The following is a 62525-nucleotide window of genomic DNA, read 5'->3' as shown; positions in this document are numbered from 1 at the left end:
TCCTGCTTTCTATGCAGTTTTGTAAATAACCTTCCACCCCAAGTATTTTGTTTGCACTTTCTTCAGAAGGTACAAGGCACTGTAAAGGAATACGAGAGCAAGATTCTTAATGCCAGTGCCCTGGTTGAAAAATTTAGGGAATTCAATAGCTCATTTGTCTTTGTTTCTTTGACTATAGCAGGGCTTTAGACTGTGTTCAATGGAAAGAACTGTGGAGCGTACTAGCTCGCCACCAATTCTTCTCCTGTGCCAGCCTTTGCACCTCAGAGTAGCAAGTGCAGTATGCTGCCTCGTTCACAATTCTTCTCTGATGTCTCAGCAGGTGCTGTCATACCTCTTGTGGTGCTGTCATATTCTTGGTGTTTACCTTCCGTACCATATCAATCCACTAAAGTTTCAACATCCTTCCATAGCACAGAATCTCCAATGTTTCGATTATTTTCTGTTCCGATTTCTCCGTAGTCCATGTCCCACTACAATGTTGTCTGCATACGTACATTCTCAGAAATTTCTTGTTTAAATGAATGCCTACGTATGATACTAGGAATGCAACTTTTTCCAATGTTGTTGTGCTCTTTATGTGCACCTTGCCCCATCGGCCGTGAGTTATTTTGGTGCCTGCGTAGCACAATCCCTAACTTCGTCTTCTTCATCATCGTCAATTCTGATGTTAAGTTAATCGCTAATGTTATTTGATATTATCATTGATAAACTTTCACCTTTGATATTAACTCCACTCTTGAATGTTTCTTTCATTTTGCTCATTGTGTTTTCGAAATTGAATATCTGGGGTGAGAGACTAGTTCCCTGGCTTACACCATTTTTACTCTAAACACTTCGTTCTTTGTCTCCCATTCTAGTTGTCCCCTCTTGGTTCTGGTACTTATTCTGTATTACCTGTATTTCCCTGCAGTTTACCCCTGTTTTTCGCAGAACCTCTAACACCTTGCACCATTTGACATTGTGGGACGCTTTTTGCATATCGAAAAATGGTACGAACGTATCTTGATTTTTCTTCAGTCTTGCTTCCATTAACAACTGCAGCGTTAGAACTACCCCTCTGGTGCTTTTACATTTCCTGCAGCCGAACTGATAGTCATCTGACACATCCTCAATATTCTTCTCGATTCTTCTGTTTATTATTTTGGATACGTGAGCTGTTAAACTGATTGTACGGTATTTCTCGCACCTGTCTCTTACTGTTTCAGACGTGTGTGGATGATGTTTCTTCGGAAATCTGACTGTACGAGTATATCTTCAGTCTCTTGTATTTTTAGATACACCTGCGTTGTTGAATTCTCTCTTCAACTGTTCCGCCCATTTATGTAATGATCATTGAGTCTACTGGGGAAAGTTCATTAAAAGTGCCTGAGGTGTATCACTTCATATACCATGTTTTGTTCTTGTGAGTGCTGGGTTCTTTGGTCTTTGCTTCTTCTGCATGCGCTCTGATTGCTTATATCTGTTAATAATTTGACTGCATTGTTCTGAGCGCTGAGTTCTATGGTCGTTGTCAATTCTGCATGAGCCCAGAATTGTTTGTACTGAACTTATTAATAAATTGAATTACATTTGTTTTAGAATTTACGCCAACACAGCCTCCGGTACTACAGAATCCAACCGGAAACCTTTTGGATGAGTTAGAACGTTGACTTCCCTCCAGACGTCAACGCCAGACATCAGCACCTCCTCTGGTTTCAACTGTTGTGGGAGAATGGGCTACCACACCTACAAAGACAATCAAAGGCCTCACAGAAAGTGTCCCCAGCAGAGTTTCAAACTGCCATAAAGGCTTTTTGTGCACACATCCCATATTAATGTTCACTGTTAGGTGTCCCCATACCTTTCAACAGACAACGTATTTGTAATAATATTAGTAGTGGTTACAGCTGTTTATTCACCCTCAAATCATTTGTACCATATATTAGATCTTAGAGGTTAACAGGAAAATATACTAAAGGGTTGACTTAGTCATGTTTACCGCAGAGCAACAACTTACTTATCTTGTTCAGCAGGCACATAACGTTAAGTGTAATGAGCTTTTGAACACACATGCGCAGAATCAAATTTGGGGATGACGTAGAAACTGACCTTAATAGCATCTGGCATGGTCTGTAATATCGGAAGTATCCATTTGCCAAAATAATGCGTGGCTCATCTGGATCGTCTATGTATTCATTTTCAGTACTGCACTGTAATCAGAACTTGCTGTATATTGAACATGATATCCATGAACAGTATGTCTATACATGTGTGATCCTGTCGACACAATCCTGTCTTCTGTAATACGTAATATGTACAATATATGTAATATAGGCAATAAGTTGGTAAATCATCCATCACGCAGACCCGTTGTTTCATGCTCATAATTTTTTCTGCTAGTGTACAATCGTGCAAACACAGCACATCATTTATTTAATCATTTAACTTTCCTCCAATCAAGGGATAAATCCGTGGACAATTCATTGTGTGGGAAACCCAGGCAGACCTTTCTTCATTGGTGGAAACTTACGAGTGGGTTATTCGTTGACATGCAATACTTTACAGATAATTATAGCACTTTGATATTCTGCTTGTGATAATAGCTAGAGCCGTTAGGTGAGTCTGGCGCAACTGATGATAAATCTGTTTTGATTCAAAGTGATTGATAAATCTGGAGAGGTGCAGATAACTTATGAAGCAGTTGCTGGTACACAACGCGAACGACAGTGCTGCCTGGCTGTACCGAGAGATGAGTTCCGCCCTCACCTTGTGGCTGCTGGCCGCAGCCTGCAGCGTAGCACCCATTCTAGGGAGCGACAACCGCGTTCTGGGGGGCGAGCCGGCGGACATCTCGCAGTTCCCCTGGCAGGTCTCCGTGGAGTATGTGGAGGCGCACCGCTGCGGCGCCTCCATCGTCAGCGCCAACTGGGTGATGACGGCTGCGTGGTGTATCATGGGCACCGACCCAATCTATTACGTGCTGCGGGTCGGTACATCTATACGCGAGAGTGGCGGTGCCACATATACGGTGTCCGATTTGGTCTGGCACGAAGATTTCGATTATGTTTTGACAGACAGAGACATTGGTTTCTTCGAGATCTCGGGTTCCATCTCGTTTGACGACAACGTTCAGGTATTCTGTACAGAAATATTTCATTGAAAAAAATCTTACGAAATCAAACTCTGGTTGCACAATGAATTTCCACTCTGTAGCGAAGTGTGAGCTGGTTTGAATCTTACTGGCAAGTTACAAATGTTTGGCGGATTGGATCTTGAACTTTATCTTTCAAGCGACAAATACTCTACAGATACTTCTGTAATATTTATATTATATGTAGGATATCCTTCCTCTCTTTCACCCCTTCCTTTGCTCTGCAGAACTACATGCGTTAACCTGGCTACAGTGCCAGTGTTGAGTGGAATACACTCTGAATTTGTGAAGGTCTTCAACACTCAGTGTTACATAGTTGAAAATTGGCGACCCATCACAAATAATCTTAAGAATCTCTCCATTTTTCCCGGCCTTCTGCATCTCGGAGTGTCTAGAGTCATGTTTGGTATGTCTTTTCCTTTATCTGATTCGTCCATCATCTTGGTGGCCTTCCCTGCAATCTTTTACCTTCGGCTTTGCCATGGATGATCATTTCTTCCAGATTATCCTCCTGTCGTCGAGTTATATGACCAAATAACTGCAGGATTCAATGGAAAAAAATGCTGGACAACATCTTCTACACCCCGGGTTCTAGAAAGATTGATTTGTTTGGTCCGTCAATCCATAATGTTATCAGCAACCTCCTCCAATTCTATATGTCAAAAGATCAAGTCTTCTTGGTCCCCTTCAGTTATTGTCTATGTCTCAGCGCAATAAAGGAAAACTGGAAACATCGGAGATTTGTGCACTCTTAATTTTGTTGTATGGTTAGGACTCCATCTTTCCAAATCACTTTCAGTTTCGGTGCAGCATCCCTATCCAGAACAATCCTGCATCTTATTAACTGTGTTGGCCACCCTCTTTCTGAATGACTCAGCCAACGTAGACAAAGTGATCCACTTTTCATACTCTGGTGGTTCCTCAGCTGCTAGTATTGATTCACCTCTGTCAGTTATCATGATCTTTGTCTTTTTCTTACTAATAGACAATCCAAATTTTTCATTTTCTGTCTTAACTCTACCCAGTAGTTCCTTTTTTTCCAATTTTGATTCTGTGCACAGTGTGGTGTCATCACCAAAACTTAAATTACGGATTCTTCATCCTGCAATTATGATCACACCAGCCCAGTCATGAAGACTCTTTCTCGTAACATATTCTCCATAGATGTTACACAGAACCGATGATAGAATGCACTCATGTCTAGCTCCTTTACATGGTTCAAAAGGTCTAGAAGTACTTACGCCTAGTCTGATTATTACCTTCCCATCAGAGTACAGATTTGTGATAAAAGTAATAAGATGATCATGAATGCCCATTTCTGCTAATACGCTCCACAGTTCTTTCCATTCAACACAGTCGAAAGCCTTGCTATACTCCTGAAACGAAGACTAATGGGGTATTGAATTCCCTAACTTTTTCAACTAGGGCTCTGACATTAAGAATCTGCTGTCTTGCTCCTTTATTATGCCTGGTACCTTCGAAAGATAGTGGGAGCAAAATACTTGGAGTGAAAGGTTATTAACAAAATTGCATAGAAAGCAGCGGCAGTTGTAAGAGCTGAAGAAGACATACTTTGCTATTATGAAGTTTGAAATTAAAATTATGCCACCTTTCTGATACCATTTCTCTGGTTTTATTTCATCAGAAATTACATTCTGCTTCTTTATGAGAAGGGTTGTGGTAAATCACAGACAATTCTTCGTGGAACTAAAGCTCTCCAACTTAGACATTAAAATTAACTTCTTCCAATGCACTCAAAAAATGGCTCTGGGCACTATGGAACTCAACTGCTGTGGTCATCAGTCCCCTAGAACTTAGAACTAATAAAACCTAACTAACCTAAGGACATCACACACATCCATGCCCGAGGCAGAATTCAAACCTGCGACCGTAGCAGTCGCACGGTTCCGGACTGCGCGCCTAGAACCGCGAGACTACCGCGGCCGGCCCAATGGTCTCTGTTCCAAATGAACTGTCATTTTCTTTTCCTAATATTTTAAAACGATAACACTGTTTCAATTAGGATAGAAATAAGTGAAATGCAGATTTGAAAACTAGACTAGTCGTACAGAGAAGACCTGAATTATATGAACTTTCCCTCATTGACCTAAAAATTATTCTTCAAAATAATTTTAAAAGAAGCTATTACTTGCAGTAGCATACAAAATAAATAAAAGTACATAAAAACACGTAAAACCAAGAATGTTTCAATTAGAAAACAGGTAAATTTTCATTTGGTTCAAATGGCTCTGAGCACTATGGGACTTAACGTCTATGGTCATCAGTCCCCTAGAACTTAGAACTATTTATACCTAACTAACTTAAGGACATCACACAACACCCAGCCATCACGAGGCAGAGAAAATCCCTGACCCCGCTGGGTATCGAACCCAGGAACCCGGGCGTGGGAAGCGAGAACGCTATCGCACGACCACGAGATGCGTGCAAAAATTTTCAATTGTAGATTTTTTGATTTGTTCATCCTCTTGATGTTGTGTTACCATATGTAGCCAGTAAACTGCTTTAATTTTTTTTTTCCTTTTGTGTTAAAATGTGCTACACACTTCGTCCCTTTAGCCAGTTCACTGCTCGTCTTTTTGTGTAAGGATAGGATGCTTCATCTGGACCACCTTCACAATTCTCTATTATTCCAATCTCGTATAGCGCGCGGGAAGAATGAATACCTATATCATTCCGTACGAGCTCTGATTTCCCTTATTTTAATCTTGTGATCGTTCCTCCCTATGTAATTTGGTGTCAACAAAATATTTTCGCATTCCGAGGAGAAATTTTTCTTACGCTTGTATCGTTCGCCCCGTCTCGACATTTTCGTAAACGTCACCTCTGTTTTCTTCGTCATTGACAAATGTTTATGTGCAGTGGGTGGAGGACTGAGTTTGATGGGTCAAGATTACCCGGGCAGACAAAGTTTACATAATAATAATGATAATAATAATAACTTTAAATTTGCTTTCTGCAGAAAATTCTCTCTACTATTTTCTCCTTTTTTATATTCAGTTATGCTACTAAATTCTGGAGCAAGGTATCCGCTGTTAGAAATTCTTGGAGCATTTCTGAAATTACAATCAGAAGTACATGCACGCAATCTAGTTTTCAGACATGACAAAACAGAAAGAACCTTACGCATACACATGTGCAACCGAACATACAAATAATCTTCGCCACTTTCCTGATCAGCTGAGGAAAGTATTCCTTCGACAAATTCTGGTAGAATTCAAGCAAACCTTTGATATTATAAAATAAACCTTTTCGGTGGTCATCGGTTCGAAAATGAATTAGTTCGTAATGTAAGTTGAAAGGTGCAGTTGCAATTGCAGGGCTTTACCAACACATCAGGCATTGGCTGCAAGTTAGTAATATCCTGAAACAAGAACCAATGTAAATGGTAATAAATGAAAGTAGCGTATAAAGTTGCTTTGAAGTACAACAAGGCGATACTTTTGAATAAACACATACTGTTTACTGTTGTTGTTAATTTAATGTTCCAGTCAGGCAGTAGCAGCCGACCGCGACAGACGCAGTAACAGATAAGTAAACCGCTTTTATGACATTTACGAGTTCCTAACCAGGAGCGAATTTTATTATATCATCTGTGTGCTTTAATAGTTTAGTTTCTTGAGTTATGTGTGTAAATTTAAAATCGAATAGCCACAGTTCTCACACTTTCGTTTGCGTCAGAAAGTAAACCGATTTTGTGATATACACTCCTGGAAATGGAAAAAAGAACACATTGACACCGGTGTGTCAGACCCACCATACTTGCTCCGGACACTGCGAGAGGGCTGTACAAGCAATGATCACACGCACGGCACAGCGGACACACCAGGAACCGCCGTGTTGGCCGTCGAATGGCGCTACCTGCGCAGCATTTGTGCACCGCCGCCGTCAGTGTCAGCCAGTTTGCCGTGGCATACGGAGCTCCATCGCAGTCTTTAACACTGGTAGCATGCCGCGACAGCGTGGACGTGAACCGTATGTGCTGCTGACGGACTTTGAGCGAGGGCGTATAGTGGGCATGCGGGAGGCCGGGTGGACGTACCGCCGAATTGCTCAACACGTGGGGCGTGAGGTCTCCACAGTACATCGATGTTGTCGCCAGTGGTCGGCGGAAGGTGCACGTGCCCGTCGACCTGGGACCGGACCGCAGCGACGCACGGATGCACGCCAAGATCGTAGGATCCTACGCAGTGCCGTAGGGGACCGCACCGCCACTTCCCAGCAAATTAGGGACACTGTTGCTCCTGGGGTATCGGCGAGGACCATTTGCAACCGTCTCCATGAAGCTGGGCTACGGTCCCGCACACCGTTAGGCCGTCTTCCGCTCACGCCCCAACATCGTGCAGCCCGCCTCCAGTGGTGTCGCGACAGGCGTGAATGGAGGGACGAATGGAGACGTGTCGTCTTCAGCGATGAGAGTCGCTTCTGCCTTGGTGCCAATGATGGTCGTATGCGTGTTTGGCGCCGTGCAGGTGAGCGCCACAATCAGGACTGCATACGACCGAGGCACACAGGGCCAACACCCGGCATCATGGTGTGGGGAGCGATCTCCTACACTGGCCGTACACCTGTGGTGATCGTCGAGGGGACACTGAATAGTGCACGGTACATCCAAACCGTCATCGAACCCTTCGTTCTACCATTCCTAGACCGGCAAGGGAACTTGCTGTTCCAACAGGACAATGCACGTTCGCATGTATCCCGTGCCACCCAACGTGCTCTAGAAGGTGTAAGTCAACTACCCTGGCCAGCAAGATCTCTGGATCTGTCCCCCATTGAGCATGTTTGGGACTGGATGAAGCGTCGTCTCACGCGGTCTGCACGTCCAGCACGAACGCTGGTCCAACTGAGGCGCCAGGTGGAAATGGCATGGCAAGCCGTTCCACAGGACTACATCCAGCATCTCTACCATCGTCTCCATGGTAGAATAGCAGCCTGCATTGCTGCGAAAGGTGGATATACACTGTACAAGTGCCGACATTGTGCATGCTCTGTTGCTTGTGTCTATGTGCCTGTGGTTCTGTCAGTATGATCATTTGATGTATCTGACCCCAGGAATGTGTCAATAAAGTTTCCCCTTCCTGGGACAATGAATTCACGGTGTTCTTATTTCAATTTCCAGGAGTGTATTTTAAGTTCCTTACCAGGGGCAAATTATTTACTTTCACCTGAGTGCTTCGGTAGTTCGGCTCCTGAATATGTGCGTATTACTAGACACAGTTCGTACGTTTTCGTCACGGTCTACATGCGCAGCGCGTGCCGATAGTCTGTTTATCTGCATAGTTTAGTTTTCCACGGTTTTTGGTATGGATAGGGACTGCGATTGTTGTGCGCGGATGCGAGCCGAATATTGACACTTCGCTCTCAGCTTCAGGCTGTAATGGCTTCGGTTACACAGCTTGAGGCTGCAGTGGATGGGCCAACTGTTGTGGGCCGGCCGTGGGGATCCAACGGACGTCCAGCGGGTCAGAGTCCTCCGATTGGTCCTCACCTGTGGGCAAACCCAGTTACTCCTGGCACTGAGGCTGATCCCTCACCTGTGGTCGAGTGGGAGGTCGCCCCAGGGTGAAACAGGCGGCGAAAGACTTTTAGGCGGCCGCACGTAAGGCCTCCCCGGTATGTCTAACAAACAGGTTCCAGGCGGTGTCTGTGGCTGACACTGTCGCTGAGCCAGAAGCTGTCGCCTGTCCTGTTTCAGAGGGAGCCACTCAGGCTGCAAGATCCGGGCAGTCGCAGAGGGCGGAACTATTAGTAGTTGGGAGCTCCAACATTAGGCGCGTTATGGGGCCCCTTAGGGACATGGCTGACAATAAGGGTAAGAAAACCAATATGCATTCCGTGTGCATACCGAGTGGAGTCATTCCAGATGTGGAAAGGTTCCTCCCGGATGCCATGAAGAGCACAGGGTGCAGCCAACTGCTGGTGGTTGATCACATCGGTATCAATGATGTGTGTCGCTTTGGATCAGGAGAGATCCTCTCTGATTTCGAGTGGTTAACAGAAGAGGTAAAGGCTGGCCAGTTCTGCTTGCAAGATGAAAGCAGAGGTGACCACTTGCAGCGTAGTCGACAGGACCGATTGCGGACCTCTGGTACAGAGTGGAATGGAGTGTCTGAATCAGAGGCTTAGACGGTTCTGAGACCTGCAGATTCCTCGACTTGCGCCAAAGGGTGGTTGAGTTTCGGGTTCCACTGAATAGGCCAGGTGTCCACTATACGCAGGAGGCGGCTACACGGGTAGCAGGGGCTGTGTGGCGCGGACTGAGCGGTTTTTTAGGTTAGAGGGAGTGAGGATAACACAAGATGGGCTTCAGTCACAAAGGGTGCAGGCTGAACACAGGAAGAACATAGATACATGAACCATTGGTATAACTGTTGTAATTTGTTGTAGCTGTGTTGAGAAAGTACCAGTGCTCCAAGCTCTAATAGAAAGCACTGATGCTCAAATCAATATAGGCAGTCAAAGCTAGCTAAAGCCGAATTTAAGCTCAGCCGAAATTTCTACGAAGAACATAACGGTGTTCCGAAAAGATAGGCTAAACGCGGTTGGCGGTGGCGTGTTTGTTCCTGTTAGAAGTAGTTCAACTTGCCGCGAAATTGAAGTACATACTTCCTGTGAGTTAGTATGGACAGAGGTCATTGTTGGTAACCGGAATAAAATAATAACTGGATTCTTTTACCGACCTCCCCGTTCAGATGATACAGTTGCTGGAAGGATCAAAGAAAAAAAATGGTTTAAATGGCTCTGAGTACTATGGGACTTAACAGCTGAGGTCATCAGTCCCCTAGAACTTAGAACTACTTAAACCTAACTAACTTTAGGACGTCACACACATCCATGCCCGAGGCAGGATTCGAACCTGCGACCGTAGCGGTGGCGCGGTTCCAGACTGAAGCGCCTAGAGCCGCTCGGCCACTCAGGCCGGCTGGTTCAAAGAAAAACTTAAGTTTGATTTCAAACACGTACCTGAGTCGTACTCTAATAGTTGGTGGTGACTTTAATTTACCCTCTCTATGTTGGCGAGAATACATGTTTAATTCCGGAGGTGCGTTTAAAATATAATCCGAAATTGTGCTAAACGCATTCTCTGAAAATTATTTCGAGCAGTTAGTTCATGAGCCCACGCGAATAGTAAACGGTTGTGAAAACACACTTGACCTTGAAACGTCCCCTTAGAAAAATTATACATAACTGTGCTTAAACTGACACACAATATTTTTTTAGCGCAACGGAATCTGACTTTCAGTAATCCCTACAAGAGAATGGCCCTGACTAACATTAACCTATATGTTTCACAAATCGCTTACCTCACAAAAATCTTGGTTACTCGAACTACTGCAATACAGCGAGCGCCACTACTGCCAGCTAAATAAAAGATCCAAACTACAGAAGGCACTAACTACTGATAGGCATAAGTAGTAAATGAAAGATTTTAATAGAGAACAAATAATGTATTTACCTTAATAGTCATAATATATATATCAGTTCGTGACACCAGTTCTTACAAATTTCAAAACCCCGCCTTCTCTCTCCCCACGTCCACCACTGTGGGCGGTTCACCTCCAACTGCGCAACGCTACGTGCTGTTAGCATCCAGTTGCCGCTGCCCAACACTACAATGGCGAGTATTACAACAATGCCAACCAGCCACTGACTGCACACAGCACAGCCAGTGATTTTTCATACAGAGCGCTATGTGGCGTTACCAATAAAAAAACCTAAGCAGCCTACTTACATAGCCCCATGCTCCCCACAAAAAATTTACAAATTGTTTTGGGCAGTGGCCAATACAGATTTGAATTTTTTTTTATAATTATGATTACAATAGCAAAGAAATCAAATGCACACTCTTATTGATACAATGTTGGTCAAAAGCTAAAATTTTCTTACAGTCCATAAAGACAGTCCTGATCGTTCATCACAGTAAAATAGCAGTGTTTTTGCTCAATGTCTGAGCAGTAAAAGAAAATGCACACGGAAGTAATAGATTTCCATGCAGTCTTGAAGAAGTAGTGTTGTCCTTCCAACGGAAAGACAGTGCTGACTCTTGACATGCTGACAGGTAATGGGCCACAACAGGGCAAACCCACAGCAGAGTCAGTCGAAGTTTTGAAGGATATTGGTAGGTTGGTCATCACAGAGCAGACCCACTGCAGTCCTGGTAGAGATTATGGTATCATACCATAGATCGTCCCTCTTATTTCAACATTTGCTCCAGCCAAAAAAAAATCCTTTCCAAGCATGCTTTCTGTATTCTGCTCACATCCTCTTTAAAAAATAGTTTTTCTTCACTGTACACTACTTTTTTGGCCAAACCATTTTCTTATAGCTTCTCAATGCTTTTCTTCCAATTCATCATAGTTAGTTTCTTATATAGTCTACCCCCTCTTACGCTAACTTAAACCTACTGAGCTCAGATGCTAAACTAAGGGACGACGCAATGCAGCAGCACAAAACAATTAACACAAACAACAATGACAAAAAAGTGGAAATTGGCAAAGCAGTTGCAATATTATAACTAATATAAGGCACTGTGCAACAAACAAGAAAAGTAAATCCATAGTAAAACTGGCTTAACAGAGTAACACAAAGTGAAATTCAGTAATACTATGCCTGGCAAACAGCAGCAGCAAATGCAATAACTTATATCTAAACATGACAAAGCTCAAGCAGAAAAAATATTACAGTAAAGACAACAATGCAGAAAAGGGAAATGTCTATTCACATATTAATATCTATGTCATTAAAGTGGTGTAACTAATTCTACAAAAGATATTACCAAGTAGTTGAAAAGAAAATTCGTCCACACTTCTTCAATATTTCAACATAATAAATACATAGCATAATCAAAGTCCTCATACAGCATCAGCTTATTGATCATAAACATACCTCAACAGCAAAATACACATGGTCGTCGTAATAATACCATAAGACCTCAGTCAAATCTCAAAATCGTCGTAGCTTCCTCTAATAATTTCAAAACCTAAAAAAAATTCTCTGCTTATGTCAAAAGTGTCATCTACCTCAAACGTACTTTAAAAATCACGATCTCATACCAAATATGTCATTCAAAGCTCTCATAGTATCATAATGGTTCAGAAAAAGTATGAACAGTTCACAAAGTACAGACAAAACACAATTTCGTATGTGTGAAGTTATCCAACTGTGTAATTACGTAAACATTTGTCATGATGTAGTATAAAAAATGTTTGTCTCTCCCAGTTAGATGATCAGATAGCTGCGTAATTTATGTGTTAGAGAAATATGGTACCGATGTGTAAAGTTGTATAAGCAAATACCATATAAGCTAGGGCTCCTTGTGCTTGCTATACACATGGTACACAAAGTAAGCGTGTACCCCTGAGGATTAATATAATTATATCCTCAGGTGTTGCAGATTACAGCAATGGAATGACATGTATCACGGAAAACCTTTGTATCATTGTACTTCAAACATCTTTAAAAATAAATGTTTTCAGTACAAAATTAATCACTCAACTACATGTACTGTAGCGCTAAACTGTGCGTCGTGTTGTAAGATAATCTCTGTGGAAGTGTCGTAGTTATCGTCCTCCGAAAGCTAAGTTCTGCAGAAGTCAATGTACTCACCTCACGATAAACAAAACTGAAATGCTTTGCGTATAGATATCATAGTTACTACGCTTATTGCTGTGATGAAGTAAGTACTGTACTGTAACGTATTGTTGTGCTACAGAAAAGGCTGTCTCATTGTAGCTATACCACAAAGTTACTACTAAAACATGTTTTCCTTTCCAGAAGAAAAGCACAATGTAAATTGTGTCACACATTAGTAGCGTCATGATACAATCGTGTAGCTATCAAAGAAACCAATTGCTAAGTCATCTTTAATCTCAAAGAAAGTACTTCAAATAAAGAATGTCGTTTCAACTAAACCAAAATGTTGCATTAAAACCTCATTAACAGCATATGTTCTAAGTGTGTAAGCCTTATAGTCGTTATATAATCGTGCAACTAACAAGCAAGAATGTACAAATAACAACACTGTGTCGTCTGTTCACTATAACAATGCATTCGTAATTACTGTCTAAATATGTTCCCAAGGTTCTGGACTGGATAGCTAACTTTAAAACATAGTTACATGTTAACAGTTTCTAAGTGTGACAAAGAGTACTAGTAATGTGAAGTTAAAAATTTTATAGGAAAACGCAAAGTTAAAAAGCAGATTATCTCTCAATAAATGGTTTTACATATGAAATGTGGTGCAATCCTTTACTCTTCCTAGTGGACAGAGTTTAAATTTCACAGCTATTATCATGTTGTATACGTCGGTAAGGAATGCTAAAATTTTTCTCAAGGTCAGCGTCTATGTTATTTTTCTCTGAGCCAGCCGGCGCACGTGGCTGCCTGTGGTGCGAGTCATTGTCTGTCTCTTTCTTGGCGCGCGTCGTTATTGGGATTAGGAGACCTAACTTCTACAAATTCACCTTGACGAGGAGGCCCTGCCCTGTTTGAAGCTCGCCAGTTCTGATGCAATTCAGGTCTGTCGTTACGATCATATCTTCTGTCGTCACGTCCGTAGATTACATAGTTTCTTTCTTGTCGGCCACGTGGTGGTGAATTTCTCCCTGAATCGTAACTGCGCGCTGGACCGTTGCGTCTGAAGTTATTCTGTCTCCCGTGATAATAATAGTTCTGGATGCCATATTGTCTGTTTCTATGATTGTCTCTGTCATGTTCATTACTACGGAAATACGATCTTTCTCTGTAACTATTACTCTGCCAGTGGTTGTCATACGGGTGGTGTCTGTTTTGGTCACGATTTGTGTTGTGAGAATAGCCTTGTCGTGTCCAGTTGTTATTTCCTTTCATCGCGGAATTGCGACGGATATGACCTTTAATTGTTGCGTTCCTGTTTTCGCGTTCCGCGATTGTCAGTGTCAATTTCTAATTCTTGTAAGAGCCCCTGAAAAGCTTCAATGTCGTCTTTGCAACGTCCTACCAGAATCATATGTCGTAAATGTTCAGGCAATTTCATTAAGCAAATGTGGATGAGTTCTGTGGGGCTGTAGGGGTTTGAAAGATATTGATTCTTATGTAACATGTCTTCAAAATATTTCACAAGACTGGAAAATTCAGATTGTTCGAAATGTTTCATCATTATGATGCCATGTTTTACTCGGTCTTGTGTAGCTTGAGACCAATATGCTGAGAGGAAGGCATGATAAAATTCTCCTTCACTGACAATCGTGAATGACCGATCGCATTCTTACAGCTGGTTCATTCTCCAAGTAGCCACACATTAATTCTAATCTGTGCTCTAATCACCACTTAGGAGGAAAAAAATGACAGAATTGATGGAGACACGCTTGTGGATGAATGTTCCATTGTGTGTAACTTTTGAAGCTTTTGCTGTGTTTGTCTCTGATTTTGTTCCATTGTGTCTAACTTTTGAAGATTTTGTTCCATTGTGTCTAACTTTTGAAGCTTTTGTCCCATTTGTTGCATTAATTGTAATAACAATGCACTGGTGTCTGAAACATGTTCCTTATGCTATTCGGCAATGCATTTGAACCGGCAATATTCGCAGTTTGAAAAACAGAAAATGTGTCTTGACTTATTTGAGAACACGGTGAGGACGCAAAACCTGAATCTACAGTGTTTGCAAGATTGTGTCCTGTCATTTCGGAATCCTGAGGCGAGCTGTTGCCGACCGATCGATCGATAATGCTTCCCTGTTCACTAATTGTTTTACTGCCTACACCATTATTTGCAACCCTCTCCATTTCCCTATGCACAATTACCAAATTACTACTTTGAACATTAGTTAATTCATTACATGGTGGCGCTAACACACTGCTTTCGTCTTCACTGTCATTTCTCAGTTTACTTTGGAGCCTAGTATTACGTTTTTCAAACGCCATTATTGTCACAATAATTCACACAATAACACAAAATAGCACAATTTGAAAAGCAAAAATAAGAGAACACATTAACATAGCACTGAAAATAATATCTAGTTAATTGCAAGCGCAACTGCGAAATACTTCGTGCAAAACTACATGCATGCCACAACTTTTTACTGTTCAACAATGAAAGACTGCAACTACAAAGGAGATTCTCTCTGCAATTACGCGCTAGCAATAAACAAAATCTACACTAATTACACAAACTACAAGAAAAAGTCAGAAGATTCCAGTGAGGTATCCTCGGCTAACGGTCGACATATGAAACGTCCCCTTATAAAAATTATACAAGACTGTGCTTAAACTGACACACAATATTTTTTTAGCGCTACGAAATCTGACTTTCAGTAATCCCTGCAAGAGAATGGCCCTGACTAACATTAACCTATATGTTTCACAAATCGCTTACCTCACAAAAATCTTGGTTACTCGAACTACTGCAATACAGCGAGCGCCACTACTGCCAGCTAAATAAAAGATTCAAACTACAGAAGGCACTAACTACTGATAGGCATAAGTAGTAAATGAAAGATTTTAATAGAGAACAAACAATGTATTTACCTTAATAGTCATAATATATATATCAATTCGTGACACCAGTTCTTACAAATTTCAAAACCCCGCCTTCTCTCTCCCCACGTCCACCACTGCTGGCGGCTCACCTCTAACCGCGCAACGCTACGCGCTGTTAGCATCCAGCTGCCGCTGCCCAATACTACAATGGCGAGTATTACAACAATGCCAACCAGCCACTGACTGCACACAGCACAGCCAGTGATTTTTAATACAGAGCGCTGTGTGGCGTTACCAAAAAAAACCTTAACAGCCTACTTACAACCTCTTAGCAACAAATAATCCTAAGTTAATAACCAGCACCAAAACCGATACAGGGATTAGTGAACACAGGGAAATTGAATATTGTAATCCCTAAATCCTCGAAAAATAAGAGAAAAATATACCTATTCAAAAAAAAAGCAGTTAAAAATTCACTTGGCGCCTTCCTGAGACAATCTCCATTCATTCCAAATTAATAATGTAAGTGTAGACCAGAGGTGGCTTAAATTCAAAGAAATAGTATCAACAGCAGTTGAGAGGTTTATACCAATAAACTAAACAAATGACGGAGCTGATCCTCCTTGGTACACGAAACGGGTTAGAACACTGTTGCAGAAACAACGTAACAAACATCCTAAGTTTAAACAGACGCAAGATCCCCAAGATTGGCGATCCTTTACAGAAGCTAGAAACTTTGTGCGGAGTTCAATGCGAGACGCCTATAAAAGTTTCTACAACGAAACTTTGTCTCGAAACGTGGCAGAAAATCCAAAGAGATTCTGGTCGTATGTAAAGTATGTCAGCAGCAAGAAACAATCAAAGCCATCCCTGCACGATAACAATGGAGAGACTATCGAAGACAATGCTGCCAATGCAGATTTACTAAACACAGCTTTTCGAAATGCCTTCACAAAAGAAGACGAAGTAAATATTCCAGAATTCGAATAGAGAACAGCTGCCAACGCGAGTAACGTAGAAGTAAATATCCTCGGAGTAATGAATCAACTAAAATCACTTAATAAAAGCAAGTCTTCTGGTCCAGAATGTATACAAATTACGTTCCTTTAGGAGCTTGCTGATGCATTAGCTCCATACTTAACAATCATATACAACCGTTCGCTCGACGAAAGATCCGTACCCAATGACTAGAAAGTTGAACAGACCACACCAATATTCAAGAAAGGTAGTAGGAGTAATCCACTAAATTACAGGCCCACATCGTTAACGTCGATATGCAGAACATATATTGTGTTCGAACATTATGAATTAACTCGAAGGAAACGGTCTATTGTCACACAGTCAACATGAGTTTAGAAAACATCGTTCCTGTGAAACACAACTAGCTCTTTATTTACATGAAGAGCTGAGTGCTATTGACAAGGGATTTCAGATCGATTCCGTATTCCTGGATTTCCGGAAGGCTTTTGACGCTGTACCACACACGCGGCTCGTAGTAAAATTGCGTGCTTATGGAAAATCGTCTCATGTATGTGACTGGATTTGTGATTTCCTGTTCGAAAGGTCACAGTTCGTAGGAATTGCCCGAAAGTCATCGAGTAAAACAGAAGTGATTTCAGGCGTTCCCCAAGGTAGTGTTATAGGCCATTTGCTGGTCCTTATCTATATAAACGATTTAGGAGACAATCTGCAATCTGAGCAGACGTCTTCGATTGCTTCTAGACGCTGTCATTTATCGACTAATAAACTCATCAGAAAATCAAAACAAACTGCAAAACGATTTAGAAAAGATATCTGAATGGTGAAAAAATTGGCAGTTGACCCTAAATGTAAATGAGGTCACCCACAGAAGTGCTAAAAGGAGCTCGTTAAACTTCGGTTACACGATAAATCAGTCTAATCTAAAAGCAGTAAATTCAGCTAAGTACCTAGGTATTGCAATTACGAACAACTTAAATTGGAAAGAACACATAGAAAATGTTGTGGAGAAGGCTAACCAAAGGCTGCGTTTTATTGGCAGGACACTTAGAAAATGTAACATACCTACTAAGGAGACTGCTTACACTATTCTTGTCCGTCCTCCTTTAGAATACTGCAGCGCGGTGTGGGATTCTTACAGGTAGGACTGATGGAGTACATCGAAATAGTTAAAAAAAAGGCAGTACGTTTTGTATTATCGCGAAATATGGGAGAGATTGTCACATAAATGATAGAGGGTTTGGGCTGGAAATAATTAAAAGAAGGCGTTCTTCGTAGCGACGGGATCGCCACGATAAAATGTCCGCCCCCGGTAGCTGAGTGGTGAGAGCGACAGACAGTTAATCCAAAGGGCCCGGGTTCGAATCCCGGCTGGGTCGGAGCTTTTCTCCGCTCAGGGACTGGGTGTTGTGTTGTCCTAATCATCATCATTTCATCCCCATCGACGCGCAAGTTGTCGAAGTGTCGTCACATCGAAAGACTTGCACCAGGCAGACGGTCTATCCGACGGGAGGCCCTCGTCACACGACATTCCATTTTTTTTTTTTTTTTTTTTTGGCGAGATAAAATAAGGGAAATCAGAGCTCGTACGGAAAGATATGGATGTTTATTCTTTCCGCGCGCTATACGAGATAGGAATAATAGAGAAGTGGAAGGTGGTTCGATGAACCCTCTGCCAGGCACTTAAATGTGATTTTCAGAATATCCATGTAGATGTAGACGTAGAACGTTATGCTTGTACATTTAACAAAATCGGCTTTATTTTCCTCTTAATGGTATACCGGTACATTAACTGAAGTCCCTCGCTAAACTCATTTTTAAGCGATTGTAGCACTTTTACAAATTTTTCTATGCGTGCTGCTTCCCGCGCATATGGTGTAAAATAAAACCATAGTACCATTTTGAAGAACGGACTTTTAAAAATCCGGATACGTAGCACAGTAAAGAGTTGCTTACCTCTGCCGGCAGCGGTGGTCTCGCGGTTCTAGGTGCGCAGTCCGGAACCGTGCGACTGCAACGGTCGCAGGTTCGAATCCTGCCTCGGGCATGGATGTGTGTGATGTCCTTAGGTTAGTTAGGTTTAAGTAGTCCTAAGTTCTAGGGGACTGATGACCACAGCAGTTGAGTCCCATAGTGCTCAGAGCCATTTGAACCATTTTTTTGCTTACCTCTCTCTGAAAAATTGTTTTTGAGTAGCTGAAGTTTACTGCTAAAAATCCTAAATCGTCTGCTCATTCCGGGTTATGCAAGAGTGATTCTAGTTTCCCTTGACCTCTAAAACTGAGCCACGGCGTGGCGCAGAGAATAATCTACATCTACATCTACATCTACATCCGTACTCCGCAAGCCACCTGACGGTGTGTGGCGGAGGGTACGCTGAGTACCTCTATCGGTTCTCCCTTCTATTCCAGTCTCGTATTGTACGTGGAAAGAAGGATTGTCGGTATGCTTCTGTGTGGGCTCTAATCTCTCTGATTTTATCCTCATGGTCTCTTCGCGAGATATACGTAGGAGGGAGCAATATACTGCTTGACTCTTCGGTGAAGGTATGTTCTCGAAACTTTAACAAAAGCCCGTACCGAGCTACTGAGCGTCTCTCCTGCAGAGTCTTCCACTGGAGTTTATCTATCATCTCCGTAACGCTTTCGCAATTACTAAATGATCCTGTAACGAAGCGCGCTGCTCTCCGTTGGATCTTCTCTATCTCTTCTATCAACCCTACCTGGTCCGGATCCCACACTGCTGAGCAGTATTCAAGCATTGGGCGAACAAGCGTACTGTAACCTACTTCCTTTGTTGTCGGATTGCATTTCCTTAGGATTCTTCCAATGAATCTCAGTCTGGCATCTGCTTTACCGACGATCAACTTCATATGATCATTCCATTTTAAATCACTCCTAATGCGTACTCCCAGATAATTTATGGAATTAACTGCTTCCAGTTGCTGACCTGCTATTTTGTAGCTAAATGATAAGGGACCTATCTTTCTATGTATTCGCATCACATTACACTTCGCTACATTGAGATTCAATTGCCATTCCGTGCACCATGCGTCAATTCGCTGCAGATCCTCCTGCATTTCAGTACAATGCGGGAAATTACTTTCCCCTTCCATCAGCATGGCAGGTTATTTCTGGATACTCCTCTTCAAATGAAATAAAAAAATTATTTGGAATCACGATAAATGAGTCCATGAGAATGAATGTAATTCACGATAGGCACCACTACATTCATCACATCTTGAACTCCGAACTCCGCTTTTGCACAAACAGCCTCTTCGTGGGCAAAACAATAAGCGGAAGATAAATTCAATGTGTTAAGCTTTCTCCGCAGTAGGCCAATTATGCTTTTAACTTTACCATGCGTTGCTGTCATCTCGTCTGTGGTTACAAAAAACAGCTTTCTCCAAGTGAGTCTTATTCTTTCAGCTGTCATTTCGATCGCTTCTCAAATATCCACCCCTATAGCAGTGTCATTAATCGAAAACATATCCATGAGTTCTTCCGTTACATTTAGATCGTCGTTCACGCCACGAAAAAAAGAAAAAAAAAAACGCTAACTGAGCCATGGACTCATCAAGCGATCCTGGAAGTTGTGAAATTTGGCTGACAGTTCTTCATGCAAATTCCCGACAATGTCGCTGCTTCGCCATACTTTGTCATACTGGAAAAGTGGTATTCTGCTGTATGCGGGAGATACTGTGAGATTCATTGCCTCTACTTTATCCAAGAAATATTGTTTATTAATGGCCCTTCAACAATCGACTACCCTGATCTTACAAAACATAAAGCAACTTTACTACTAGCTCTGAATCATTTCAAGGCACCCTTCATCTTCGTCGCCCTAAATCAGAGAAAAAAGAATGGGTTTGGGAATAATACAACCGAATTGAGAGGAATGTAAACTTCATTTCGTTTCGTAGATCCTTTGATCAAAGTAAATATGCTGAAGTGCTGGTACGAGCCTCATTTGTGCATATAGAGTTCTCTACCGGAAGAGTTTGCACCTTCCTTAATTTTTCTCTCTGGCGTCCCCTATGATTTCAGTTTACTCTTCTGAGTGCAATTTGGTATAGTGTCTGCAAATAGACGATTTTCTTACACATATAATTCCTGTACCGCAGATTTGATATCTGGCTCTATTGCCACAACTAACAAGAAAAGAAAGAATTTCCCATTCCGGTTTAAATGGACTTTCGAAAATCTTTGCTTTGCTTGGAGCAGGTTGTTCCGTTATTCGAGTGACTGTCTTGCGCTTATCTATTTCAGTGATGAATATGCTTTCTATCAACGTTCTTGGCAGTGCACCACGGCAGCTTCACCATGCAAGCCGAGTTGAGGCAAATGAAGCCCAGTTCGACCGAAGCACTATGAAAGCACACTTCGCATCTCGTCTTGCAAGAGCTCAATTTGTCGAACGAGAAAGGTCTTGAACTAGAATAATGGGTTAAAAAAAACGGAGTAGAATTATTGAGCCGCTCCTCATAAGCCACAAATTTCTGCAGTCAATCTAAGCGATGCTTGAGATGGTCTGAAGAGCGGCGCCAACTAAACATCGGTTACCTGAAGTAAATGGTTTGCACTGATGAATCACGTTGTAGCCTGTGGTCTGGGTTTGCGAATGCGAGGTGAACGATACCTGCCATCATCCGTAGTGCCAACAGTGAAGTACAGAGGAGGACATCTTAAACTGTGGGGGTATTTTCGTGGTTAGTATTGTGACCCATTGGTGCGCTTAAGGAACTAGTAAACGCGAAAGGATACGAACGAATTTTACTACAGTGTGTACTGCATACAGCAGAACAGATCGAGGGCGATGAGTGACTTTACCAGCAAAACAACGCATAATGCAGCATTACTGATTCAATGGTTTGTGGACAGTAACATTTCTGAAATGGACTGGCCGACCGAGAGTACCCAGCTGATTCCAAAGAAATATCTTTGGAAAGAGTTGGAACGTTGACTTCGCTCCAGACCCCAGCGTCCTACATCACTATTTTCTCTGGTTACGTTTTTTGAGGGAGAAAGGGCTACCATTCCTACGCAAATTTTCTGGCATCTTATTGAAAGCGTTCTTTGCAGACTTCAAGTGTTCATAAATGTGCAGGGTGGACACTGACAGGTGTTCGCATACGTTTCACCAGATATTACATGTTCGTTCGTGTGCAGTAGGTTGCACCTGATGTAGATTGGTGTGTCAGACAGATTAACGGTGTGGTGTTTTGCGTTGGTCGGGATTTTCCTGTTTGCAGCCAGGTACCTCGTTGATTTCACATTGGTTCATGAGTGTGTGTCCGGAATATTTTCCGAGACTGTGTTCCAGCTTTATTCCATTCTCTTTTTGTTTTGTTCTATTTTTGCTTAGTTTTCCACCATGCTGTTGCTGGCTGCTTCGATTTTGTATAGATCTTTGTCAGGAATTGTTCTTTTGATGAAGCTGTACTCTTAAAGAAAATATTTTAGCTGACAGAGCTCATTCCGGACGTGCTGAACATCTATAAGTGGGTCCCTTTTCGGCAGTTCTATTTAGTCTAGAATATCAGCCAATACGATGTTAGTTGATATTTACCATTGTTTGTGTTTTGCTGATAAACAGTGCTTGTGCTCAGTGGTAGATACGTGACGGTTTAAGGCTTCTCATTTCTGCAGCTAGTGTTAAGGGTTCATAGGTGACGTTAATCGCCTGACCTCTGCTGCCAATTTTACCAAGGGTTGCTGGTATTTACTATGTTCAAAAACAACTGAGCACCTTGAGCCACAGGAGGTAGGACGTTCATATTCACAGCAGATTACAGTAGTATGTTCTGCAGAAATGATTAGCATTTGAGCCACGTCGGCTCGCGATGTCAAGGTCAACATCGATTTTGCGCCGCAACATAACCTGCCGGTAAAATGTGCCATGGCTCTCGTTGTCGCTTTAAACCGAAGATAATACATCTGTGTTACTTGAGCGGACGTGCGGGATCCCTCGCTCACGTATATGCGTATTGTAGGGTCAAATAAGTGAGCCTGAAAGAGGGTGTGTTATTGGCTTTAAGAATGTAATGCTTACATCCGGAAAATTACCACTCGTGTGGGACGAAGTGTTTCGGCAGTGCAATGGGCGTGTGCTGAGTAGTTCACAGAAGGCCGTAGAACACGAGGAGACGGGTCAGGTTGCACCGCCCAGACCACCCCCGCAAAGATCGACACCTCATCATTTCCATTGCAGGACAGATCTGCGTCGTCCTCAGCTAAAAATGATTCAAATGGCTCTAAGCACTATGGGACTTAACATCTGAGGCCATCAGTCCCCTAGACGCAAGTACTTAAACATAAATAACCTAAGAACAATACACACAACCATGCCTGAGGCAGGATTCGAACCTGCGACCGTAGCAGCAGCAGCGCGGTTCCGAACTGAGCGCCTAGGACCGCTCGGTCACAGCAGCCGGCGTCCTTAGCTATGGTGTAACAATGGAACAGTGTGTACACTATCGCCGGCCAGGGTGGTCGAGCGGTTCTAGGCGCTACGGTCTGGAGCTGCGCGACCGCTACGGTCGCAGGTTCGAATCCTGCCTTGGGCATGGATGTGTGTGATGTCTTTAGGTTAGTTAGGTTTAGGTAGTTCTAAGGTCTAGGGGACTGATGACCTCAGCAGTCAAGTAGCAGAGTGCTCAGAGCCATTTGAACCATCTTTGTGTACACTATCAGGCGGGACAGTCCGTCCCTTTATAACGTCATCGGCTGCGTACGCACTGTCCACATCTCCGCCTACCTTTGATGAATGTGTAGAAACACGATAGACGACTATGGTGGTTGGAACGACGTCGCTGACGGCACGAATGGCGCCCTAATGTTTTCGGACGAATCCATTTTCTCTTTGTTTGAAACTGATGGCCGCATTTTCGTTGTCCGCAGAAAGGGGGAGTAGCATCACGCGAACTGCATTCGCAAAAGACGAACAGCACCAACCCAAGGGTTTATGATGTGGGGCGCTACTGCGTACAATCACAAATCGCAGTTGGTGCCTGTACAGGCCACTGTCACCAGTGTGACCTAAGTGAATGACATACTACGGCCTGTAGCATACATTTTCTGCACCGCACCCCAGATGCCATTTTTCAGTAAGACAGTGCATGAGCACATGTTGCTGCTCGAACACGAGCCTTCTTGGTGACACAGGATGTCGGCCTTCTGCCCTGGCAAAGCCATATAACCGGACTTTCCGCCAATCGAAAAAGTATCGGATATGGTGAAACGACGTGTGCAGGATTGTGACCCAATGCCAACCACGACAGATGGACGTTGCAATCAGGTGAAAGCAGCATGGATGGCTATCGCATAGGACGCGATTTGCGCCTTGTACCCATTGGTGCTACAACGCATGGTACAAATTATCAAGGCCCATTGCGAACAGGACACATGCTGGTGCGAAGTGACTGAAATGCTAATAATTTCTGGAGAACACACTAATGTATCTGTCGTATGAATAGCAATATCCTCTGACTAGTCGTTCAAAATATTGTGTTTTTTCTTTTTTGTAACAGATGTATAATTTTTGTTCTGCTTTTGTATTTCTCAAACTGATTGTATTTCAGCCAATTATTTGTTCTTCTGCTCAAAATTCTTCTCCTCTGCCAGTGTTCATAATTCCCGCCTTATTTCCGTTTAATTTGTTACATGTTATGGCTTCATATATCCGTAAGATTTAGAGCGCTTCTTCCATCTAATTTTCTTCCATCCCCAGGAATCGGACGTATGTGGTTACCGACGACTGTGCCGCTAAAGCAGAGTTATTGATGCAGTTTTCCGAAATTCCTTCACCAGGGAAGAAGAATGGAATATTCCAGAATTTGAAACACGAACAGCTGCTAGCATGAGTTTCTTAGAAGTAGATACCTTAGGGGCAAGTCTTCAGGTCCAGATTGTATACCGATGAGGTTCCTTTCAGATTACGCTGATACATTAGCTCCCTACTTAGCACTCATATACAACCGCTCGCTCACCGATAGATCTGTACCTTTTTTTTTTGGTCACCAGTCTACTGACTGGTTTGATGCTGGCCGCCACGAATTCCTTTCCTGTGGCAACCTCTTCATCTCAGAGTAGCACTTGCAACCTACGTCCTCAATTATTTGCTTGACGTATTCCAGTCTTTGTCTTCCTCTACAGTTTATGCCCTCTACAGCTCCCTCTAGTACCATGGAAGTCATTGCCTCATGTCTTAGCAGATGTACAGTCATCCTGTCCCTTCTCCTTATCAGTGTTTTCCGCATATTCCTTTCCTCTCCGATTCTGCGTAGAACCTCCTCATTCCTTATCTTATCAGTCCACCTAATTTTCAACATTCGTCTATAGCACCACATCTCAAATGCTTCTATTCTCTTCTGTTCCGGTTTTCCCACAGTCCATGTTTCACTACCATACAATGCTGTACTCCAGACGTACATCCTCAGAAATTTCTTCCTCAAATTAAGGCCAGTATTTGATATTAGTAGACTTGTCTTGGCCAGAAATGCCTTTTTTGCCATAGCGAGTCTGTTTTTGATGTCCTCCTTGCTCCGTCCGTCATTGGTTATTTTACTGCCTAGGTAGCAGAATTCCTTAACTTCATTGACTTCGTGACCATCAATCCTGATGTTAAGTTTCTCGCTGTTCTCATTTCTACTATTTCTCATTACCTTCGTCTTTCTCCGATTAACTCTCAAATCATACTGTGTACTCATTAGGCTGTTCATTCCGTTCAGTAGATCATTTAATTCTTCTTCACTTTCACTCAGGACAGCAACGTCATCAGCGAATCGTACCATGATATCCTTTCACCTTGTATTTTAATTCCACTCCTGAACCTTTCGTTTATTTCCATCATTCCTTCCTCGATGTACAGATTGAAGAGTAGGGGCGAAAGGCTACAGCCTTGTCTTACACCCTTCTTAATACGAGCACTTCGTTCTTGATCGTCCACTCTTATTATTCCCTCTTGGCTGTTGTACATATTGTATATGACCCGTCTCTACCTATAGCTTACCCCTACTTATTTCAGAATCTCGAACAGCTTGCACCAATTTATGTTGTCGAACGCTTTTTCCTGGTAGACAAACCCTATGAACGTGTCTTGATTTTTCTGGAGCCTTGCTTCCATTATTAGCCGTAACGTCAGAATTGCCTCTCTCGTGCCTTTACTTTTCCTAAAGCCAAACTGATCGTCACCTAGCGCATTCTCAATTTTCTTTTCCATTCTTCTGTATATTATTCTTGTAAGCAGCTTCGATGCATGAGCTGTTAAGCTGATTGTGCGATAATTTTCGCACTTGTCAGCTCTTGCCGTCTTCGGAATTGTGTGGATGATGCTTTTCCGAAAGTCAGATGGTATGTCGCCAGACTCATATATTTTACACACCAACGTGAATAGTCGTTTTGTTGCCACTTACCCCAATGATTTTAGAAATTCTGATGGGATGTTATCTATCCCTTCTGCCTTATTTGAACGTAAGACCTCCAAAGCTCTTTGAAATTCCGATTCTAATACTGGATCCCCTATCTCTTCTAAATCGACTCCTGTTTCTTCTTCTATCACATCAGACAAATCTTCACCCTCATAGAGGCTTTCAATGTATTCTTTCCACCTATCTGCTCTCTCCTCTGCATTTAACAGTGGAATCCCCGTTGCACTCTTAATGTTACAACCGTTGCTTTTAATGTCACCAAACGTTGTTTTGACTTCCTGCTTTCCTGTATGCTGCGTCTGTCCTTCCGACAATCACATCTTTTTCGATGTCTTCACATTTTTCCTGCAGCCATTTCGTCTTAGCTTCCCTGCACTTCCTATTTATTTCATTCCTCAGCGACTTGTATTTCTGTATTCCTGATTTTCCCGTAACATGTTTGTACTTCCTCCTTTCATCAATCAACTGAAGTATTTCTTCTGTTACCCATGGTTTCTTCGCAGCTACCTTCTTTGTACCTATGTTTTCCTTCCCAACTTCTGTGATGACCCTTTTTAGAGATGTCCATTCCTCTTCAACTGTAATGCCTACTGCGCTATTCCTTATCGCCGTATCTATAGCGTTAGAGAACTTCAAACGTATCTCGTCATTCCTTAGTACTTCCGTATCCCACTTGTTTGCGTATTGATTCTTCCTGACTAATGTCTTGAACTTCAGCCTACTCTTCATCACTACTATATTGTGATCTGAGTCTATATCTGCTCCTGGGTAAGCCTTACAATCCAGTATCCGATTTCGGAATCTCTGGCTGACCATGATGTAATCTAACTGAAATCTTCCCGTATCTCCCGGCCTTTTCCAAGTATATCTCCTCCTCTTGTGATTCTTGAACAAGGTGTGGTGTCACCGCCAGACACCACACTTGCTATGTGGTAGCCTTTAAATCGGCCGCGGTCCGGTAGTATACGTCGGACCCGCGTGTCGCCACTATCAGTGATTGCAGACCGAGCGCCGCCGCACGGCAGGTCTAGAGAGACTTCCTAGCACTCGCCCCAGTTGTACAGCCGACTTTGCTAGCGATGGTTCACTGTCTTCTACGCTCTCATTTGCCGAGGCGATAGTTAGCATATCCTTCAGCTAAGTTATTTGCTACGACCTAGCAAGGCGCCATCATCAGTTACTATCCAGTATCCGTACTATTGATATTGTGAATCATGTACCATAAAGAGCGAAGTTCTCCATTAATGGATTAAAGTTAAGTATTCCACCAGCTACGTCCGTTTTTCTCAATTCTAATTCCCTTGTCCTGTTCCAGACCTCACGCCAGCCTGCGTGAGCTAAAACGCGTGCCTCCTTTAGCAATACGGTTGGCTCTCCTGCCAACCACAACACAAGGTATTCGCTATTACTAGCTGAAACTTGTTACAGAACTCAATTAGTCTTTCTCCTCTTTCATTCCTTATCCCAAGCCCATATTCTCCTGTAACCTTTTCTTCTACTCCTTCCCCTACAACTGCATTCCAGTCGCCCATGACTATTAGATTTTCGTCCCCCTTTACATACTGCATTACCCTTTCAATATCCTCATACACTTTCTCTATCTGTTCATCTTCAGCTTGCGACGTCGGCATGTATATCTGAACTATCGTTGTCGCTCTTGGTCTGCTGTCGATTCTGATTAGAACAACCTGGTCACTGAACTGTTTACAGTAACACACCCTCTGCCCTACCTTCCTATTCATAACGAATCCTACACCTGTTATACCATTTTCTGCTGCTGTTGATATTACCCGATACTCATTTGACCAGAAATCCTTGTCTTCCTTCCACTGACCCCTACTATATCTAGATTGAGCCTTTGAATTCCCTTTTCAGATTTTCTAGTTTCCCTACCACGTTCAAGCTTCTGACATTCCACGCCCCGGCTCGTAGAACGTTATCCTTTCCTTGATTATTCAATCTTTTTCTCATGGTAACCTCCCCCTTGGCAGTCCCCTCCTGGAGATCCGAATGGGGGACTATTCCGGAATCTTTTGCCAATGGAGAGATCATCATGACACTTCTTCAACTATAGGCCACATGTCCTGTGGATACACGTTACGTGTCTTTAATGCAGTGGTTTCCATTGCCTTCTGCATCCTCATGTCGTTGATCATTGCTGATTCTTCCGCCTTTAAGTGCAATTTCCCACCCCTAGGACAAGAGAGTGCCCTGAACCTCTATCCGCTCCTCCGCTCTCTTTGACAAGGCCGTTGGCAGAATGAGGCTGACTTCTTATGCCGGAAGTCTTCGGCCGCTAATGCTGACTATTTATCAAAATTTAGGCAATGGCGGGGATCGAACCCGGGACCGAAGGCGTCTTGATTATGAATCAAAGACGCTACCCCTAGACCACGGGTACAGGTAGATCTGTACCTGCAGATTGGAAAACTGCGCAGGTCGCACCAGTGTTTAAGAAGTGTAGTAGGAGTAATCCATCTAACTACAGACCTATATCACTGACGTCGGTTTGCAGTAGGGGTTTGAAGCATATACTGTAATCAAACATTATGAATCACCTCGAAGGGAATGATCTATTGATACGTAATCAGCATGGTTTCAGAAAACATCGCTCTTGTGCCACGCAGCTAGCTCTTTATTCGCACGAAGTAATGGCTGCTATCGACAGGGGATCTCAAGTTGATTCCGTATTTCTAGATTTCCGGAAAGCTTTTGACACCGTTCCTCACAAGCGACTTCTAATCAAGCTGTGGGCCTATAGGGTATCGTCTCAGTTGTGCGACTGGATTCGTGATTCCATGTCAGGAAAGTCGCAGTTCGGAGTAATAGACGGCAAATCATCGAGTAAAACTGAAGTGATATCAGGTGTTCCCCAGGGAAGCGTCCTGGGACATCTATATAAATGACCTGGGTGACAATCTGAGCAGTTCCCTTAGGTTGTTCGCAAATGATGCTGTAATTTACCGTCTAGTAAGGTCATCCGAAGACCAGTATCAGTTGCAAAGCGATTTAGAAAAGATTGCTGTATGGTGTGGCAGGTGGCAGTTGACGCTAAATAACGAAAAGTGTACGGTGATTCCAAACGAAATTCGTTGGAATTAGATTACTCGATAAATAGTACAATTCACAAGGCTGTCAATTCAGCTAAGTACCTGGGTATTAAAATTACGAACAACTTCAGTTGGAAAGACCACAAAGATAATATTGTAAGGAAGACGAACCAAAGGTTGCGTTTCATTGGCAGGACACTTAGAAGATGCAACAAGTCTACTAAAGAGACAGCTTACACTACACTCGTTCGTCCTCTGTTAGAATATTGCTGCGCGGTGTGGGATCCTTACTAGGTGGGATAGACCGAGGACATCGAAAGGGTGCAAAAAATTGCAGCTCGTTTTGTATTATCACGTAATAGGGGAGACAGTGTGGCAGATATGATACGCGAATTGGGATGGAAGTCATTACAGCAAAGACGTTTTTCGTCGCGGCGAGATCTTTTTACGAAATTTCAGTCACCAACTTTCTCTTCCGAATGCGAAAATATTTTGTTGAGCCCAACCTACATAGGTAGGAATGATCATCAAAATAAAATAAGAGAAATCAGAGCTCGAACAGAAAGGTTTAGGTGTTCGTTTTTCCCGCGCGCTGTTAGGGAGTGGAATGGTAGAGAGATAGTATCATTGTGGTTCGATGAGCCCTCTGCCAAGCACTTAAATGTGAATTGCAGAGTAGTCATGTAGATGAAGATGTAGATGGTCCCTGTATGCTTGGCATGTGATCTTCTGACCACACATTTGCAGTCCATGAAGTTGCTGTCTCTGGATAAAGAGAAAAGCATCAACAGCTATTGCAAGTAGTTCCATGGAGACGGAGTAACCTTCTCGTACCGAATTATTAATTCATAGTAGTCTACGTACTTGTCCTTTTACGGTGTGTCCTGCTACGCCAGTTTTGGGAGGTTCTTATCCGTGTCAGTTACTCTGTGGGAAGTTCAAGGCATTCACAGACTGGAAAAGACGTAAATGTTTAACTTTATCAAGAGCTTTTTCGAAGTCAAGCCATATGGTTGCGCACTGCAAACAGCAAGTTTCTACTTTCGTTCTGATGTCTCTGTAATCACTTAATGTTTGGTGTATTAGGCGATCTGTTTCCACACAAGTTTGGTATGTTCCAGCTATAGTGCTGACAACTGAACTTAATCTTTACAGTGTGATCCGCATGAAAATTTTCTAGTCACTGTTGAGCAGTGCTATAGATCGAAGACTCTCGATTGTCTTTCCTCCTCGGTTTTTGCCATTTTTCTCGACATGGCATATGTAAGCAACGGGGCCGTATAAATATTTTTAACTTTTTTCAGTAGCATCTACTACTTTTTCGGTTAGTTTTGTTGGGAAGATTTCCTCTTCCTCTTGATTTAAACGTCCCGACGTCGTTGTCATATAATAACTCTCGTCCGTTGCTTTGTTGGTTACTAATTCTGTAATGTGACTAAGGATTTCTTATCTTTTTCCAGCTTGTTTGTTCAGTAGCATCGTGCTTGTACACTGAGGTGACAAAAGTCATGGGACACCTGCTAATATCATGTCGCGCCGCCTTTTGGCCTGCATAGAGCAACAACGGCCGGCCGAGTGGCCGAACGGTTCTAGGCGCTTCAGTCTGGAACCGCGCGACCGCTACGGTCGCAGGTTTGAATCCTGCCCCGGGAATGGATGTGTGTGATGTCCTTAGGTTAGTTACGTTTAAGTACTTCTATGTTCTAGGGGACTGATAACCTCAGAAGTTAAGTCCCATAGTGCTCAGAGCCTATAGAGCAACAACTCGACGTGTCATGGGCTCAGTAAGTCGTCGAAAGTCCCCTTCAGAAATAATGATCCATACTGACTCTCTAGCTGTCCACAACTGCCAAAGTGTTGGCTGTGCAGAATTTTGTGGAAGAACTAAACTCTAGATAATGTCTCATAAATATTTGATGGGATTCATATTGGGCTATCCGGGTGACTACATAATTCGCTCAAATTGTAAAGAATTTTTTCAAACCTATTGCCAACAACGATGGACCGGTGACATGGCGCATCGTTAGTAAAAAACATGAAGTCCATGAATGTCTGCAGATGGTTTCCAACAAGCAGAACTTAATCAGTCAATGCTCGGTTCAGCTTGACGATAGGACCTAGTCCATTCCATGTAAACACAGTCTACATTATGAAGCCACTACGCATTGATTGCCAAACGACGCATTGATTGGTGTAAGGAGCATAAACATTGGACGATTGAACAGTAGTAAAACGTTGTGTGGAGTGACGAATCACGTCATAGAGGTGTTTGGGCCCCTTGTTTTGCGTGGTACTATCACAGCACAGGTCTACACTATTATTTTGAGCACCTTCTGGCTTCTCACTGGTTGAAGAGCAATTCGGGAATGGCGATTGCATCTTTCGACACGATCGAGCATCTGTTCATACTACACGGCCTGTGGCGGAGTGGTTATACGACAATAACATCCCTGTAACGGACTAGCCTGCACAGAGTCATGACCTGAATCCTATAGAACACCTTTGGGATGTTTTGGAATGGCGACTTCGTGTTAGGCCTCACCGGCCGACAACGATACCTCTCCTCAGTGCAGAACACCGTTAAGAATGGGCTACAATTCCCCAAGAAACCTTCCAGCACCTGATTGGACGCATGCCTACGATAGTGGAAGCTGTCATCAAGACTAGAGGTGGGTCAATACCATATTGAAATCCAACAGTACCGATGGAAGTGCGCCACGATACTGTAAGTCTTTTCAGCCAAATGTCCTGATACTTTTGATCACATAGTGTATATGTGCACATCGCTATCAAATGACTTTGTCGCCTGGGTGCAGTTATCATATCTGTAAGTAGTTTCAGGTTTCTTCTTTTATTTACTTTTATAACGTGATACATTGATGCCGTTTCCTGGTGTACAACTTTTTCGAGTTGCTTTGTTAATAAGCATATACTTTGCTGTTACTGTTGCACCAAGTTTAAATTAGTCTCTCAGACGCTTAAAATAAAATTCGGTTTCCTTCTGGTAGGGACAGTTTTCGCAGGAGTAAACAAATGAAATGATGGTGTGGCATTGTTGATCGTGGTTCCTCATGGTTTATATTATTGCTGGTTTTTCAAACTTCATCCACCAGTTAATAGCTGAATTGTACGCTGGGAACTTTCTTTTTTTTTTCCTACCCACATATGACGAAAGGGTGCACAGGGTCTTGGTTCTTCCAGACGAACGACGTTTAATTTTTACAATCTTATTGGTCTGTAGGTTTCTAATTTCTCTAGGTTTATACTTCATATGAACGCTACGTGAGCTCAGATTATGGTTGGCCATAGCTATCGCTGCAAAACGTGTTCCCTTAACCTGTACGTTGCATACATTCTATCAGTACGGCTAGTCATCGTATTTAAGCTCTAGCGTATGAAGTGGATGTAACACTCTTCAGTTACATGTATGTTTTACAACTGGGTGTCTGATTTTTGGAACTGGTTACACAGCAAAAAATCACCTAAAAATATTATTTGTTTGGGATGGGTTGTAAAAGTGGAACTATCTCATCGTTGAAAAATGCTTCTCTGTTTTTTTTCCCCTGTAACTGAGGGGCAAAGAAATTAATTAATCTGGTATTACAGACCATGCCGGCTGTACCTCTGCTATTCTGCTTTTCTCTATGTTTGTTACTATGACCCCTTTCGTAGTTATAATCACTGTTCCAAGTTCGTTGTCATTTCTATGACATACTGTGGTGCAGTAGCTCTTAATTCCATTCAAATAAGTAAGCACTTCTTGCAACATTATGATGTCCGTGTCAGCTTATAAGGCTCCAGTCCCAGAAATCTAAGTACCCATAAAGCCACATTACTTTCGATTTTCATTAAATCGTTAGTTTTATCAAAAAATTTATCTGAACTCATTGTTTGGTATTCATAACCCTAGTAACCCATGAATTATAAATATAGATTATTCCTTGATGACTCATTATCAACACTGTTTTTTAATGTTCACCTCTCACAGCGGACTGCATGTTATTACCATCACTGTTTCCACAGGCTGTGGCTCTGGCTACTGAGGAGCTCGAGGCCGGCACCACCGTCACGGTGAGCGGCTGGGGTAGCCTTCAACCTGGGGCAGACTACCCGGAGCAGCTGCACGCGGTCAACACGACTATCATCGACCGTTCCTCCTGCAACGACACCTACGAAGGAATAGTCACGGAGAACATGATTTGCGCTGGTGAGCCAGAAGGCGGCAAAGACGCTTGCAATGGTGACAAAGGTGGTCCCCTGGTTGCGAACTCCACGCAATACGGAATCGTCTCGTGGGGCTATGGCTGTTTTTACCCGCCATATCCAGGAGTGTACACCAACATCGTTTCCCTGCGCTCTTGGATTAACGAAACAATCGGCGTCTAATTGTCTGCTTTTCACATTCATAAATTGCCTCATGTAACCATACACACATTGAGGCAGACGAACGTGTACATGACCAAGGATTGTTTTAGACATGTACCTTCAGTAAAGTTCAAGAGATTTTTTATTTTATTTATGAGACTGTTCACCGCCTGAACCCTCATTATCAAATAAATGACACGCTTTTTCCAAAGATGTCACAGAAGAGTACACAGGTGTTTGGGTAGGTTCTCTGAGTAACAAAAAGAAGAACTATAACAGGATGTCAACAGATTGACAATGCACTAATGTAAAATTAATTTCAGCTTCCTTTTTTTCATAAAAAATAAATGATGACCGGAATTCGTATAACATCTACAATTAAGGGAAGTGGATGTAGTCATTCGTGATAATATATATAACTGAAATAGTGACGCACTAAATTTCATTTTCATGAAGTCACTTTTGCAAGAGTAATTCCCCTTAAGGAAGGGCATACCTTGACACAAAAAAGCCAAAGTAACCTCTTTTATGAGATCAATACGTTTAAACGAAGAGAACAGAGAACTCAACAAACAAAGCTCTTTATTAGGTGTTGATGAAATGAACGTTGGGAGAAACCACACAGGTTTGTTTCAGCCAAAACTTTAAAAATCAGTGACGTATCCAATGTTACACACGTTACATCTCCCACATTTAAACAAATTCATAGATGTCACTAAATTTTTCTCAGACGTGACACTTAACAAAGTTCTTCTCGCAGGGAAAAATATTCAAGTAAAGGAAGCATCATATTGGTAGCGAGAAAAGAAGACACTAGTTATAAAGTTTGAAAGAAGGTGTTAGATCTGTCGCTCTATTTTTACAGCATAAAATGATTATGTAAGAGATTATTTCTATACTCATTATAGTTTGATTTCATTGTCATATAGTAGTTAACTGCAGGAGTACGAATGATAGAAAAGAGAGTGTTTGGTGATGTAAAACCGTGTTATTGTTAACTATCCACGCAAAGAAATAGTTTGCATGGTAATAATATCCACACTAAATACACAGACTGCAAGTTCGACATACAAATATCGAAATGGGGAAAACGATAGAGTACTGATGGCGTGCGATTTTTGCGTCATCAAACTAAGTGATTTCAACTCATTTACAGGGCGAGAATCAAAGGAAAAAGAACACATAATGCAAACTGGTTAAGCGATGTTTTAGTAATATATGACATAGGGTGAACGAGAAACAATAATCTGTATGAGGTGTTAAAATTTTTAGTATTCTTCATCGCAATAAAACATATAATTGCAGCTTTATGATTCCAAGTTTCTGTTGGCTAACAATCATCGTCACATTATGCTTACTAGAGAATCAGTATATAAGTACAAACCATCGTTACAAAGCGTTATTGACATCATGCTTTCTAAAGAAACAATACCTAAGTACATTGGAGGCTATGACATCATCGTTACTAAGTGTAGCTCAGATCTAAGTTACATCTACTGAAGCTTCTCACACATGATGAATAACTCTCGCTATGTTTGCTTTATCTGAGTAGTAAACATTTTCTTAGACTGATATTAGCGGCCTCTATGCTTTCATATCCTTATGTAATAAGTAATTTAAAACATAGGCATTGCTTGCTACATTTTTGTTAAGTTACTATTATAGCACTATCAAAGGGGTTAAGTTTCTCTTGCTATTACACCGTTCGCCCTAACTGGTGCTAACAGTATTTGTAAAATCTAAACTGTCTTAGTAATGGAAGTAATCTTTGCTATCGTGCTCAGAAGCTAGAGACAGGTCCTAACTTGTGCCTCTAAAGACTAATAAATAACTTTGTACATTACTTCCCAGGGAGGTCGCAATTGTTTTGTGCGTTCGGGCGTGGCGCACACGGGGCCCCAAGCTATTACAGCCAATGCTTCCTTCCCTGACTGCCTTTCCTTCACGCCCCTCTTCCTCCGTCTCCTCGCTCCTTCTTCGTTGCTCCCTCCTTTCCCTTCTGATTTATGTAGACCTGGCTATCCACCTGGTTCCTGATTGATTGCAATTTTGTTCCTTTTGCCTGTTCTTTTCATTCTTTTTTGGCGTTAAGGTTCCCACTTGAAGTTTTACCTCCATTTCAAAATTTCCTGTTTTCCGTGTGAGCCATCTGGGCGAGAACTCCCTCCCTAGCATCTATGGTGCGGATTTCTCTGCCTTTCTTCCTCGTACCCTCCCTTCCCCACTGTAGCCCCCTTCCACCCTGCTAGGTCACCAGCATATATAGCCAGTCTGTGTGGTGGGGCAGTTATTCACCCATATGGCTGATCTCTCTGACAACACATGCGTCACACTACTAATACCTAAGCTGTTCCCACCCCATATATGCCAAAAGAAGTGGTTGCTTATCTTCTTGGAGCATCAGAACTCTCAGCAACGAGTGCTGTGCCAGACAGTCCTTGCTGTGGCTGTGTGGCCCCATGGTGAGAGGCCCTGGTTGGAGAGGTTGGTATCAGGGCCAATGCTTGGCACATGAAGCGTATCAAGCTGCAAAAATCTGGCCATTCTCAAACGGCTGTCTCTTCGAATGGTGAAGGATCATTGAGTGGTGCTTCTTATGACCCAGCAGCCTTCTCTTCCCTTGCTACACCATAGGAGGAGGGCAAGCTCGTCGTTTGGGGATAAAACGTTTTCCCCAATACCTCGTCTGTACTAGGACCGATGGGATGGGGACACATTCATTGCCAAAAAGCCATTGTTTATCGTATAGAATATCGAGGACACGTTTGGTGAAGTAGAGTCTCTTAGTAACCCATGGCCGGGCTCCCTGTTGGTCAAATCTTGCTCTGCCACCCAATCCACAACTCGTTGTGCCTGTGATCGGCTTGGCATTGTCCCAGTGTCTATTAAGCCTCACCAATCTCTCAATTTGAACCAGGGAGTGATTTTTCATATGGACTTCTTCCTGTGAACAGATGAGGAACTATGGGATAATCGGGAGTGGCGTGTCATTCATTTTGTTCGACGTATGCACAAGGGTCTCAAAGACAACCATACCGATACTGGTGCCTTCGTTCTGGCTTTCGAGGGGGATACCCCTCTCAGAGAAGATCAAGGTTATGTGCTACAGATGTGACGTCAAGCCATATGTCCCTCCACCTATGCATTTCTTTCGGTGCTTGAGTTTTGGGCATATGTCTTCCCACTGTATACGGACCCTCTGTGTGGTGACTGTGGCCACCCACTCCATGAGGGAAGCCCCCATGTTCTGCAACCTGTGTGTGTGTGTAAATTGTGCTGATCGCCATTCCTCTCACTCGTCAGATTGTCCAGCTTACAAGAGAGAAACAATGATCCAAGAATATAAGTCCCTGGATCGCCTGTTTTATGCGGAGGCTCACCAATAGTAAGATAGGCACACCATCCAGTTTCACTTTCTTCAACTGTTGCCCCTGTTATTTCATTTCTTCCCCCTAACTCTTCCTTACCCCAGCCCCATACTTCTGTACCCCCCCACCTCCCCTGCCATTCCACAACCTCCCATCCACAAGGTGCTCCCCCTCGACAGCTGTACAAGTGTCCCCCTTCTTCAGCATTTGCTGGTGATTGGGCTCCCTCTTAGGACCCCTCTCCCTGACTGGAAGACTCTTACCACCGCTCGGCCACGAGATACACCATCTGTGTGCCCCAAGGTCACCTACTCTCTTTCAGTTCCAGATCTTGCAGAAACCTGTACTCCTTTGTGCCCTGCCCTCCTCCACCTCTGAAAGAGAAGAAGAAGAAGCATAAATCCCAAGACATGCCCTCCCCCCCCCCCCCCCGCCAGTGCCCCTAGATATGCCGTCTCCCCCCTCGCAACCTGTCTGACATCTTATTTATGGATGTCACCCTATCCTTGTCGGTGATTACTGACTGAGTCACATAATCTCCTCTCGGCTTTATGTCTAAACTGGAGTCTTGCTGCATGATCATCCATTGGAATTGCAACAGGTACTATCGTCACCTACCGGAAATGCAGAGCCTTGTCTCCTCCTATTCTGGATTGTGTCTTGTTCTTCACGAAACGCATTTCTGTGATGACCACTCTCCAACATTTAGTGGTTATCAGGCGTTCTATCACAACCATGCTGGCCATGGGGTAACATCTGGTGTGGTCTACACTTTCGTTCGCTCCAATGTCATTAGCGACTTGATCGCCCTACATACCAACTTGGAAGCAATAGTGGTTCAAGTGGAAACGACTCAGACAACCACCATACTCAGTGTCTACCTCCCTCCAGGCAGGCCACTTCCTTATGTTGCACTGTCTACCTTCCACTAATGACACGTTCTCTGCTACTGTACCCACTATCTCTTCCCCTGCCCTTGTCGTTTCCTTAGATTGGTCATCCCATGATGACCTTTGTGGCTATGACCACTTTCCAGTGATTGTATCGTTTTATTGTTGCCTCCAAGCAGACAAGCTCCCACGTTGGGCTTTCTTCAGGGCCAATTGGCCTTTATATAAGTCTGCTGTGCGCTTTGACACCTCTCTCTCGAATTCCTTCCATGTAATCATGCAAGGCGTCTCTACAACTATTCTTGATGCTGCTGGCACAGCTGTACCCCTATCCACAGTTTCCTCTCGTCGTTTACCGGTACTGTGCTGGACCAAGGATTTTGCAGTCGTTGTCCAGGACCGCCGACGGGCGCTGCAGCGATTTAAGCGACGCACTTCACAGACCAACTTCCTCACTTTTAAGCTTCTCTGTGCTAAGGCTCGTTATCTTAAGAGGAGTAAAAAGGAATGCTGGGAGTGCTATGTTTCCTCCCTGGGGATGTATACCTCTCCACTGCAGATTTGTTCCTGGCTTTGTAGCCTTCTGGGCTGTCAGTGACAGTCAACTGTCCCAGGTCTTAACCTCTAAGGTGCTGTGTGGACTGGTCCATAGGTCCTCACAGAACACCTCGTGATACTCTTTGCGATGGCACTGGAGTCCACTTCCTACCCTGCTGCCTTTCTCCGACAGAAACACGGAGTGGAACAGACCCTTCTCTGTCTCATCCTACACCACACTGAGCCCTATAATGAACCCTTCGCTGAATGGGAATTGTTGCAGACACTTATCTCTTCACAAGACAAGACCCCAGGCCTGGATTCCATCCAGTACCAGATGATCCAACACTTGGACATTACTAAGAGGCAACATCTCCTCAGGGTATTCAACTGCATTTCGCTTACAGGTACTTTTCCATCACAATGCCGAGACAGTACAGTTCTCCCCGTTCTTAAGTCCAGGAAGAACCCAAATGCACTAGACAGCTACCAATTAGCATGATGAATGTACTTTGTAAACTGATTGAAAGGATGATCACCTTCAGATTATGTTGGGTACTCGAATCTGGGGTCCTTTTGCCCCATACCAGTGTGGCTTCCAAGCAGGACGATCTCCAAGTGACCATTTACTCCGATCGGAATCAACCATCTTGTGGCAGTCTTCTTTGACCTACCTAAGGTGTACAACATGGATTGGCACCATCACATGTTAGATACCCCCCGTGACTGGAGGGTCCACTTCCGAATTTTATCCACAAGTTTTTATCTCACTGGATCATCTGTGCTGGACTTGGCACTTCCCTCAGTGGCCCTCAGATTCAGGAGAATGGTATCCTACAGGATCCTATACTGTCAACCTCTTCTTCATTGCCATCAATGGGCTTGTGACCTCATTTTGGCCTCCAGTTACCCCAGTGTTGCATCTGCTGCAGCTTCTAATTGGTAGCATCTGATGAGCGCCAGCTTCTGTATGGACCACCTTCCATGGCTTCCATCTTCCTCTCTCCAAAACAAGGGTTATGCATTTTTGTCATAAACCCACAGCACACTCCGATCCAGAACTGTATTTAGGCAGCCAGCTCCTCTTGGGCCTTATCTTTGATACAAGCTGACATGGCTGCTCCACATGCACTACCTAAAGACTACATGTATGTGGAAGCTTAATGCTCTCTGCCTTCTGGCCCACACATCTTGGGATGCAGACCATTCCACTCCTCTCCATCTTTACTGTGCAATGGTCTTGTATGACTAGATTATGAAAGTAAGATTTATGGCTCAGCTGCTCCTTCCACTTTGAAACTAGTTGACTCTCTTCACCATTGTGGGCTGTGACTGGCTATTGGTGCCTTTCAAACTAGTCCCGTTGTAGTCTTCTCACAGAAGCGGGCATTCCCCTCTACACATACGATGGAGCCATTCGCTGATTCTCTGAGCATCCCATATACCCTGTGCTCTTTGCCAACGAGGGCTGCCCCCCTCCTGACACCTGACCATGGGTGTTGTTACCGTTGAGATGTGTCGCACTTCCCTGTGTCGAGATCTCCATCTCCACTCACTGGAATGCAACCAGTGTTTTTCCTACCTTACCCCCCTCCCCATTCAGATGGTGCCTTGACCACGGATTAAGACCGACAATCGATAAGGTGGGATGTGCTTTCACGTCTCCTACTGGCTTAGAACAGCATTTATTGCTGGGATCAGATAGTGTGTTCACAGCACAGCTTCTAGGCATTCACAGAGCCCTCCTTTTTGTTCCTCAGGCCTCCCTCTACAGTGTTTTAATTTGTTTCAACAGCCTGTAGGCTATCGACTGATGCTACTCTTGTCATCTTTTGTTCTCTGCTATCCATAACGTTCTCTCTGGCCTTGGTTGTGCCGCCTATTCTGTTGTCCTACTCTGGGTCCCAAGTCATGTGGGCATCCCAGAGATTGAACTGGCTGGCTGACCATTTGGCTAGAGAAGCAGATACCCAACCCCCAACCCATTTCCTTTCATAATTCCAACTATGGATATGCGGATCTACGTCAAATAGCTCTTTGCCCAAAAATTGAATGGCATTCGGTGCGCTACTCCTCACAGTAAAAAACTCCGCACAATCAAGGAGGCTACTGCAGTTCGGCGCTCTTTCTTCCACTCCTCTCGGAAGAAGACCACTGTTTTACGCTGTCTATGCGTTGGTCATATCAGGCTGACCGACTGTTTCCTCCTACGTAACGACCCACTCCCACAACGTGGTTGTGGAGGCAGACTGTTGGTATCCCACATATTGGAGGAATGTCTCCTTCTTTCAGCCCTTCTTCTTCCCAGTTCCTTAAATTTAATACTAGCAGACGATTCGTAGACGGGAGACCTAGTAGTCAGTTTCCCCCATGCAAGTGGTTTTTATTTCCAGGTATAAGATTCTACTACAGTCTTGGAGCAGGGGTAAGTTGGTTGTGGCTGGAACCTTTTTTACAGTCTTCTCGGTCTATGTTGTTTAATGTTTAATAGTTTATAATGTGACTCCCCTGACTAGGCTGTCCACTTATACCCTCTTTCTTCTGTGACTGACTTCGGGTGCGTGCTGATGACCTCACCGTTTTGTCCCACAACCCCTCTCAATTAATCAATCAATCTGTCAATCAACTTTGCACATTTATTTTTGTGATCAGTCTTCTGAATAGTTTGATGAGGTCCGCCATGAATGCTCTCCTGTGCTAACCTCTTCATCTCAGAGCAGCACTTACAACCTACGTCCTCACTTATTTGCTGCCTGTAATCCAATCTCTGTCTTCCTCTACAGTTTTTGCCCTCTACAGCTCCCTCTAGTGCCATGGAAGTCATTCCCTCACGTTTAAGTAGTTGTGTCAGCATCTCGTCTCGTATGCTTACAACCTCATATGAGAGTACATGAGGTTCTGAACACACAATACTGGTTTTCTGACGGAGATACTTAGATCTGAAGACGATCTAGAGCGATCGGAACACGTCATATAATTATAATGTGCAGCTGAGACGGAAAAATAATTATTTTAAATAACAATACAGATACCCTCAAGACGAGTGTGTTGGCTATGGCGAAAAATATAAATGCTCACGCTTCACCATTTAGCAATCCAGCTAGCTCTTACACTCACCTTGTTAAAAATACACCGTTCTTACTTACACGATTTTACGTCTTAAAGTCTTGTTTATGGACATATATATTAAGAGTACATCTATCTTTATGATTCATATCATTTAACTGCTATGTATTTTCCAAAGACCACCATCCTAACAACTAGAAAAGCTTACTGTTAACTAATATTTAACTGCTTTAGACAACAATACGTTTATTCAAAATATGTAAACTTTCTTTAGTACCTCTTACCCTTTCTTTTACTTCACGTAATGTAACAATGTGTGCAGTCTTGTTTTCTTTCCATTTTCCAGACATGGATAGTCCAGAGTGGGCTCTGAATTGTTTACGTATACTTGCAGAGGGAATTTCATGTATTAAACTCATTCAATACTACAATTTACTATGAACTGAAAATTTCACGTCATGAAAAACCACATATATAGCACATATCCTAACTACATTAATTTTGATTGATCCCATGCATATAGCTGCTCGGCTACTTGACTGTTATTTGTTTTTTGGATTGATTATCTTAGGCTACATTACTGATACTTCTATTTCACGTTCTCTCTTTTTCTCAACATACGTATCTGTTTAGTTCAAAGGTTAGCTAACGGCTAGTAACACCTTAACAAGTTATAGTTATATAGAGACAAAGGTCACTAATTTATTAACAGTGACCTACATGAATTACGAACAAGTTCCAGAAACAATCTCCATCTTTGTCCGTTGGTCTATGCCATTATTCGTTTTACAGTGCTTTTAAACATCCTATTCAAATAAACCAATGAGGTTTTCAAGAAGAATTTTTTTTAATTCTTCTTCGTTTTGATAGGTACTATTTCTTTCTATATAGGCATCATTACTTTGTATGATAATCGATTAATACATACAAACACTAATGCAGGTGGAAAAAAATCAATAAAATTATTGTAATACATACATCAATGCTATACAACTAAGGAACAAGCTCGCTCGTGGATAAAACATAGTACCTATTTATGTAAGAAATATATCTAGAGCTATCTACTTATAAACTTATAGAAGAAGTGGTCATTTCCTGTGAATCTCATCAATCAAAATATTTCCTTGACTCTCTACACAGTCCTTTCCTTCTTTCAGTACCTGGATAAAACAGTAATTTGTTATTGAATTTGGCCAACTTAGACAATGTTTTGTATTTCCTAACAAGTACCTTCACCCCTCCTACGTACTTTTGTATTCATCATGATTTGACATCAAAATATCGTTTCCTCTGAGCAGCTTTTCACAAAAGTGTGATTAAGGAATACTAACCTCTTGTTGAACGATTATACATGTCTTGTGAACTCTTAATAAGCGCCTCACCCTCTGAGCGTTTCCCTTTTTGTTTCATTGGCCCTCACGGTACCACATTTTTGATAATATTTTTATGTAATCAGTTAGTTTACATTTAAAATTTTGAAAAAAATATTTTACTGATGGACTACTACCAGATTTTGTAAATGTAATAAATTTTTCAGTTAAAAATATCCCAAAAGTTTTAGGCTCATTAGTAAGTTTCATTTAGCACAAAGACATCATAGTCAATATTTTCAGGTTCAGGACCCTACTTACACATCAATATTACTTTAAAAAGGATGTTGCGGATAAAAATCAACAGCAATTAACGATATTCGCCTTTTTATAATTTTGTGTGAAGTACATATTAATGAAAACATGTTGATGTTGCTAAGAGTGTGCTAGAAGATACTTTCATGTGATAATGGAACCTACTGACACAGCCTAATCTGTTAAGAAAGAATGTTTTGATGTAAGTCAACAGCGATTAATGAGTTTAGTTTTTTAAATTTTTTGTGGGGTAGGCATAAAGTTCGCCACCTTCATGATGTGCACTGTGAAAAATGTGTTGGTATCCTAGGGCTAATATATATGAAGTGCATTGTGTAAGTGTGTGTATTGCCTTGTTAAAATCCTTCTCAAGCAAGGGTTAATCATCAGCCCATGCCATTCGTTTATTCGAGCAATAAGCCCTCATAAATCAGTTAGCATCTCAAAACCCACACCACAGGGTTCTGTTCATCTCCATCTACATTTATACTCCGCAAACCACCCAACGGCGTGTGGCGGAGGGCACTTACCATGGCACTGTCATTACCTCCCATTTCTGTTCCAGTCGCGTATGGTTCCCTGGAAGAACGACTGCCGGAAAGTCTCCGTGCGCGCTCGAATCTCTCTAATTTTACATTCGTCATCTACTGGGGAGGTATAAGTAGGGGGACGCAATATATTCGATACCTCATCCAGAAATGCACCCTATCGAAACCTGGACAGCGATGCAGAGCGCCTCTTTTGCAGAGTCTGCCACTTGAGTTTGCCAAACATCTCCGTCACGCTATCACGCATACCAAATAACCCTGAGACGAAATGCGCCGCTCTTCCTTGGATCTTCTCTATCTCCTCCGTCAACCCGATCTGGTACGGATCCCACACTGATGAGCAATACCCAAGTATAGGTCGGACGAGTGTTTTGTAAGCCACCTCCTTTGTTGATGGACTACATTTTCTAAGGACTCTCCCAATGAATCTCAACCTGATACCCTCCTTACCAATAATTAATTTTATATGATCATTCCACTTCAAATTGTTCCACACGAATATTCCCAGATATTTTACAGAAGTAACTGCTACCAGTGTTTGTTCCGCTATCATATAGTTACACAATAAAGGATCCTTCTTTCTATGTATTCGCAATACATTACATTTGTGTATGTTAAGGGTCAGTTGCCACTCCCTGCACCAAGTGCCTATCCGCTGCACATCTTCCTGCATTTCGCTGCAATTTTCTAAGGCTGCAACTTCTATGTATACTACAGCATGATCCGCGAAAAACCGCATGTCTGTACGATATTGCGATATTAAGATTTGTTTTATATCATAGGCCTGGAGAAACTGTTTTCATCTTACAGTGGTAAAATTCTGTGCCTTATTGGATGGAATACCTCCTGGGTTACCAATGTGTGGGACATACCTCATATGAACCAGAGCATTACTGGTGCCCTAATAGCACTCTTTAAGGCATGCAGTTTAACGTATTTAGAAAAAAGATTGGACATCACAGTTATGTACTTAATACTTGCATATCCCCGTGGAAAAGACCAGAGATGTCTGTAACAATGATCTACAAAGGTTTCTCAGAGATGACAGGATTTAATTCAGCCTTAGATCTGCATTTCGAAGAATTTGTCTTTTGGCAAAGCAGCCGTAAGTTATTGTACCCTCCTCCGCATCTTGGGGAAATAACATGACAATCAATAATAGTAGCACAGTTCCCTCATGCCCTGAGATCGTACAAAACGAGGTTTTCTTGCCTGTTCTCCAGAACACTGACACAGGACTTGTGTTGCCGGGGATTGCAGCTATTACATAGCATAATATTGTGCATGACACAATGATTAAACAGATCTTCAGGTGGGTTAGCGCTAGTTGGCTCTTCATCTCAGTGGTCCTAAGGTCTCCATCTCGTAACCACCCACAATTTTTTTTTTGTTTTGACTCATCAGTCTTCTTACTGGTGTGATTAAGTCCAACATGAATTCCTCTCTTGTGAAAGCCTCTTCATCTCAGAGTAGCAATTGCATCCTACGTCCTCACTTATTTGCTGAAGGTATTCCAAGTTCTATCTTCCTCTACACTTTTTTGCTCTTTACAGCAACCTTTAGTACCATGGACGCCATTCACTGGTGTATTATATCCTGTAATCCTGCCCTTTCTCCTTGTCACTGTTGTCCACAAATTCCTTTTCTTTGTGATTCTGTGTAGAACCTCCACATTCCTGAGCTTTTCAGTCAACCTACTTATCATCATTCGTCTGTAGCAGCAAATCTCAAATACATCGATTCTCTTCTGTTCCCGTTTCCTAACAGTCTACGTTTCATTACCATACAATGGTGTGCCTCAGTCACACGCTCTTAGAAATTTCTTCCTCAAATTAAGGTTCACATTTGATACTAGTAGACTTCTCTTGGCCAGGAACGCCCTTCATTAAAGTGCTAGTCTGTTTTTGATATCCTCCTTGCTCCATCCGTCGTTGGTTATTTTTCTACCTAGATAGAAGAATTCCTTAACTTCAATTACTTCATGACCATCAACTCCCATATAAAGTTTCTCGCTGTTCTCGTTTCTCCTAGTAATTACTTTGGTCTCAGTCTATAGTCTGTGCTCATTACACTGCTCAGTCCATTCATCAGATCATGTAATTCTTCTTCACTTTCGCACAGGAGAGCAATCTCATCTTTGAATAGTATCATTGATATCCTTTCACCACGAATTTTGATTCCATTCTTGAACCTTCGTTTTATTTCCATCATTGCTTCTTCGATGTACAGACTGAGCAGTAGGGGCGAAAGGCTAAACTCATGTTTTGTACTCTTTTTAATGCGACCATTTCATTCTTGATCGTCTACTCTTATTATACGCTCTTGGAACTTGTATATTACCCATCTCTCCCTGTAGCTTACCCCTATTCCTCTCAGAATTTCGAACAAGTTGCAACATTTTACGCAGTCGAACACTTTTTCCAGGTCGACGAATCCCATGACGGTGTCATCATTTTTCTTCAGTCTTGCTTCCATCTTCAGCTGTAAGGTCAGAATTGCCTCCTAGATGTCGTTACCTTTCCTAAGACCAAAAAGATCGTCATCTAACACATCCCCAATTTTCTCTTCCATTCTTCAGTACATTGTTCTTGTCACTAATTTGGATGCATGAGCTGTTAAGCTTATTATGCCATAATTCTCGCATTTTTCAGCTCTTACTGTCTTCGTAATTGTGTGGATGTAAATTTAACGAAAGTCACGTGTTATGTCGCCAGTTTTATATATTATGCACAAGAACGTGAATAGTCGTTTTTTTACCACTTTCCCCAACGATTTTAGAAATTCTGATGAAATGTTAACTATTCCTTCTGCCTTATGTGATCTTAAATCCTCCAAACATCTCTTAATTTCTGATTCTAATACTGGATCCCCTATCTCTTCCCTTTCGACTCCTGTTTCTTGTTCTATCATATCAGACAAATCTTACTGCTCGTAGGAGGCTTCAGTGTACTCTTTCCACCTATCAGCACTCTCCTCTGCATTTAACGTAGAGTTCCCGTTTGCACTGTTAATGTTACCATCCTCACTTTGAATTTCACTGAAGGCTATTTTAACTTTCCTATATGCTCTGCCAGTCCTTCCGACGATCATTGCTTTATCGATTTCTTCACATTCTTCATGCAGCCATTTCGTCTTAGTTTCCCTGCACTTCCTATTCATTTTATCCATTAGCGACTTGTATTTCTGTTTGCTGAATTTCTTTGAAGCTTTTCCTACTTCCTTCTTTCATCGATCAACTGAAGTATTTCTTCTGCTACCTTCTTTGTACCTATGTTTTCTTCTCCAAAGTTTGTGATTGCCCTTTTTATACCATTTCCCTTCAACTGTGCTGACTACTGAGCTGTTACGTGTTGATGTATCTATAGCTTCGGAAAATTTCAACTATATCTTGACATTCCTTAGTAGTCCTGTATCCCACTGATTTGCGTATTGTTTCTTCCTGACTAGTCTCTTAAACTTGAGCCTACTCTTCATCACTACTACATTGAGATTTCAGTTTAAATGTGCTCCTGGGTACGTCTTACAATCCAATATCTGATTTCGGAATCTCTGTCTGACCATGAAAAAATCTACCTGAAATCTTCCCATATCACCCGATCTTTTCGAAGTATTCCTCCTCCTCTTGTGATTCTTGAAGAGAGTGTTCGCTGTTACTAGTTCAAATTTATTACATAATTTAATTAGACTTTCTCCTCTCTCATTCCTTATCCCAAGCCCACATTCTCCTGTAACCTTTTCTTCTTCTCCTTCTCCTACAACTGCATTACAGTCCCCCCATGATTATTAGATTTTCATCTCCCTTTACATACTTTATCATCCTTTCAATATCCTCGTATAACCTTTCTGTCTCTTCATCTTCAGACTACGACGTTAGCATGTATACCTGAGCTATTGTTGTCGGCGTTGGTTTGCTGTCGATTCTGATAAGAACAGCCCTATCACTGAACCGTTCACAATAACACACTTTCTGCCCTACCTTCTAACAAATTTTACTCCCATTATACTATTTTCTGCTGTTGCTGATATTACCCTATACACATCTGACCAGAAGTACTTGTGTTATTTCCATTTCACTTCACTGATACGTGCTATATCTAGACTTAGCCTTTGCATTTCCCTTTCCAGATTTTGTATCTTCCCTACCATGTTCAAGCTTCTGACATTCCACACTCCGGCTCGTAGCACGTTAGCTTTTCGTTGGTTATTCGATTTTTTGCTCATGCGAATCCCCTTCTGGAGATTCGATTGGGGAATTATTCTGGAATATTTTGTCAATGGAGAGAACATCATGACACCTTTTCAACTACAGGCCACATGTCCTGTGGATACACATTATGTGTATTTAAGGCAGTGGTTTCCATTGCCTTCTTCGTCCTCATACCGTTGATGATTGTTGATTCTTCCGCCTTTAGGAGCAGTTTCCCGCCCCAAGACAGGAGTATGCCCTGAACCTCTGTCTGCTCCTCCACCCTCCTTGACAAGACCGTTGGCAGAATGAGGATGATTTGTTTATGGCAATAGTCTTACACACATCTAGATAGTATTCCCCAAAAAATTTGCCGCCAAATCCGTATTCTGTTCTTCGAACTTCTTCACGGGAATAGGGACTAAGCGTCAGCTACAACATCGTTCTCTTCTCTCACACAAATCACGTCAATGCTCTGTTCCTGTATAACAAGTAAACGCTGGACTAAGTGGACATGTAATAGTTTATGAATCCAAAACGAATCTCAAAGCTTGCAAGTCAGTTATGAAGTTTTTTAAACTCCTTTATACACTCCTGGAAATTGAAATAAGAACACCGTGAATTCATTGTCCCAGGAAGGGGAAACTTTATTGACACATTCCTGGGGTCAGATACATCACATGATCACACTGACAGAACCACAGGCACATAGACACAGGCAACAGATGCATAATGTCGGCACTAGTACAGTGTATATCCACCTTTCGCAGCAGTGCAGGCTGCTATTCTCCCATGGAGACGATCGTAGAGATGCTGGATGTAGTCCTGTGGAACGGCTTCCATGCCATTTCCACCTGGCGCCTCAGTTGGACCAGCGTTCGTGCTGGACGTGCGGACCGCGTGAGACCAGCGTTCGTGCTGGACGTGCAGACCGCGTGAGACGACGCTTCATCCAGTCCCAAACATCCTCAATGGGGGACAGATCCGGAGATCTTGCTGGCCAGGGTAGTTGACTTACACCTTCTAGAGCACGTTGGGTGGCACGGGATACATGCGGACGTGCATTGTCCTGTTGGAACAGCAAGTTCCCTTGCCGGTCTAGGAATGGTAAAACGATGGGTTCGATGACGGTTTCGATGTACCGTGCACTATTCGGTGTCCCCTCGACGATCACCAGAGGTGTACGGCCAGTGTAGGAGATCGCTCCCCACACCTTGATGCCGGGTGTTGGCCCTGTGTGCCTCGGTCGTATGCAGTCCTGATTGTGGCGCTCACCTGCACGGCGCCAAACACGCATACGACCATCATTGGCACCAAGGCAGAAGCGACTCTCATCGCTGAAGACGACACGTCTCCATTCATCCCTCCATTCACGCCTGTCGCGACACCACTGCACGATGTTGGGGCGTCAGCGGAAGACGGCCTAACGGTGTGCGGGACCGTAGCCCAGCTTCATGGAGACGGTTGCGAATGGTCCTCGCCGATACCCCAGGAGCAACAGTGTTTATAATTTGCTGGTAAGTGGTGGTGCGGTCCCCTACGGCACTGCGAAGGATCCTACGGTCTTGGCGTGCATCCGTGCGTCGCTGCGGTCCGGTCCCAGGTCGACGGGCACGTGCACCTTCCGCCGACCACTGGCGACAACATCGATGTACTGTGGAGACCTCACGCCCCACGTGTTGAGCAATTCGGCGATACGTCCACCCGGCCTCCCGCATGCCCACTATACGCCCTCGCTCAAAGTCCGTCAACTGCACATACGGTTCACGTCCACGCTGTCGCGGCATACTACCAGTGTTAAAGACTGCGATGGAGCTCCGTATGCCACGGCAAACTGGCTGACACTGACGGCGGCGGTGCACAAATGCTGCGCAGCTAGCGCCATTCGACGGCCAACACCGCGGTTCCTGGTGTGTCCGCTGTGCCGTGCGTGTGATCATTGCTTGTACAGCCCTCTCGCAGTGTCCAGAGCAAGTATGGTGGGTCTGACACACCGGTGTCAATGTGTTCTTTTTTCCATTTCCATGAGTGTATTTGCAAGTGCTTCTAATTCAGTAGTTGCCTGGGCAAGTTCACATTCAGTTAAAATCCTGCTGCAGAATTCAGCTGTTCTCACAGCAGGTTTCTTTTACCACTGACATGCCGAATTGAAAAAAGATAAGCCCCCAGCCCAACAGATCAAGAACCTGTCACCAAGTAGAAAGCGTGGGACGTATCTTGGAGATAAAATGTGAGTTTACCATTGAAACCTTCATGTTACTGAAGGCCAACTGATCCTCAGAGGAGCAAATCCGTGACACCCAGTTGCGCAGTAAATCCTACAATAGTTTGAAATTAAATAGTTGGTTAGGAACGAGATGACAGAAAGCGCGAAAATCGAGATATGCTTCTAGTTTGTTTTTATCCACAGGACAGGAATCTTCGTGATGACTTGACGGTTAGATTTGTCCAGTAAGGTACCCTGGGGCGTAATGTATCACCAGGATTTGATTCTTTTCTTGTCTAAACTGTGGTTGTCGTAAATTAGGCTTCACCTGTATTTTTGAAAATTGTCTAATACTCTACTTACCAATTCTATAAGCTCCTTCCAAGTTTGGGTAGCGATAAAGAAGTCATGAATGTATAAAATGGTTTTACCCAAGTCATTATGACCTAACACATAATCCAGCACTCCAGCACTGCAGTCAACACACTACCACTCATATTCAACCCAAACTGTAAAGCTCTGAGCTGTCAGCTGTGAACTGAAAAAAAAGTTCTATACGTCCATGATGTCTCATCCATAAGTAAGACTTAATCCGACAGAAGTTAAATATTTAACCCCAATGGAACCAATCTATCTGCTCTTGGAAGTTTTTCAGATGGATTCTCATAGATATAATAATTTTGTTTATTGCTCTTGCGTCAACTACTATTCTAATATTGCTTCCAGCTTTAGCTACAGGTCACAAGGAGTTGCGGTAGGCAGTTCAGTTACTTCCCCATTAAGCATTTTTTAATTTCCTGTGATACAGCTGCATGTTTTCACCACAGAATGGAATAAGAAGGCGAACAGAGTAGTTGAAAACTAATGAATAACAACTGCAGTCTTTGATGACTCAGCGTTTGTCTTCGAAATCCTTGGTAACGCCCTAGCAGGCCCACTCGCTGATTTTCAGCTTTGTTTTAGGATTCAGACAGTTTTAGGTAGCACCGTATTCGTATTCTACCTGTTTACATATTTCTCTATTTGAATATGCCTGCCTATACCAGTTTCTTTGGTGCTTCAGTGTAGAATGGACTGAGGTGCGTTAACCTCAAAGTTGTGTTGTGACAAGTTTTTTATTCATGTGGACTGGGCTGCGATTAAAGAAGAGATTAAGGCGTTTGCAAGAATTAATTCCGAAACTCTTTGAAAAGCTTATACTGTTTTTCCTAATACAGCTTTATAAATTCCCCCCCTCCCCCCCCCCCTCCCAAGGTGAGACAACTTTACGATCTACAAGTAAAAGGAGCGAACACTGAATCCATTTTCATATCGTGTGTATACAATGTTGTTGATTAATGTGTACCAACAACACAAGTTTATTTTTAGAAATTCTGGAAAATAGTTTCAGAAGTTCGTCTCATTTACCTTACGTTCTACGAATAAATGGTGTTCCCGAACACCAACACAATGAGGATCTCTCGAAAACCCTTCGGTACTGGGACAATACGAAGAACGTTTCATAGGTGTCTGAGACTAAGCTATCTTTTAATTCTTATGCAAACATGTCAATCTTCTGCATGCTTTCTATTCTCAGTGGAACTTTGTTTACTCGATGACCAACGTGGTTTGAAAATTTACTAGCATTTCATGCATAATTTGTCAATTATTGACAATGACAGTTCACTCCACAGAGAGCAGTCTTTTATGTATACAGCATGAACTTCTATTAATTTAATAAGGAAGTCCCAGAATCCCCTAGGAAGGGGATAAAATTGGTGTTGACAATACGTGAATAAGCAACTAGCAGTCCTCTACGTTAGTATTCCAGACTCTTAACCGCCACCCCAGGAGGCATTTTTTAACATTATGCTCTGTGCTGTAACTTAAAGGTCATAAAAAATTAGCAGTAATTAATTATGTGACTTTTAGTTAGATTAGTAATTATAGTAAATAGTACCAAGAGCGACGCCTGTTTTATAAAATTTTTTATACTGCGTGTGGCTTCAAAATAATGTAACGTGTGCACGAACTCTTGCAAGCAGTAACTAAACTCGACAGCAGTTCCTGAAGTTAAGGATATTTTGTGAGTTGTCCAAATGACGTCACGATTGCAGGAAGTCTCGTGAAATGAGTGTTACCGTAGCTCTCAAAAAAGAGATATGACTGCCGCGCGAAGTCTGCACTCGTACTTTTGGAATTATATATATGCTCAAATGATAGTACATATGGTCCTCAAATTTTATGCCAGACGTTCCCAAACTGTGTGTGTGAATTCCTGAGGGACCAAACTGCTGAAGTCTTTGGTCCCTAGTCTTACACACGACTTAAACTAGCTTATGCTAAGAACAACACACACACACACACACACACACACACACACACATGCCCGAGGGAGGACTCGAACCTTCAGATGGAGGGGCGCGCAGTCCGTGACATGGCCCTGTGGTGTTTCTTTATGTCGAGAACAGAAAATAACAGTACTTCACTTGGGATTTTGGCTTTTTCAGATCACTCTTTTACTTCAACTTAAGTAATGGTTCGCAGCACACCTGTTCACTATGATTTCATTGTACATCACTCTGGAGGGCGTCCGTACAAGGTTTATCGTCGTGACACTTTCACATTACCGACAAGTATTTTAACCAGTAATCTGCTTTCTCTGTTTCAAAATTATCATGTACTTTGTCAAATCGTCTTATTCATGAAGTGTCGGCCCTTTGGCCCCTCTGATACGGCGAGTTTAGTAAAAATAAAAATCGCAAATTGATATTTATAAGAAGAAGAACAACACCAAAAATGCAGCATGAGGAAATCGTCTACGCAACCCGTAAGTACAGTTCAAAACATTACTACTTAATAGGAAATACCGAGAACCAGAACTGTTCGTAACCTATAGGTACAGTGACCAAAATGTAAATTAAAAAGCAAGCATATGTACATATTCCAGGCCACTGATGATGCCTTGCAAAAATAAAGGAGAAACGCGTGTGGCACTAAAATAGTGGTTTATTCAGTTACTGTGAGACGGTCCATACGTAAAAATTATAAACATACTGTAATATTACACGTAATTGAGGAAGAGAAGACTACAAAAGTTGAAAATGTCAATAGAGCTGTGTCAAGCATTCCCTGTCAACATGTACAAAAGGTTCAAGAAAATACATCTCAGGCTCCATAAGACGATACAGCACATAAAATTCAACAAAACATGCAGAAAGAACGATTTAATTCCAAGTTACATTAATGCAAAGGTTAAAAACAGTTCTACAGTGGCACAAAAGTCGAAATCAGTTGCAGAACGATATTGGTTACTAAATGAAATTAAGATGTTAAATCCAAAAAACAGTGCCTAAACATGATGCTCTAAGAGACTCATCTAGAACTGGCAAAACGATAGGAAACACCACAGTTGTCATGGCACTAGTTGAAAAACTGAACGCAACAGATACAGAGCAATGAAACAATTACAAAACAAGTATAAGGAGAAGATAATGAAACTAACAGTAAAAAAGAACGCAAAAACCTATTTACATTTTAAACGTGAAACCACATGAACACCATAACACATTCCATCCACGTGTAGTTAACGTAACAGAGACAAGACTACACGAAAAATAGAAAAAAAATGCTCTTGGGGAAAGGTTTGAATCACTGCACCAATAGCAAAGTGAATAAACAATACATAGAAAATCTCATAGTAGAAACTGAACACATCCTTACACGTAAAGAACAACAAAATAATTGTGAAATAATAAACATAGGACTGACATGAGAACTAGTAAAAGAAGAAATAAAAGGCATAATAAAACAAACACAGCAGACACACAATAAGAACAATCAAACAGAAACAGCAACTTTGAAAAGGTTAAAACAAAAGTTAACAAACAATAACATATTAATAACAAGAGCAGAAAAGGCAAATGTAATAGTACTCATGGATAAAGAGCAGTACATCATAAAAACCAATGCCATACAAAAACTGAAGTCAGATGCAACTACATGATTCCAGGCAAACGTGAAACGAACACTGAAAAATATTGAACACACACTCACAGACAAACAGAAATACTACAAACACAGAAATACCCACAAGCACCAACACTCCGCAGTCAACCAAAAGTACATAAAGACGGAATGCCAATGAGAGCTGTTATCAACTTCAAGATAGGCCTAACATACCACATGCTAAACACCTCCAAAAGTTAGTTACAAAACGCTATAAAGTAGAAAACAACAGAACAGTGATAAACACAGGAAACCTAATAGAAAACATACGGAACATACAGGTATCACACACAACATCACTGATTTCATTCAACATTGAAAATATGTATACCTCCATCCCTAAACAGAAACAATAGAAATCATAGAACAAAATCTCTCATGCCACAGCAACCTCACCATAGACACAGTAAAAGAAATAACAAATATGCTCAGACTGACAACTGAACAAAACTACTTTCAGTTTGAGAAATAATATTGTCTACAAAGTGATGGACTGCCCATGAGATCCCCAATATCAGGAACATTAACACTTTCATCAGTCATCTAGAAAATCAAATATCTGAAAAGATAACAAACAATGAAAGTTTCAAAATCATATATTGGTGCAGATATGTTGACGACATTATTTGTCTGGTAGATGAGCCAAGAGAAAAAAAAGATAAACTCCATTCAGAAATCAACAAAGCTCCTCAGAACATACAGTTCACACTTGAAAAAGAAAAGGAAAATCAAATAAATTTTCTTGACATTGCAATAAAAAAAGAAAATGTCAAACATACATTTAGCATCTTTAGAGAAGCAAAGGCTACAGGCACAATGATACATTCCACATCTAACCATCCCCACAGTCAGGAACTTTCAGCACGAAGACAAATGTTACATAGATTAAACAGAATCCCACACATCAAGAAAAACTATCAAAAAGAAATTAGTATAATCATACAAATAGCAAGGAACAATTGGTATGACACACATGTAGTACATAGGCTCAATCAAAAAATAAAAACACTAATACAAAACATACACAACATTTCCACAATACAAGGGAACTCACAAGCTGCAAATTTACAAACACACTCGACAAATACGCACAATGACAACACCACACAGAAAAGAACCAGATGCTACACCAAAACCTACACACACAAACTGACACACAGAGTTGCATGCATCCTAAAGAGACAGGGCTTCCAAATAGCATATAAGTTTGGGCAAACCCAGCAATCACACCTAAGCCAACCAGCTACCAAAAGCGACAAATTCCAACAATCAGGAATATATAAACTTGAATGTCAAAGTTGTGATGCAGTACACATAGGCATGACATGCAGGAATTTTAAAACACGATACAAAGAACTTATCAGGTGTTGGAAGTACGAAACAAACCATTCCACATTTGCAGAACATTTAAAACCCCTTAACCACTATCCTACAGACATGGAACAAAAAATGAAAATAATAAGAATAAGCAATCATGACAAACATCGTATACCAACGCAAGAAAACTTCCATGTTCAGAAAGCCATCGCTGAAAACGAACACCTGATAAATGAACAAACACGCAGTTTCCTTATTACACTTAATAAATGAAATGATAAGATAAAAAAAGAAAGAAACCAGTTGTCCCTCTCACACAACCAGGTAAAAAAGCCTTTTCCCCCTTCGTCTTCTGGACACACACACACACACACACACACACACACACACACACACACATACACACACACACTAACACATAAACACGGCCCCAAAAAAAAATCACACACCAAAACACAAACGCATACACGCACAGGCACACGCAAATGCATACACCAACAGATCACACATATTACAATACTTACACTGTAAAGTTTGGGAATAACATTCGATCTTTGGCAAAAACATCTGAGAGTCGGCAACAGAAACCAAAACATTGCATCGAAACAAGTGTTCAGTACATAGTGTTGTGAAATGTGGGAAGAAAACCACAAATTGGCATTTATAAGAAGAAGAACAACACGAAAAATACAACAGGAGCGTAATATGTAGGAAATAGTGCAGTTCAAAACATTTCTACTTAATAGGAAATACCAACCACCAGAACTGTTTATAACCTATAGGTACAATGACCAAAATGTAAATTAAATAGCAAACATATGTACATATTCCCGGCTACTGATGATACCTTTCAGAAAATAAAGGCGGAACCGGTATAGCACTAAAATTGTGTTTTATTCTGTTGCTGTCAGACGATCAGTAAGTGAAGATTATCAGTATACCGCAATATTACACGCAACTGAGGAAGACAGGACTACAAAAGTTGAAAATGTCAAGTACGGCTATAATTACACTTTTCACTGAGTGATTTGTTCTCTGTTTTCAGGAATGTCATTGGTTGTATTTCCCTTCCTACCGCACGTTTTGTCCACTAGGGGATAGAATAGGTCGGGTGTCAGAATGTATCCGGAGCTAGGACTTGCATGTTGTACTCATACCTTGTGATTACACCGAGTCTTACGGTAAATACTCCGACAAATTGGTTAAGCAACTGTGTCAGTCCACTTTATTGCTGGTCATTCAAATATGTGGATTCGGCTACTTTTCGAACAATATTTTGCTTAATGTTTCGTGTCTCCTGCACCCAGGTATCATCCGTATCATTTTTACTCACTACTGAGAGGTTATTCACCTCCATTAGTGTAGGACTGTCACGCTAACGTGCCGACAGCTGTTCGTACACGCATCAGGCGTCCTGATTAACACCAATCCGATCTGCCTATCATGGTATATTTAGATGCATATGCCCCGTTCCATGTCAATTTTCGCCTTCATTTCACGGAGAGCATCTAAACGCAGGATACAGGGTACGGCGAGATTTCTAACCACCAGGAATGAGCTTGTAAATACTTATTTTTCAAGTGTAAACTCTAGCTGCACCTGGTTTTTTATTAACTGCCCCTACTCTCGTATGGCTCCTACCACCCTACAAGTTTTCTACTAGTAAAATCGGCAGCTTCCTGATCTTGTCCAGGACAACGCAACAATTGCTCATCTATCACGGATGTCCAGAATCACTGTATTTAAAATATCGTTAATTTTACCCTGAAAGGCAGCCTGAATTAATTCCATATCATCCGTACTTCGCGGTCGCGGTTCAGTTATTAACTCGTCCCTTAAATGCTGGCCATCATCGTACCTCAACATACACACGTTTCCATTCCGCACACTCCCTCCTTCTCCACTGCCGACCGACTGGAAGGGGCCTATAGCGGTCGGCCGGTATTTGACGGCCTGTCTCCGGCTGCAGGTGTCTCATCTGTGACGTCCACAATTCTCACGCTCTTGTTTTAAGCGCAAGACTGACTCTGTGGTATATACACTAGAGCATTAGGATTAGGTGGATGCGGCGGTGGTGGTGGCATGGGTATAACGTTAGTGTGATGGATCGGTACATTATTACCTGACATTTGACTTTGTGCCTGACAGTTTGCCGGCCCTGGACGTTGCCAGTGGTCGTTGGAGAGCGCACGGTTTTCTGTGGGAAGTTGGTGTCACCCCCTCCTTCACCTCTCCTTTTCCTTTTATGATTGTTTTGTTCACTGCCGTTTTTACCCGGCGAGTAAGTAGGTCGTGAATATTGGTTTTAAGTCCGTGTCCGGGACATATACGAGTTTTTCTCGAATGGTGATGGATAGTTTTCCTATAAAAATTCTCAATATATCTCTTGCCAATATCGGTTCACCCTTATTAAGATATTTCTCAAAACTCTTTCTTAAATTCCCTTGGCGGGGGTTGAACAGTTTTCTTAAACATTCTTGTACAGATCGGCACCAGAACCTTGCAAGAAATTTGTTTCCAAAGTCAGAAAACGACGGGCACCGTTCGGACGTTTCTATTGGCCACAGGGCTGCGTCTCCTCTTATGAAGGATATGACAAACTGAATGTTCTGCCTATCTTTCCATGAGAGATGCAAAACTTTTTAAAACTTTTTATAAAGATGACAGAATGCACAGCCTTTTACTCATTGTTGTATATCTGAAACTGTCTATGTTTTATCAACGATTCCTTTAGTTTTACTTGGCGAGGGATGATTACACGACTGAATCCTCGGCACCAACAATGCCCGTAAAAGTCGGTGGAGTCTGGCTTCGCTGACTCTAGCAGACAAATTTCTCGTCACGGCGTATATTAACTGGAAAGTTGCGATATTATTCTATTTTGCTGCGACGTATCTACATTCATGTGTTGCGATGGGTGGGTCGGCTTGTAACCGGTCCACTGCTTCAGAGATACTGTCGTCTGCTGCGGCGTACTTGAATTCATGTGCGGCGGGTCGATTTGTGACGGGTTCACCGCTTCAGGGATACTCTCGTCAAAGTGTTGGTCAAAGTTTACTGTGAGGTCACCAACCGCCCGGTTGTTGATCTTTACTTGATCTTCGAGCACGGCATGGGTATTGTCAAGCATATTAACTGTTTCGTCAGGTTCATCGATTTTTTCCGTAACATCTTCGTTTTGTTCTGCAAATTCCGAAACTTGATGTTTTAGCACATCTATCTCCTGCGATAGATGCGAGAAGATAGCCTTATCTCATTCTTCTAATAGGTCATTTAATTTCTGACCAAGGAGGGCATCATGCTCTTTTCGCACTTTAGTTATGTTCTTATTGTAAAATTTATTTTACCTGACATAAAAGTGCTTGTTCGCGTTGTCTGTCCCGGATATCTAATTGTACTAACATCAACGCAAGAAAATCAGGACTGGGACCTGCTGTTACTGATACACCATCAGCTGAAGCTGTGACATCAGTCTTCGTTTCTGGCCTAATTTCATGAGCATGTGTGCACACTTGAGCTTGTTCAGTATTTTCAGTAAAATCGTGAGATGTTGGCCGCAGCTCTGGTTTCTTTTGAGGAATCCGCGAACGTATTCTCCGATGGGGCCGTTATCTGGAGCTCGTGGATACGCGTACTATCGTCCATTTCCGTCTCAGTACTTTTCTCTCCACGTGGCCAACCCACGCTTATTCAGTGGCAATATACACAAGACACACACAAAAACACAAGAAGTATAACACACACCTTAAGTGAAATTGTGTCACAATATACTAAAATACACAAAAAATAGAAGTTTCTATATAATTTCACTTTCTTTTAGTAATGTGAGACTATCATTAACAAAAATTATTTCAAATTGACTCAAAACTTGATTCCGTACATGAACTGAGCTAGTACACTTACACAGAACTTTCTACAGTTGCAGTGCAAATTTTACCTATACTGAATTGTTAATGATCAAAATCTCTATAAAATTATTTTGTGATCTATTCTCTGAAGTTAGCTTTGTGCACACTTTACTTTGCCGGCCGCGGTGCTTCAGTCCGGACCCGCGCGACTACTACGGTCGCAGGTTCGAACCCTGCCTCGGCTATAGAGGTGTGTGATGTCCTTACGTTAGTTAGGTTTAAGTAGTTATAAGTTCTAGGGGACTGATGACTTCAGATGTTAAGTCCCATAGCGACCAGAGTCTTTTGAATCAGACATTACTTTACACTAAATCACGCCAGCAAATTCGTATGAAATATGCGCTCCACTAAACTATCTATGTCAGACACTCAAATTGAACACTATCATTCACTAGTTTTAGTAAATGAATCGTTTTGACCCTCATCATTTATGTCTTGTCGTCCATCAACCAGGAACACTTGTATTTGCACTATTACCTATGGTAGTTTTTGATATGTTGTTGTGGTTATTTGTATTTGAGAAGCTGCAGCCCGAGAATCAGTTCCTGCTGCCATTTCTCACGTATGGATAGGTTGCTTGTAGTATTTCGATGGAAGTGGTACATGAAACCATTTATTTTTACAGCGTTAAAATATGTACCACCTGAGATTTCTACATACACAAAATATACATTTACATCTAAGTTTTATTTTTAGATTCTGAATTTGATAAAAAATTGAATAAAGCTATATATCTGTTTGTACATCTGTCCGGTTATATTTATGTAAGTGGCTCGAGTTGCACTCTTTGGGCTCCAATTGTGGTGGTGCTTTATGTATCTCCACAACTGCTACATTTATGTAAATCGGTGGTTCGTGCCCCACGTTGGGCGCCATTGTGGTGGTTCTTTATGTATTGGTATTTATACCTTATGGAGTTAATGTTATCGTGCCGGCTTCACAACTGGAAAATTATTTAGGTCAGTGCGGCTCCCCCCGCCGGAGGTTAGAGTCCTCCCTCGGGTATGGCTGTGTGTTTTGTACTTAGCGTAAGTTATTTTAAGTTAGATTAAGTAGTGCTTAAGCCTAGGGACCGATGACCTCAGCAGATTGGTCCCATAGTCCTTACCACAAATTCCCAATTTACGTCAGTGACTCAGTTGTGGTACTTTTCGCAGTTAGTTTGCCCGACACGGTGTTTATATTAAAAGACATCATCAACACGCAAAATTCCAGATATACAACTGTAATTGTTTTTTAAAAATTGATTTTTGTAAATTGTTTTTACTTTTGTGAAAATACAAGACTAAGGAGACTCTCGATTTTCGTTAACCGGCGATAAAGAAAATTCACTGAACTCACTTTACTCAAATATACGATTCAATGTTTGAAATATTGATTACTTTTATTGTTGCAAAGGAAGAACCGCTATGCAAGAGAACTCTCCTAATTTTACTTTTATTTGCCAAAATTAGTAAATATTAAGATATTTACTACTACTCTGGGCCGCTATCATTTAGAACAATGGCGCTGACCTCTGCACCAATGTTCCCCTACAAAATTTGCTTAAAGACATTAATTTTGAAACTTCATGAATATAGGAGCTGGCACATATAAAATGTTACCACATTTTAAAGTAATTTTTGATTATACACTCCTGGAAATTGAAATAAGAACACCGTGAATTCATTGTCCCAGGAAGGGGAAACTTTATTGCCACATTCCTGGGGTCAGATACATCACATGATCACACTGACAGAACCACAGGCACATAGACACAGGTAAGAGAGCATGCACAATGTCGGCACTAGTACAGTGTATATCCACCTTTCGCAGCAATGCAGGCTGCTATTCTCCCATGGAGACGATCGTAGAGATGCTGGATGTAGTCCTGTGGAACGGCTTGCCATGCCATTTCCACCTGGCGCCTCAGTTGGACCAGCGTTCGTGCTGGACGTGCAGACCGCGTGAAACGACGCTTCATCCAGTCCCAAACATGCTCAATGGGGGACAGGTCCGGAGATCTTGCTGGCCAGGGTAGTTGACTTACACCTTCTAGAGCACGTTGGGTGGCACGGGATACATGCGGACGTGCATTGTCCTGTTGGAACAGCAAGTTCCCTTGCCGGTCTAGGAATGGTAGAACGATGGGTTCGATGACGGTTTGGATGTACCGTGCACTATTCAGTGTCCCCTCGACGATCACCAGAGGTGTACGGCCAGTGTAGGAGATCGCTCTCCACACCATGATGCCGGGTGTTGGCCCTGTGTGCCTCAGTCCTGATTGTGGCGCTCACGTGCACGGCGCCAAACACGCATACGACCATCATTGGCACCAAGGCAGAAGCGACTCTCATCGCTGAAGACACGTCTCCATTCGTCCCTCCATTCACGCCTGTCGCGACACCACTGGAGTGGGCTGCACGATGTTGGGGCGTGAGCGGAAGACGGCCTAACGGTGTGCGGGACCGTAGCCCAGCTTCATGGAGACGGTTGCGACACTGTCTAACGTTTTGGTCCTCGCCGATACCCCAGGAGCAACAGTGTCCCTAATTTGCTGGGAATTGGCCTCCCGCATGCCCACTATACGCCCTCGCTCAAAGTCCGTCAACTGCACATACGGTTCACGTCCACGCTGTCGCGGCATGCTACCAGTGTTAAAGACTGCGATGGAGCTCCGTATGCCACGACAAACTGGCTAACACTGACGGCGGCGGTGAACAAACGCTGCGCAGCTAGCGCCATTCGACGGCCAACACCGCGGTTCCTGGTGTGTCCGCTGTGCCGTGCGGGTGATCATTGTTTGTACAGCCCTCTCGCAGTGTCCGGAGCAAGTATGGTGGGTCTGACACACCGGTGTCAATGTGTTCTTTTTTCCATTTCCAGGAGTGTATTTAGGCTAAACATTACATGAAAATTACATTCTTTCGTATCTCGTCACAAAATGGCTTCTTGCACTACGCAGAAACAAAAGAGAAGAGAGAGCGATTTTTTTGCGAAAGAATAGGGATTGCAATTACATTCGCAGATCATAGTAATTGGTTACAGAGTCTTTGTTATTTTTCTGTGGTAATATTTGTTTCGTTACGACGTCAGTTTCAGTATATTTGCGCAGTTATTCAATATCATTTTTATCGCGTTATGTGGTAAACCGCGCACCCAGACGCTCTTCATTATGACCCGTTTGTTATATACAGGGTGCACATAGCCGGCCGGAGTGGCCGAGCGGTTGTAGGCTCTTCAGTGTGGAGCCGCGCGACCGCTACGGTCGCAGGTTCGAATCCTGCCTCGGGCGTGGATGTGTGTGATGTCTTTAGGTTAGTTAGGTTTAAGTAGTTCTAAGTTCTAGGGAACTGATACCTCAGATGTTGAGTCCCATAGTGCTCAGGTGCACATAAAGTCCGGGAACACTTTCAATTATTTATTGCACAAGAACTAAACATTGTACAGATCTCATACATATTGTATTTTGAAGAGAA

At 42.4% G+C, this 62525-nt stretch overlaps 1 protein-coding gene across 1 annotated transcript; it reads left to right on the top strand.

Annotated features, from left to right (window-relative positions):
• The first annotated feature begins 2674 nt into the window (after positions 1-2674).
• Positions 2675-33563, top strand: LOC126355581 (vitellin-degrading protease-like). The gene is made up of 2 exons (XM_050005945.1): positions 2675-3115; positions 33088-33563. Exons 1-2 carry the CDS (start codon positions 2675-2677, stop codon positions 33448-33450), a joined length of 804 nt encoding a protein of 267 aa, XP_049861902.1. The 3' UTR covers positions 33451-33563.
• Positions 33564-62525: the final 28962 nt, after the last annotated feature.

The sequence above is a fragment of the Schistocerca gregaria genome, chromosome 3, assembly GCF_023897955.1.
Source record: "Schistocerca gregaria isolate iqSchGreg1 chromosome 3, iqSchGreg1.2, whole genome shotgun sequence".
NCBI lineage: Eukaryota > Metazoa > Arthropoda > Insecta > Orthoptera > Acrididae > Schistocerca > Schistocerca gregaria.
Note: the sequence above shows the minus strand (reverse complement) of the source record. Positions and strands in the feature narration are given on the sequence as shown.

Excerpts from the sequence above, each read along its gene's own strand:
- LOC126355581 (XM_050005945.1), top strand. The coding sequence starts at position 2,675 with ATGAAGCAGTTGCTGGTACACAACGCGAACGACAGTGCTGCCTGGCTG. Across the intron at positions 3,116-33,087 it reads CGTTTGACGACAACGTTCAG|GCTGTGGCTCTGGCTACTGA; the intron begins GTATTCTGTACA and ends CTGTTTCCACAG.